At 44.6% G+C, this 60,948-nt stretch overlaps 1 protein-coding gene across 1 annotated transcript; it reads right to left on the bottom strand.

The window, feature by feature from the left end:
* Positions 1–19,096: 19,096 nt before the first annotated feature.
* Positions 19,097–48,612, bottom strand: LOC141176095 (uncharacterized). Its single transcript, XM_073660084.1, has 7 exons — positions 48,553–48,612; positions 26,617–26,698; positions 26,308–26,487; positions 26,101–26,224; positions 25,920–26,017; positions 25,631–25,721; positions 19,097–23,600 (listed from the first exon to the last, which is right to left on the bottom strand). Exons 2-7 carry the CDS (start codon positions 26,692–26,694, stop codon positions 20,743–20,745), a joined length of 3,429 nt encoding a protein of 1,142 aa, XP_073516185.1. The 5' UTR covers positions 26,695–26,698; positions 48,553–48,612; the 3' UTR covers positions 19,097–20,742.
* Positions 48,613–60,948: the final 12,336 nt, after the last annotated feature.

Below are 60,948 nucleotides of genomic sequence, written 5' to 3'. Positions count from 1 at the left end.
CGACATTGGGTCGTCATGGCAACACCCTGGAAGCCGCGGCAGACAGCGCTGGAGGCCGGAAGAGGAGGTGAGTATACAGATCACCTCCCCTTAGCCACCGCAATGCTGCGATCGACTTCGATCGCAGCATTGCGGGGGTTAATGTGCCGGGACCGGTGCGGGACTGCTCCCTGCACATAGCACCGGGTGTCAGCTGTGACAATCAGCTGACACCCGGCGGCGATCGCGCCCGCACATCCTGTGTGCGGGCGCGATCGCCATGACGTACTAATATGTCCCAGGCTCTTAAAGCCCAGGACACAGATGCGTATTAGTGTGTCATCGGTTGTAAAGGGGTTAAATGTCCAGTGTGAATGAGCGGTGTGAAGACACGGGGATCAGTGGGTGCTCTTGTCTGCTGGCCCGGCTGTCTTTAGAAAGACCACATGGACTAGGGCTCAAGACATCTCTGAGGGTTCAGCAATGGTCAATGGAGCCGATCTGTATTCCTCCAGCTGGGGCTGTAGTCCCCTAAGCTGACATGCTGTAGAATGACACCGAATAGAGGCAGAGACCCCCTTTTTATAGATCACAATTGTCCTTACAGCCATCATTCACAGGTCAAGGGTCAGGGTTGAAGGTGGAAAGAGATTGTTTGTTTGAGCATTTAATCTACTTGCATAGTTTGTCCTCCATTCTTCAGCAAATCAACAAATCCCTGGACCAGTATAATACGTAATCAGCATGTTATCAAACAGTATTGCTCCATGACCCTATCTTTTTAAGATTTGCAGACAATAAGTTGTAGTACATCTTAACTCAATTGTTAACATTCAGGATTATTCAAACAATAGTCTGTGTTAATCAACCAAAGAAGAACACAAGTTAAAAAGTCAACATAAAAATAGAGGTATATTGCTCTTGACCATCAGAAAGTATGTCTAGCATAATTAAGAAGAAAAGCTGTGTCGTCACATGCGCCGATTCTCCCGGTTGGTGTGATACCAAATTTAAGAAGAATTTATTATTATTCAGTGGTTAAAATAAAATAAAAGGGGAAGGATTTAAAATGTTTATTGTTTTTTACATATATTTTTATATTTTCAATTATTCCCCATTCGGCAGCTTGCACATCCCCCCCCCCTCCCCCTCCCACTTCCATAGAGCCATAACCATCCATTGTGGCTTAGATTCAGGGGCTAGCTGGCATGTTATATCCTGGGGTTACAAGCCCTAGCCCATGAGAAGCGGCCTATCGCTAAAGGCCACCATCCACATTGGACTACAGTTAGGCGAATCGATGGGATCTGCCAACAGTCTAATGTGTATGGGCGCTTTCCTATTCTTATGAATAAGATGAGAGAAAAGGATCCGAAACTTTGGATTTCTGAGGGCTGATTCTTTTGTTCACAGGGAGATAAGCGAATGCTAGAGCAGCTCTCTCATAGAGAACACAGAAGCTTGAGGCAGAGACGAATGTTCTAGTGTATGCGATCTGGGCTGCTTTGGCGGCTTCCTTTGGCTCCTGGTCCAGCACAAACTGTCGCACTTCCACAGGGCAAAGATGAAGAAACTGGTCCTTCACCATCAGATCTTTCAGGTCCTCAAAAGTGATGACTGACAGTCCTTGGACCCACATCACTGTAGCTGTCATGTGGTCCACGCTATATGGCTCTGAACTTTTTCCGGTATGCCTCCGGAGTCAGCTGGTACTTTTTAATCAGGGCCTGCTTGATGGCCTCATAGTCTCCATCGTGGGCTCGAGGGAGAGAAGCAAACACTTCCAGAGCTTTTCCTCTGAGTCCTGGAGTTATATCTGGTCCACTGGTCCTCGAGCAGCTGGTACTGTCTGCAGGCTTTTTCAAATCTCAGCAGAAATATGTCCAAGACCCTCTTCTTTTCCATTACAGGAATATGCTCGAGATGGGGTTTAAAGCTGTTGGCACTGTTGCACTCATGGCTATGTATGGGGGATGGCTCCTTCTGAATCCAGGCTAGCTTCAGTGAGGACAGACGCTCGTCTTGGGCGTGTCGCTTAGCAGCCTCTCCGTCAGCTTGGGCCTGTCGCTCAGCAGCCTCTCGGTGAGCTTGGGCCTGTCACTCAGCAGCCTCTCGGTCAGCTTGGGCCTGTCACTCAGCTCTCTCAGCCTCTCAGAATTTCATGATCAACTGCAGTCATCCATCACAATCGTCTGCCGCGAGCTGCTCCCAGGCCATCTGCAGGTGGGGGTGCACACTACCCTGGCTTCGGGTATGACTGTCAATCACAGGTGGGACCCATGCAACAGCCCCGTCTAGGCCTTGGTTGGCCGCCCCATCAACAGGGTTCTGCTGTCGGACTGGCTCTGTGGCACCTTGCAACAGTTCAGCAATCATTTGGGCCTTGGTTTTGCCCGTGAGGTCAATCTGTCCCAGCTCGCAGAGGGCAGTGATAGTGTCCTTTGACTGCTGGTGATATCAGGGCTCTCCACGCATAACCATCATTGCCAAACAAAAGATAGGACAGAAAAACAAGAGAAGGGGGGGGGGGGGTTGCAACTGCTGCATGTACAGTAATGTCCCAGATAAAATATATTAAAACACTGAGTCTGATTCCTTAAAACTATGCACAGAATTCTCGCAAGAACCGTGCAAGTGTTCAGTGACAGGAATGATTGCTCAATCCAGCCACTGATGTTCTGTAATATCCCACCACTGCCATGAAGTTGTCAGGGACGACACCGGCAAGATCATACAATATCCCACCGCTGCCCCCAATTTGTCAGGGATTATGCACACGCACGATCCTGATTACTCATTACGTAACTATCGGCAAGCGAGCAGTGAGCGTATGGTGTACACACCTACGAATTCCAGTGCATGGAATATGTGTATATGCCCCCGTATGGTCACTGCCAGCTTCACGATAATCCAATTAAGATTATTCGCTGCCACCACCAATCAGTTTTAAATATTCAATACAGGTCTGATTGGACACCTGCTTTCTGGTAGTGTATATGGCTTCGGGGGAGGAACTATTACAGAGCAAAAGAAACAGGACTATTACATTTTATATTTAATCCAAAAGGGAGGCAGTGTTTATGAAAAAATATACAAACATTCTACAAAGGGGGACAAGACGATACAACATATACAATTACACAAAATAAAAGGGATTAACAGAAAAAACTTACTAGACCGATCGCGGAGACGATTCAGTTTAGCTGGAGGGACACAATCCAATTCTGGCCGTTATGGATGAACTCTTTATGTATCAAATGACTAAGTTCTCCAAAAAATATGACGTACTGGTCATGGGAGATTTCAACTATCCAGACATTTGTTGGGAATCTCTCTCAAGTAAAACTAACAGGTCAAGCTAATTCTTATCCTCTCTTGCTGACAACTTTATCTTCCAAAAGGTAGGGGAGAAAACAAGGAGATCTGCTACTTTGGATCTAATCCTTATAAACAGGGAGGAAATGGTTGAGGAGGTAAAAGTGGCTGGGACTCCAGGAAGCAGCGATCATGCTATTCTAGAATTTTGGATAACTAGAGGAAGAAGACATGTGAAGACTCAAACTTCAAGGTTAGATTTCAGAAAGGCAGATTTTAAGCGACTCAGAAAGAGAATAGGAGGGATCCAATGGCTGGATGTCCTTAAGGACAAAAATGTCCAGGAAGGATGGGAAATTTTTAAAAATGAGAGTCTCAAAGCACAATCGTTAACAATCCTGAAAAGTAGGAAGAATGGGAAGCATTTAAGGAAACCAGGATGGATGAACACAGAACTTAAACACATGCTAAAAAGAAAGGAAGAAATGTTTATCAAATGGAAAGAGGGAGGCATATCTAAAGAAGATTATAATGCAGTCTGCAGAACCTGTAGGGCATGTATCAGGTTAGCTAAAGCTGACAATGAATTAAGGCTTGCAAGAGATGTCAAAAGCAATAAAAAAGGATTTTGGGGGTATGTCAAAAGTAAAAGAAAAGTCAAAGATGCTATAGGATTTTTACAGGATGAAAATGGTGAAATGGTAAGAAAGGATGTTGAGAAGGCCAAACTTTTTAATTCCTATTTTGTATAAGTTTTCTCTCAGAAAGAAAATGTAACATCAACTGATCTTCACTGTCCTATTAAAGGAATAGAAGAATCCAGGTCATCTGTGAACATAAAGATTGTGAGGGAATATTTAGCTAACATAAATGAGTTCAAGTCTCCAGGTCCAGTCCAGATGAATTACACCCCAGAATACTGAAGGAGATCGTAGAAGAAATTTTAGAACCACTCTCCATAATCTTTGAAAATTCTTGGAGAACAGAAGAAGTCCCAGAAGACTGGAGAAGAGCAAATGTTGTTCCTATCTTCAAAAAGGGGAAGAAGGTGGACCCAGGGAACTATAGGCCGGTGAGTCTGACTTCTATACCAGGAAAGATCTTTGAACAAATTATTAAACAATATGTATGTACTGTAAGTACCTGGATAAGAATGACGTGATTAACCAGAGTCAGCATGGGTTTGTAACTAACAAGTCATGTCAGACTAACTTAATTTCCTTCTATGACAGAATCACTGACTGGGTGGATGAGGAAAATGCTGTAGATATAGTATGTCTTGACTTCAGCAAAGCATTTGACAAAGTATATCACACCATCCTTATTGAAAAAATTACCAAGTATGGAATGGACAAGGCAACTGTTAGGTGGATTCATAACTGGCTTAGTGATCGGACTCAAAGAGTGGTCATAAATGGCTTCACATCCAGTTGGATGAATGTCTCAAGTGGGGTACCACAGGGCTCTGTCCTGGGACCTGTATTGTTCAACATCTTTATCAATGATTTAGATGAAGGAATTGAGGGTAAAGTGATTAAATATGCTGATGATACAAAGCTAGGAGGGATAGCTAATACTAGAGAAGAGAGAGAGAGAGGATTCAAAAAGACCTAAATAAACTGGAGCAGTGGGCAGTAACTAACAATGGTTTTTAACAGGGAAAAATGCAAAGTACTACATCTGGGCAATAAAAATGAAAAAAGCATATACAAAATGGGAGGAATAGAGCTAAGCAACAGTACATGTGAAAAAGACTTAGGTATACTAATAGATCATAGACTGAATATGAGCCAACAGTGTGATGCAGCAGCAAAAAAGGCAAATACAATTCTGGGATGTATTAACAGAAGCATACAGTCTAGATCACGTGAAGTCATTATCGGTCTTTACTCCTCTTTGGTCAGACCTCATCTGGAATACTGTGTACAGCTTTGGGCACCACATTTTAAAAAAGACATAGACAAACTGGAGCAAGTTCAGAGAAGAGCGACCAGAATGGTGACGTGTCTGCAAACCATGTCCTATGAGGAACGGTTACAGGATTTGGGAATGTTTAGCTTACAAAAAAGAAGACTGAGAGGAGACTTAATAGCTGTCTACAAATATCTCAAGGGCTGTCACATTGTAGAAGGATCATCTTTATTCTCATTTGCACAAGGAAAGACTAGAAGCAATGGGATGAAACTGAATGGGAGGAGACACAGATTAAATATTAGAAAAAACTTTTTGACAGTTAGGGTGATCAATGAGTGGAACAGGCTGCCACGAGAGGTGGTGAGTTCCCCTTCAATGGACGTCTTCAAACAGAGGCTGGACAGATATCTGTCTGAGATGATTTAGTGAATCCTGCTTTGAGCAGGGGGTTGGACCAGATGACCCAGGAGGTCCCCTCCAACTCTACCATTCTATGATTCTATGAAATACATTTCTGACATTTACTAAAAATTTATCAGTGACCAATATAGCCCACATTCTTCTCAATACCAGTGATAAGCCATCCATCCATGGAGTCCATTAGTTTCTTAATCTTCTGACGATCATCTTTGTGGGCAGCACCAGGCACAGTCCCTGATCACAGAGGGGACAGTTCTCCATCACCATAAATCTCGAGTTTAAGAAAAGCTCGAAAGTTCTCAGGAAGGTTTAGGTCCAGTGAGGAAAAAGTCATGTCATTAGTCTTTCATCTTTAAGGCCTTTCTGGGTACTGAGCAGTGAAGACTTCGATGCTGCGATTGAGCATTCTCCCGCAGAACAATCCTGTTTTGTTTTTTTTAAAGATGTAGAATTTTTCTGTACCTCTGTTTGAAGAAAGTGTCAACTAAAAACTGGCAGTAGGTTTGGGATTTGATTTTTGAGTCCATATTCAACTCAAAAAGGTCCAACTAGCTCATATGTAGTAATACCAGCCCATAGTATTGCCCAACTCCATCTCGCTGACGTCTGAGTTGAAGTCTAGGTCTGTGCCCATTAATGATCTAGCCATGAGCCCATCCATCTGGTCTGTCAAGAGTCACTCTCATCAGTCCATGAAACCTTTAAAAAAAATCTGTCTTCGGATATCTTTTGGTTAAGTCTTGATGTTTGCACTTGTGTCTTGTTCAGAGGTGGTTGATATTCAGCCTCGGCCTTGTATCTGAGCACTGAACACCTAGTTCTTCTGGGCCTCCAAGGAGGCTGCAATTCTGGAATACGACAGCACTGGAGGATAATATCTTCCTGGTCGCTTCATGTTTGAGTCTTCTGAAATCTTTTGCAGTTAATGTTATTCTGTTTATTTCTTTTGCAACGCTGTAGACTTTTGAAGCTTCTGTGATAACTCCCCACAGAGGGGGCCATACATACAGGGATGAAGGGGGCCATGCATACAAGGATGAGGGGGCCATGCATACAGGGTTGAGGCATGAGGGGGGCCATGTATACAGGGATGAGGCATGAGGGGAGGCCATACATACAGGGATGAGCCATGAGGGGGACCAGGAGCCGCGCTGCAGGCATGGGTGTGGGCATGGGGAGCAGTGAATATTCATTTTCTTTAGTAGCGGGCACAGTGTAGGCTGCAGCAGGCGGCTGCTGCCTCCTGTGCCCCGCTACTTCACCACTGTCACTGTCGCTTCCCCCGCATCCCCCACCACCCACAGCCACAGTATTTATGTATATCGGACTATAAGACGCACCCCCCACTTTCCTGCAAAATTTTGGAGGAAAAAAGTGCGTCTTATAGTCCGAAAAATACAGTACTTCATCCAATAACAAACTTTTATATAACTTGCATTTGTAAAATTTGCATAGAAATGATGATATGGTCAAAATATTCACTTGCCTAATAATTGCTCACACAGTGTATGTTTCAGTGATCAAGAAAACTATTTTTTATTCTCACCTGCTATAAGCTAGGGGTGCAATGCTCAGGAATCATCCTTCAATCCATAGAACGTGGATTCCACATCTCACCCCTGACAAAGCCAAAAAGTGAAAATAGTTGGGCAAGATTCTTAAGCTCATCTCCATTGTGATTATGATATGTTATAAGCAAATTTAAATCTCTCAGTTATTTCAGTGTGTATTAGGGGTGCACTGTTTTTTTATGGTAATACAAAAAGAAACACTGGCATAGTGGCACCTAGCAGCGTGCAGTGCACGCTCAGGAGTTAATTTCTGGTGTTACAAAAAATAAATGATTACAACCATATCCTGTAGATTACAGCAAATGAGAAGAACAACACTATTAGTGGTGTCGCTGTGGGGCACTAAAACTATGGGGGTAACAAAGATGAGGATCATTACTGTATATGGCAATGAGAGGGGGGGCTATTACTTTATAGGGCACTATATATGGTTATAGCACTATGTATAATTGGGGAAAAATGGGCAGGACACCTAAGAAGAGTAATGAAAAATATATATATGAAAAAGACAAAATATTAAAAAACACACAAGCAATAAATGTTTATATCATCCCCCCCCAAAGTAAATAGCAAAAGGTAATACAATGAAAAAATTATTCGGTATTGCCATGCACGTAACTGCCTGAACTAATACAAATTTTGAAATATTTTTTCCCATGTGGTATAAATTGAAACACTAGGAATAATGTTTTTGATCACCACAATTCCACATAAAAATGTAATAAAAAGCTATTAAAATGTCATATTTCCTCCAAAATTGTATCAACAAAAACGAAGAAAACAAGAAATAATCATTGAAACCGGGCCATCGATGGAAGAATGAAAATAGTTCTAATCCCCACTTCCTCAGTTGCACTAACAGGAGCTCTATGGAACACTCGCTCCATCAGCAACAAACTTTCCTACATCCATGACCTTTTCATTACTAACAAACTTTCCTTCCTCGCCATCACCGAAACATGGCTCACCCCCTCTGACACAGCCTCCCCAGCTGCACTTTCATATGGCGGATTCCACCTTTCCCACACCCCCCGCCCCAACGGCAAATGGCGGAGGCATAGGTTTTCTCCTGTCAGATACCTGCGCTTTCACCCAAATATCACTGCCACCCTCCGTTACACTCCCCTCTTTTGAGGTGCACTGTGTGCGCATCTATTCCCCCTCTGACCTCCAACTGGCCATCATTTACCGACCCCCAGGGCTAGCCACCACTTTCTTAGACCACTTCACCACCTGGCTGCTTCACTTCCTTTCCACTGACATCCCCACTATCATAATGGGTGACTTCAACATCCCCATTGACACTTCCCACTCATCTGTCTCTAAGTTCCTATCCCTCACTTCCTCCTTCGGCCTTGCTCAATGGTCTTCGGCAGGTACTCATAAAGATGGCCACACACTGGACCTCATCTTCACCCGCCTCTGTTCCCTATCTAACCTCTCTAACTCACCCCTCCCTCTCTCTGACCATAACCTCCTCACATTCTCTACCCTCTCCTCTCCAGATGCACAATCCCCACTCCACAAACACCTTGACCTACACTTACTCTCTGAATCCCTCCTCCCTCTTACAGACATAAATTCCTTACACAATGCAGATGTTGCTGCCGCTTAATATAACACCACAATAGCTGCAGCTCTCGACTCGATCGCTCCTCTCACACAAACCAAATCTCGCACAATCAACAGGCAACCCTGGCACACCCAACTTACTAAAGAACTGCGACGGGCCTCCAGGGTTGCGGAGCGGAAATGGAAAAGGTCTCACTCCATCGAGCACTTCATTGCATTCAAACAATCCCTCACTATTTTCAAGTCCGCACTCACTACAGCAAAACAAACCTACTTCTCATCTCTCATATCCTCCCTTTCTCACAACCCTAAACAGCTATTTAACACTTTCAATTTTCTCCTTCGTTCCCAGCACCTCCTCCCTCTTCTCTCATCTCAGCCGAAGACTTTGCCTCATTCTTCAAGCAGAAGATTGACACCATCAGACAAAGCTTTTGCCTAAAGTCCGCACAACCCCTCCTCATATCTACTCAACCTTCCTCCTCCAAACACCACTTTTCCACCATTACAGAAGGTCAAGTTTCCTCTTTACTCTCCAAATCACACCTCACCACCTGCGAACTTGACCCAATCCCATCCCATCTCATCCCTAACCTTACCACAGTCTTCATCCCAACCCTAACCCACCTCTTCAACCTGTCACTAACAACCGGTGTCTTCCCCTCATGTTTCAAACATGCCGCAATCACACCCATCCTCAAAAAGCCCCCCTTGACCCATCCTCTCTGACTAGCTACCGCCCCATATCACTTCTCCCCTTTGCCTCAAAACTATTAGAACAACATGTCCACTTTGAACTGTCCTCCCACCCCTCCTCCTGTTCCCTCTTCGACCGCCTGCAATCTGGCTTCCGACCGCATCACTCGACTGAAACTGCCCTGACCAAAGTCACCAACGACCTACTAAACGCCAAATCCAAGCGACACTACTCCGTCCTCCTCCTTCTGGACCTGTCATCTGCCTTTGACACAGTGGACCATTCCCTCTTACTACAGATTCTCTCATCTCTTGGCATCACGGACTGGGCCCTATCTTGAATCTCCTCATACTTAACAGACAGGACATTCAGCGTCTCCCACTCACGCACCACCTCCTCATCTCGCCCCCTATCTGTCAGTGTCCCCCAAGGTTCAGTTCTAGGACCTATGCTCTTCTCCATCTACACCTTTGGCCTGGGACAGCTCATAGAGTCTCACGGCTTTCAGTATCACCTCTATGCTGATGACACACAGATCTACCTCTCTGGACCCGATATCTCCTCCCCACTAACCAAAATCCCACAATGTCTGTCCGCTATTTCATCCTTCTTCTCTGCCAGATTTCTAAAACTCAACATGGATAAAACAGAGTTCATCATCTTTCGACCCTCTCATTCATATCCCCCATCTGACCTATCCATCAACGTAAATGGCTGTTCACTCTCCCCAGTCCCACAAGCTCGCTGCCTTGGGGTAACCATGGACTCTGATCTCTCCTTCAAACCACATATCCAAGCCCTTTCCACTTCCTGCCGACTCCAACTCAAAAATATCTCCCGGATCCGTGCATTCCTCAGCAAAGACTCTGCAAAAACACTAGTGCATGCCCTCATCATCTCCAGCCTCGACTACTGAAACCTCGTGCTCTGTGGCCTCCCTTCCAACACTCTTGTGCCCCTCCAATCTATCCTAAACTCTGCTGCTCGACTAATCCACCTGTCCCCCCACTATTCCCCAGCCTCCCCCCTCTGTCAATCCCTTCACTGGCTCCCCATTGCTCAGAGACTAAAGTTCAAAACCCTAACCATGGCATACAAAGCCATCCACAACCTGTCTCCTCCATACATCTGTGACCTAGTCTCCCGGTACTTACCTGCACGCAACCTCCGATCCTCACAAGATCTCCTTCTCTACTCCCCTCTTATCTCGTCTTCCCACAATCACATACAAGATTTCTCCCGTGCATCCCCCCTACTCTGGAACTCTGTACCCTAACACATCAGACTCTCGCCTACCATGGAAGCCTTCAAAAGAAACCTGAAGACCTACCTCTTCCGACAAGCCTACAACCTGCAGTAACCACCATTCCACCACATTACTGCATGACCTCCTCTACCCCCACCTACTGTATCCTCACCCATCCCTTGTAGACTGTGAGCCCTCGCGGGCAGGGTCCTCGCTCCTCCTGTACCAGTCACTGACTCGTTTTAAGATTATGTAAATGTTTTTGCTATGTATATCCCTATCACATGTAAAGCGCCATGGAAAAAATAGCGCTATAATAATAAATAATAATAATAGTTACAGGTCTCAGAAAATGGCGACACGAAAAAATTGTTAGATACTAAATTTTCAGCCCTGGTGACATCATACTGTAGCGCATTAGACCGCTGCAATCAACCACTGATCTCGGAACTGATGCCAATTTATTCAGTATGAACCGTTGAGCTCAGAGATTGGCTGCGGTTGTCACACACGCTAAAGACATGACATCACCACTGCAACCTATAAAGAAGACCCGAGCAGCAGCAGAGAGCCGGTACTGGAGCAGGGGAAAGGTGAGTAATGCTAATTATAGTATTTGTTACACAGGCTCGTAGATTGTGTACAGAACACTGAAAGGGGAAACCTCTTCTATGATACTACTCTCTGCTGTTGGTCCAGGGCACATTGTGGTGTTCAAAGTTGTAATGAACCTCAGACAGGAATAATGAAGAGATGGCCACATCATGCTGAGGACTTCGCCACACACTTCAAAAAAACAGATCTACCAATCAAGGCAAGTCTTTATTTTCCCACCACCACAACCCCTTTGTGTACCAGACCAATTCCCTTCCCCTATTACCTCCCTCTCCAACATCACTGAAGGAGAACTTACCTCCTCTCCAAATCACACCTCACCACTTATGCACTCGACCCCATCCCATCCCACCTCCTCCCCAACCTCACTACCCCACTTATCCCGGCCCTAACCCACCTCTTCAACCTATCTCTAACCTCTGGTACCTTCCCTTCTGCTTTCAAACATGCCACAATCACGCCTGTCCTCAAAAAGCCATCCCTCAACCTGACTGCTATGTCAGGCTATCACCCCATATCGTTGCTCCCATTCGCTTCCAAACTCCTTCAACAACATGTTCACGCTAAACTTTCTCCCCATCTCTCATCTAACTTGCTCTTCTACAGCCTACAATCTGGCTTCCGCCCCCACCATTCCACTGAAACTGCCCTGACCAAAATTACTAATGACCTACTTACAGCTAAAGCTAACGGAGTTCTCTATACTCCTCCTTCTAGACTTGTCCTCTGCCTTCGACACAGTTGACCACTGCCTCCTACTACAGATCCTCTCTTCCTTTGGCGTCAAAGACCTCGCCCCATCCTGGATCTCCTCATACCTTTCCAGCCGCACATTCAGCGTCTCCACTCCCACACTACCTCCTCATCCCACCACCTCTCTGATGGCATCCCCCAAGGCTCTGTCCTAGGACCCCTACTCTTCTCCATCTATACCCTTGGCCTGGGACAGCTCAAATCCCCATGGCTTCCAGCACCATCTGTACGCTGATGACACCCAGATCTACCTCTCTGGCTCAGACGTCACCTCTCTGCTGCCCAGAGTCCCGGAGTGTCCATCAGCCATATCCTCCTCCTTCTACTCTCACTTCCTCAAGCTCAACGGTGATAATAATGTGTGTACAGCGCTGTGGAGTATGGAGGTGATATAGAAGGAAGAGGAACATCCTGATAGAGAGTAATGGGGAATCTCCACATACCTCCACCTGCAGAGCCGCCACCACATACAGTGGAGGCCAAAAGTATTGCCACCCCTGCAATTCTGTCAGATAATACTCCGTTTCTTCCTGAAAATGATTGCAATCACAAATTCTATGGTATTATTATCTTCATTTAATTTGCTTGCAAGGAAAAAACACAAAGGAGAATGAAGCAAAAATCAAATCATTGATCATTTCACACAAAACTCCAAAAATGGGCCAGACAAAAGTATTGGCACCCTCAGCCTAATACTTGGTTGCACAACCTTTAGCCAAAATACCGCTTCCGGTAACCATCAATGAGTTTCTTACAATGCTCTGCTGGAATTGTAGACCATTCTTCTTTGGCAAACTGCTCCAGGTCCCTGATATTTGAAGGGTGCCTTCTCCAAACTGCCATTTTGAGATCTCTCCACAGGTGTTCTATGGGATTCAGGTCTGGACTCATTGCTGGCCACCTTAGAAGTCTCCCGAGCTTTCTCTCAAACCATTTTATAGTGCTTTTGGAAGTGTGTTTTGGGTCATTGTCCTGCTGGAAGACCCATGACCTCTGAGGGAGACCCAGCTTTCTCACACTGGGCCCTACATTATGCTGCAAAATTTGTTGGTAGTCTTCAGACTTCATAATGCCATGCACACGGTCAAGCAGTCCAGTGCCAGAGGCAGCAAAGCAACCCCAAAACATCAGGGAACCTCCGCCATGTTTGACTGTAGGGATCGTGTTCTTTTCTTTGAATGCCTCTTTTTTTTTCCTGTACACTCTATGTTGATGCTTTTTCCCAAAAAGCTCGACTTTTGTCTCATCTGACCAGAGAACATTCTTCCAAAACGTTTTAGGCTTTCTCAGGTAAGTTTTGGCAAACTCCAGCCTGGCTTTTTTATGCCTCGGGGTAAGAAGTGGGGTCTTCCTGGGTATCCTACCATACAGTCCCTTTTCATTCGGACGCCGACGGATAGTACGGGTTGACACTGTTGTACCCTTGGACTGCAGGGCAGCTTGAACTTGTTTGGATGTTAGTCGAGGTTCTTTATCCACCATCCGCACAATCTTGCGTTGAAATCTCTCGTCAATTTTTCTTTTCCGTCCACATCTAGGGAGGTTAGCCACAGTGCCATGGGCTTTAAACTTCTTGATGACACTGCGCACGGAAGACACAGGAACATTCAGGTCTTTGGAGATGGACTTGTAGCCTTGAGATTGCTCATGATTCCTCACAATTTGGTTTCTCAAGTTCTCAGACAGTTTTTTGGTCTTCTTTCTTTTCTCCATGCTCAATGTGGTACACACAAGGACACAGGACAGAGGTTGAGTCAACTTTAATCCATGTTAACTGGCTGCAAGTGTGATTTAGTTATTGCCAACATCTGTTAGGTGCCACAGGTAAGTTACAGGTGCTGTTAATTACACAAATTAGAGAAGCATCACATTATTTTTCAAACAGTGCCAATACTTTTTTCCACCCCCTTTTTTAGGTTTGGTGTGGAATTATATCCAATTTGGCTTTAGGACAATTCTTTTTGTGTTTTTTCATTGAAGACAAATTAAATGAAGAGAATAAAACCAAAGAATTTGTGATTGCAATCATTTTCAGGATGAAACTGAGTATTATCTAACAGAATTGCAGGGGTGCCAATACTTTTGACCACCACTGTATCAAAAAACGTCCAATATCACCAAGAATTTAAATTCAGTGGTGTCACCCTACATGCGGAACAGCATAAAAAAAGCTATTCCTGAACTGTTGGTTTTTGTTTATTCTGCCTCCCAAAAATTGAAATAGAAAGCGATCAAACAATGTCATGTGCCCGAAAATGGCACCAATAAAAACGTCAAGTTGTCCTGCAAAAAACAAACCTTTATATGACTTTGTCGGTCGAAATATGGAAAAATTCTAGCTATCAAAATCAGACGGAACCCCCGGCGGAAGACTCCCTGTAATGAGTCAGATGGAGGCACTGTGGACGCAGTCTGGCCTGTGATCCCACGGTGTCTGTCTTTTAATTAGATTTGCATAAAAGTGCCGTTAGCCACAGTTTTGTGAAGCTCTGAAAAAAAGGACACGGCTAAACAGAGGCCAGATAGAGTCCAGAGTAACTCTGCTGCCTCTTTATAGTGAATGGATCCCTCGGGGTAGGGTTAGGGTTGTGTTAGGATTGGGGTTAGGATTACGGTTAGGATTAGGGTTGTTTTAAGGTTAGGGTTGTGCTAGGGTTGGGATTTTTTCCAAAGGAAAAAAAAAAGTGAGGAGGATATGGCGACTAGTGTTGAGCGCAAGTGCTTGCTACTTGAGTTTGCATCGGGTGCTTGGGTATGCTCCGAGTATCGTGGGTACTCGGGTTACATACTCAAGTCTCCGCCCCGCATGTTTCACGGCTGTTATACAGCAAATAAAAAAACACATGGGGATTGCCTACCATACACGAGCAAGCTCCGCATGTTTTTTTTGGGTGTTTAACAACCATGAAACATGCGGGGCGAGGACTCATGTCATGTCACTCGAGCACCCACGATACTTGGTGCATACCCGAGTACCCGATGCAAACTCTAGTAGCAAGCACTTGCGCTCAAAACTAATGACAACTTATTCAATATGATGACCTAATGTTATCAAAATTCTGTGTCGTACGTCTGGGTTCAAAATGTTCACTATACCCCTTGATAAAATCCTTGAGGGGTCTAGTTTCCAAAATGGAGCTCTCCAAACGCGACATGGCGTCCGCTCTCGATTCCAGCCAATTTTGCGTTCATAAAGCCACACAGTGCTCCTCCCTTTCTGAACCTGCCGTGCATCCAAACAGTGTTTTTTCCCCACATTTGGGGTATCGGCGTACTCAGAAGAAATTGCATAACAGTTTTTGCTGTCCATTTTCTCCTCTTACCCTTGTGAAAATAAAAAATTTGGGGCTAAAAGATCATTTTTGTGGAAAAAGTTTTGTTTATTTTCACGGCTCGTCTGTGAAGCACCAAGGGGTTCAGGGTGATTACCACACATCTAGATAAGATCCTTCAGGGGTCTAGTTTCCAAAATTTGGCAGTTTCCACTGTTTAGGCACATTAGTGACTTCCCAAACACGACATTGCATCAGCTAATTATACAAGCAAATTTTACATTCAGAAAGTCAAATGGTGCTCTTTCCCTTCCGAACCCTGCCATGCGCTCAATCCGTGGTTTTGCCCCACATATGGAGTATCGCCTTACTCAGGAGAAATTGCACAACAAATGGTATTGTGCATTTTATCCTGTTACCTTTACGAAAATGTCAAATTGGGGGCTGAAAAACATTTTTGTGGGAAAAATGTGAACATTTTATTTTTATGGCTCAATGTTATAAACTTCTGCGAAGCACCTGGGGGTTCAAGGTGCTCATCACACATCCAGATAAGTTCCCTAAGGGGTCTAGTTTGTAAAATGGTGTCACTTATGGGGAGTTTCACTGTTTAGGCACAGCAGGGGCTCCCAGAACGTGACATGGCATCCACTAATTATTCAAACAAATTTTACATTCAAAAAGTCAAATGGCGCTCCTTCCCTTCCGAGCCCGGCCATATGCCCAAACAGAGGTTTTTCCCCACATATGGGGTATTGGTGTGCTCAGGAGAAATTGCACTACAAATTTTATGGTCCATTTTTTCCTGTTACCTTTTCAAAAATAAAAAAAAATTGTTTCTAAAGTAACATTTTTTGTGAAAAAAAGTTAAATGTTCATGGTTTTCTTCCACATTCCAAAACTTCCTGTGAAGCACCTGAAAGGTGTCACTTCTGGGTATTTTCTGTCATAATGGCTCCTCAAAGTCACTTCAAATGTGATGTGGTCCCTAAAAAAAGGGTTTTTTAAATTATGTTGGAAAAATGAGAAATCGCTGGTCAAATTTTAACCCTTAAATTTTGGTTCAAAAATTTTGCTGATGTAAAGTAGACATGTGGGAAATGTTATTTATTAACTATTTTGGGTGACATAAATCTCTGATTTAAGGGTATGAAAATTCAAATTTCGCCAAATTTCTGATTTTTTCACAAAGTAACACAAGTCACATCGAAGAAATTTTAACTCTATCATGAAGTACAATATGTCACAAAAAATAATCTCCGAATCAGTGAGATCCTTTGAAGCGTTCCAAAGTTATTACATCATAAAGTGACAGTGGTCAGAATTGTAAAAATTGGCCTGGTCATTAACGTGCAAATCACGTTAGGGGGTAAAGGGGTTAACACAACAAAAATAAAAATTGAACGAAGCAAATAATATATATCAAACCAAAGGAAAGTATCTACGTATCAGACAATTGTCTAGTACCAATAAGATGGTGACATATCTATGCTAGGATATGAATGGCAGACCATTTGGGAATAATCAGAAACCCAAAGCAGAAACACCAAACATGAGTTTGGTCAAAAACCTTTATTTCACCAGCAATTGGTTACATGGTAGCACTGCAGAAGCGGGTGCCCACACTACGTAAAATACAGTGATTGTATAATACACAGTTATATATGTACAGTAGGTGATATACAGAAGTCTATTGATCCTATTCTGAACATTATTGGAGAGTTTGGTGAATGGTCAGGACTGTCCATTAATCGGGATAAGTCGGTTATTCTACCATTTGATGATATCCCTGATTCCAGCATATTAGAACATACACGAATACAAACGGTTGAGAAATTCTAATACCGGGTATAAATATAACAATAAGATCTCCGGATTACATTGTACTGATTCTATATCTTCTTCTGGAAAAGTATAAAAAGAAAATAGATGTGTGGTAGAGATTACCATTATTGGCTGTAGGAAGAGGGAACTTATTAAAAATGATATTGATGCCCCAACTCTTATACATTCTGCATAATGCCCCTATTTGGATCCATAATTCCTATTTTCAAAAAATTCATAGCAAGTTTCGTTCTCTTATATGGAAAAAGAAATCGGCGAGGATAAAATTTGAATAACTACAAAGTGACAAGGAATCTGGTGTTTTGGCGATTCCTAATGCACTAATATACAGTGGGGAAAAAAAGTATTTAGTCAGCCACCAATCATGCAAGTTTTCCCACTTAAAAAGATGAGAGAGGCCTCTAATTGACATCATAGGTAGACCTCAACTATGAGAGACAAAATGAGAAAAGAAATCCTGAAAATCACATTGTCTGATTTAGAAAGAATGTTTTTTCAAATTTTGGTGGAAGATAAGTATTTGGTCAATTACAAACAAGCAAAATTTCTGGCTCTCACAGACCTGTAACTTCTTCTTTAAGGGGCTCCTCTGTCCTCCACTCATTACCTGTAGTACTGGCACCTGTTTCAACTTGTTATCAGTATAAAAAACACTTGTCCGCAACCTCAAACAGTCACACTCCAAACTCCACTATGGTGAAGACCAAAGAGCTGTCGAAGGACACCAGAAACAAAATTATAGCCCTGCACCAAGCTGGGAAGACTGAATCTGCAATAGGCAAGCAGCTTGGTGTGAAGAAATCAACTGTGGGAGCATTAATTAGAAAATGGAAGACATACAAGACCACTGATAATCTCCCTCGATCTGGGGCTCCACACAAGATTTCACCCCATTGGGTCAAAATGATCTCAGGAACGGTGAGCAAAAATCCCAGAACCTCACAGGGGGACCTAGTGAATGACCTGCAGAGAGCTGGGACCAACGTTACACAGACTACCATCAGTAACACACTATGCCACCAGGGACTCAGATCCTGCAGTGCCAGACGTGTCCCTCTGCTTAAGCCATTACATGTCTGGGCCCATCTGAAGTTTCCTAAAGAGCATTTGGATGATCCAGAAGAGTATTGGGAGAATGTCATATGGTCAGATGAAACCAAAGTAGAACTGTTTGGTAGAAACACAACTTGTCGTGTTTGGAGGAGAAAGAATGCTGAGTTGCATCCAAAGAACACCATACCTACAGTGAAGCATGGGGGTGGCAACATCATGCTTTGGGGCTGTGTCTCTGCCAAGGGACCAGGACGACTAATCCGTGTACATGAAAGAATGAATGGGCTCATGTATCGTGAGATTTTGAGTGCAAACCTCCTTCCATCAGCAAAGGCATTGAAGATGAAACATGGCTGGGTCTTTCAGCATGACAAGCACACTGCCAGGGCAACAAAGGAGTGGCTTCGTAAGAAGCATTTCAAGGTCCTGGAGTGGCCTAGCCAGTCTCCAGATCTAAACCCTATAGTAAACCTTTGGAGGGAGTTGAAAGTCCGTGTTGCCCAGCGACAGCCCCAAAACATCACTGCTCTAGAGGAGATCTGCATGGAGGAATGGGCCAACATACCAGTAACAGTGTGTGCCAACCTTGTGAAGACTTACAGAAAACGTTTGACCTCTGTCATTGCCAACAAAGGATATATAATAAAGTATTGAGATGAACTTTTGCAATTGACCAAATACTTATTTTCCACCAAAATTTGAAAAAAAATTCTTTCCAAATCAGACAATGTGATTTTCAGGATTTGTTTTCTCATTTTGTCTCTCATAGCTGAGGTCTACCTATGATGTCAATTACAGGACTCTCTCATCTTTTTAAGTGGGAGAACTTGCACAATTGGTGGCTGACTAAAGACTTTCTTGCCCCACTGTATTATATGGCAGCGCAATTGCAACATTTGGGTGGGTGGCAAAGCGCTGCAAACCCAAATAGTATTAAGCGGTTAATTACCTCAGGAACACCGTGGAATATTCCTATTCATATAGTGGAACTGAATGACCTCGCACACAAGAAATCAATATACCCTACACTTGCTCTACTCTACAAGGTCTGGGATAGGGGTAAAGATATAATGGAAATAGGAGACTGCAATGAATCTACACCTATATGGTTTAATAATAAATATGCAGAGGTCTATAAATTAGAGGGATTCCGGAGTTGAGTGGATAAAGGAATATATACAATATAACACGTATATATGATATAAAACATATTGTCTGAAGGAATACTTAAGTCCTTTGATCAATTAAAGGGGGGATTTGCGATGACAAATAAACAATTGTATAAATATCTATAGTTTCGGCATTCATTTAATGCACAATCAAGATGGACGCCCTTTTGGGTAGAAAATAATACTTTTGTTAAGTTGGTATTAGAGAAGGGAAATACTAAGGGTCATATTTCTGATATTTTATTGAGTCCTTCTTGATAATTATTTAACAAAATTTCCTTCTCCAGCTAGACAAAAATGGATGGAGATATAGGTCCAATTTCTGAGGATCAATGGAGAGCGGTATTAGAACTGGTACCCCAATTATCTTTAAATGAGGCTCAGAGATTTTCCCAGATCATATTAATACATAGGAAATATAAGACGCCTAGATTCCTATGTAACATAGGATACCGGACTGCGGCTGAATGTCCAGGATGTAACATGGATGCTGCGGGCCTATTACATCCGCTATGGGAATGCCGGGAGATAGGTAAATACTGGAAAGGAGTTCTGTCTATTATAAAGAGGGTATATAAAATAGATATTCAACCAGACCCCAAAAAATGCCTATTAGGTATATTAGAGGATGATATGGAATTTAACCCAATGTCAATAGGGATTTCACATATTTTATTTCAAGCTAGGAGACATATTGCATCCAAATGGATTAACCCCTCGCCTCCAGAAATTAGTGAACGCAAAAATAGGATAAATAATATTATCAGATTAGAAAAAGGGGTATATAAAAAACAAAACTCAATGAATACATATGAGAAAATATGGGGCTTATGGTTGGAAACACCTGGAATGCCATCAAGGGGGATATTGTAGGAGAGACAATGACTTATGGGGGAAGGGGGGTATTGGCGAGGTCTAATGTTTCATTGTAATGTGTATTGGAATTCTCTAACATGTGGTATGGGTAATATAGCACACCTATATGTGTATAGGATTATAATGTTTATTACAATATTATGGTTATATAAGAGATTTCAAGAATGTAGAATGTTAATTGTTAGATATAGTAACTGCAAGTTATCAGACGGTAATGGGCAAGCTATAAGGATATATAGGAGAGATGCATGTATCTCATCCCTATGGTATGTTATTTTATTATTGTATGTACTGGTTTATTGTTTTGTAAAAAAAAACTAATGAAAAAATCTCAATAAAAATGTCTTGGATTAAAAAAAAAAGAATAGGAAAAAGGCTTCTCCCCTGTGTGGGTTCTCTTGTGTCTCTTAAGAATCATTTTACAATTAAAACATTTCCCACATTCTCAACATGAAAAAGGCTTCTCCCCTGTGTGAGTTCTCTGGTGGCTATTAAGATGCGCTTTCTGGTTAAAACATTTCCCACATTCTGAACATGAAAAAGGCTTCTCCCCTGTGTGAGTTCTCTGGTGCTTAACCAAAGCTGATTTCTGGTTAAAACATTTCCCACATTCTGAACATGAAAAGGGCTTCTCCCCTGTGTGGGTTCTCTTGTGGTTATCAAGAATCATTTTACGATTAAAACATTTTCCACATTCTAAACATGAAAAAGGCTTCTCCCCTGTGTGAGTTCTCTGGTGATTAATCAAATCTGACTTCTGGTTAAAACATTTCCCACATTCTGAACATGAAAAAGGTTTCTCCCCTGTGTGAGTTCTCTTGTGATTATCAAGAATAATTTTATGATTAAAACATTTTCCACATTCTGAACATGAAAAAGGCTTCTCCCCTGTGTGAGTTCTCTGGTGCTTAATCAAATCTGATTTCTGGTTAAAACATTTCCCACATTCTGAACATGAGAAAGGTTTCTCCCCTGTGTGAGTTCTCTTGTGGTTATCAAGAATCATTTTACGATTAAAACATTTTCCACATTCTGAACATGAAAAAGGCTTCTCCCCTGTGTGAGTTCTCTGGTGATTAACCAAAGCTGATTTATGGTTAAAACATTTCCCACATTCTGAACAGGAAAAGGGCTTCTCCCCTGTGTGAGTTCTCTTGTGGCCATCAAGAATAATTTTACGATCAAAATATTTTCCACATTCTGAACATGAAAAAGGCTTCTCCCCTGTGTGAGTTCTCTGGTGCTTAACAAAATCTGATTTCTGGTTAAAACATTTCTCACATTCTGAACATGAAAAAGGCTTCTCCCCAGTGTGGGTTCTCTGGTGGTTAATCAAATCTGATTTCTGGCTACAACATTTCCCACATTCTGAACATGAAAAAGGCTTCTCCCCTGTGTGGGTTCTCTGGTGCTTAACCAAAGCTGATTTCTGGTTAAAACATTTCCCACATTCTGAACATGAAAAGGGCTTCTCCCCTGTGTGGGTTCTCTTGTGGTTATCAAGAATCATTTTACGATTAAAACATTTTCCACATTCTAAACATGAAAAAGGCTTCTCCCCTGTGTGAGTTCTCTGGTGATTAATCAAATCTGACTTCTGGTTAAAACATTTCCCACATTCTGAACATGAAAAAGGTTTCTCCCCTGTGTGAGTTCTCTTGTGATTATCAAGAATAATTTTATGATTAAAACATTTTCCACATTCTGAACATGAAAAAGGCTTCTCCCCTGTGTGAGTTCTCTGGTGCTTAATCAAATCTGATTTCTGGTTAAAACATTTCCCACATTCTGAACATGAGAAAGGTTTCTCCCCTGTGTGAGTTCTCTTGTGGTTATCAAGAATCATTTTACGATTAAAACATTTTCCACATTCTGAACATGAAAAAGGCTTCTCCCCTGTGTGAGTTCTCTGGTGATTAACCAAAGCTGATTTATGGTTAAAACATTTCCCACATTCTGAACAGGAAAAGGGCTTCTCCCCTGTGTGAGTTCTCTTGTGGCCATCAAGAATAATTTTACGATCAAAATATTTTCCACATTCTGAACATGAAAAAGGCTTCTCCCCTGTGTGAGTTCTCTGGTGCTTAACAAAATCTGATTTCTGGTTAAAACATTTCTCACATTCTGAACATGAAAAAGGCTTCTCCCCAGTGTGGGTTCTCTGGTGGTTAATCAAATCTGATTTCTGGCTACAACATTTCCCACATTCTGAACATGAAAAAGGCTTCTCCCCTGTGTGGGTTCTCTGGTGATTAATCAAAACCGATTGATTGTTAAAACATTTCCCACATTCTGAACAAGAAAAAGGCTTCTCCCCTGTGTGGGTTCTCTGGTGGTTAACCAAAACTGATTTATGGCTAAAACATTTCCCACATTCTGAACATGAAAAAGGCTTCTCTCCTGTGTGGGTTCTCAGGTGTACAACAATATCTGATTTCTGGTTAAAACATTTCTCACATTCTGAACATGAAAAAGGCTTCTCCCCTGTGTGGGTTCTCTGGTGGTTAATCAAATCTGATTTCTGGTTACAACATTTCCCACATTCTGAACATGAAAAAGGCTTCTCCCCTGTGTGGGTTCTCTTGTGGTTAACCAAAACTGATTTATGGCTAAAACATTTCCCACATTCTGAACAAGAAAAAGGCTTCTCCCCTGTGTGGGCTATCTGGTGGTTAACCAAAACTGATTTATGTCTAAAACATTTCCCACATTCTGAACATGAAAAAGGCTTCTCCCCTGTGTGGGTTCTCAGGTGTATAACAACAGCTGATTTCTGGTTAAAACATTTCCCACATTCTGAACATGAAAAAGGTTTTTCCCCTGTGTGGGTTCTCTGGTGCTTCACAAAATCTGATTTCTGGTTAAAACATTTCCCACATTCTGAACATGAAAAAGGCTTCTTCCCTGTGTGAGTTCTCTGGTGCTTCACAAAATCTGATTTCTGGTTAAAACATCTCCCACATTTGGAACAAAAAAATCTCTTGTCCACTGTGTGAATTTTTTGATGTTTAAGAATAGACTTTTCGAGGGTAAAACTATTTTCATTTTCTGAAAGTGAAAATGACTTCTTTCCTTTATGAGCAGTTTGTTGTTTAATGCTTATTTTTTTATTTTGACTTTCCTTAGTAGTCAGTAATGAATCAGAAGACAGGACCTGTTTCAAAGGATCAGATGACAGATCTTTGCTGTGAATGGATGATGGTATATCTGGAGTAATCATATTCACTTCAATTGTATCCTGTGGGATCTCAAGATCATCCGATTTAAAAATCTCCTGTCCCTCTGATCTCCTGGTACAGTCATCTGCCAAGAAAAAAAAACAATTATTAACTTTGAATAAAATATCCTTCAATTTATATTTTTGAACATTTCTTCTTAAAATGTCTGTAGAAATGACAAGTTATTGACAGAATGACAGTTCACAGTCTAATTAAAAACCTCAAAGAATAAACCAGTGGAGCGTAGTGTTCAACTGTTTATTCATTCAGCCTCCAAAATATGGAATAAGAAGCCATCAAAAAATGTTATGTACGTGAAAATTATACCAATAAAAGCTTCTACTCATCAATAAACCAATCCAGCAATATCCGCTCTGCCAAAATCAAATCTCCCCTCCGCTACTGAGCCTTGCGCCCAAACCACATTTATCATCCATGTATTTGGCATTACTATAGTGAGAAGAACCCACTTAATTTATGGTGTGTGTCTCCTGGAGCACAATCTGGGCACTATGTGTTGGGTAATGAAATTATATATTTGTAATTTTCACTCTCCATCATCCACTGCGTGCTAATTTCCGGAAAGTGCCTGTGGAGTCAAAATAGTCACTACTCCTATAGATTATATCACTGAGGGTTATAATTTCCAAAATGGAGTCACTTTATGGGGATTTCTACTGCTCTGGTTTTCTGCAATTTGGTCACATTAGGGCTTCTGCAAATGGTGGGTCCCATCTCCTCTGGGATCTGCTCCTGCGACGTCTGCTTCTCTCACCAGGAGCCGCCTTATTCATCCTGCAGGTGGCGCTGGTGATGGAGGAGACGTCAGAATCAGAAGCTCTGGGCGGCGCAGGCTCTGTCCAGCCACTAAGATTAGGGTGACTGGGACCAGTAGTACCATCCAGTCTGGCAGTATGGGTGTGTGTGCTGTCCAGCTGGAGTAATCTGCTCCCTGCTTCAGCCATTTGGAAAGCACCGCACCCTACTAAAGCTGGAAGCATATTGCCGGAAGCTGCCAGATACAGCCTTGTTCTCCTCTGGTTCAGTCCTCTGTGCTCAGCTCCCGGCTTGTGTATTTGTTTCCTGTTGTGACCCCGGCTCATTTAGTGACTGATCCCACCACAATAAAGCTATCATACAGAATGAACCTGTAAAAAAAAGACAGAATAAAAGATATGTTACATCCCAAACAACAACATATGTAAGAGGGGAGAGCTCCAATACTAAATCGGAGTTGCACTCATTTATGGTGGACCATTGGAGCTACTATGAGTCCTGACCAGAAGAGTAGAGAAAGTATTAGCGCCCCCATTTCAGGAGAGATTGAGCAGTAATCTGAATTCCTTAGGACTGAAAACATAATGTAATTTATGACGTGGAGTGAATCCATGAAACCAGGGCTGGAGCCATGCCACCACATCTCCTGCAGGCGTGAATAAATGTATATTACAGCCATCAGCCACGCACAGCTTAGAGATATATCATGGCACAGGTGTAATGTTTTCTGTATAGTTTATCACAATCCTGTTTGAAGTTAGTTAGTTTTAAAAGATATTGAAAAGTCAGCATAAAGGGAAACTCTGTTGTTATTGTACAGAAATTCCCACTTGGCCCTCACTGCACATTTAATGTTGTCGATCATAAAAGTTAAGTTAGGTCAGGGAGACTGGACCTGGTCTTGTAGGGACCATATGAGGACATTCAGCAGCACAGAAGGGAGAGAAGGTAGATTCATCCAATAAGATATCAGGGATCTAGGAAGCCAACAGCATCATTACCCTCCACTTTCTCTTCAACTGATTTTCTCACTTGTCAGCACATTCTATGTACGCTGTCATTTGGCTTTGTAGTTTACAGATCTGGGCAGGTAAGGGTCAGTGTCTTCTAATCCCAGGGGGTAGGTGGATCCTCAAGTTTGTAAGTCCTACAGAAAAGGTCTTTCACAATTACAAAAAGTAATGTGAACATTTTTGGATGGAGGAAAATGTTGTGGTCTAGAGGTAAAATAGTGATCACACAATTGTGACACAACAGCACTACACCACTGATAAAGCAGCCACAGCCGGTACTTGAGAAGAATCTGTGGCTTCTTTGCATTTAGTGGTTACTACTCACCTGGGTAGTCATATGTAGGAATCTCCTCCTTACACCGATCATCATCCCTCACATATGCCTCTGTAGTATTAATATGGGTCAGATCTTCACCCTGAAACAAATATTGTAAAAGTCACAGACAGATGGAGAAGTCACATCTATGATCAGCTCTAATCCTGCCATCTCCACCGTTCTCATTACACAAGTATAAAACATATAATACTGGTGGATAAAACAAGACTGAACACAAGACCTTCACAGTCATCTACACATCACAGGGGAGAGCTCATGACACCTTCTCTCCATCTACCTGATGATCCTGAGGAACATTGGGATCTTCTTGTTTACAGTCCTGTGGAAGAAGAGGACGGGGACATCTCTCTGGTGTTGACCTCTTACTGGATAGATCTGGAGGAAACACATACAGGGACTGAATTCATTCTTTACATACAGATAATTATAGGCCATGTGTATTTAGCCCTGTCTATTACCTGGTGATGTGAGGGGCTGGGGAACCTCCATCATGACGAACTTGTACAGATCTTTGTGTAGTTCTAAATACTCCGACTCCTCCATGGAGAAATAGACAGCGACATCCTGACACCTGATAGGAACCTGACACATACAATGATACCGTCATCCCCCCGATCCCTTCATAGCGTTACTGTATAATGTCCCAGCATTCCCAGCAGTGTCACCTCTCCAGTCAGCAGCTCAATCATCTTGTAGGTGAGTTCTAGGATCTTCTGGTCATTGATGTCCTCATGTATCAGGGGGTGAGGTGGAGGTCCAGTGATTGGGCTCAGGGGTCTTCCCCATCCTTCAGACACAGGGTCCTGACAGCGCTCACTAGAGGTCTTCTTCACTACTGTGTAATCCTGGTTATGGAGAGACACATTAATAAATCTCCCTCCAGACATTTCCAGAGTCCTCACCTCTCCAGTTCTGTCCATCTGTTATTCCCATATATAAGAATGATGTAATTTGACGTCATCAGAATCTCTCACCTCTCCAGTAAGCCGGAAGAGGATCTCTGGGGTGAGGTGTAATATCCTCTCCACCATCTTCCTTCTGTCTCTATCCATTCTTCTATAGGAAAATTATATAGATAAATTATTAGTATCTCATATTGTGTGAATCTGAGTGAATTGAAGATGAGTTGGTGTAAAATATATAAAATTCTGTGTAATAAAAAAAAATTAACAGCATTGTGATGCCGGTATGAAGCAATAATGTGGTAGAGCACTTCATACATCTTCAGGTCAGACAGAGATACCTATGTGCTATCAGTTGGGATTACGGAAGTTATAAAATAATTCAGGTAATTTAACAATATAAAGAAACAGCAGTCTTTGTACAGCCAATAAAATATGTTAATGGTTTATTTGTTTATATCTCACCACTCCAAGATAAGTTCTTCTAACTCCACCACCTTCTCTACACTGTGTGCACAATTATTAGATAATTTGTATTTTTGATGATTACTTTTATTATTTCACATCTCCAGTGCTGTCGGTCAATCCAAAGGGTAATAAACCTGAAACCTGAATATTTAACAAAGTAAACGTGAGGTGTTGTCTTAGCAGAATATCTCTGTCCAGAATTATTATGCAACTATATGAAAAATGAAAATTTTCCATCTTAATTATTTATTTTCATCTGTTATAGAATACATTTCTGACAATTAATAAATATATATCAGTGACCAATATAGCCACCATTCTTCTCAACACCAGTGATAAGCCATCCATCCATGGAGTCCATTCATTTCTTACTCTGTTGACGTTCATCTTTGTGGGGAGCACCAACCATAGTCCCAGACACTGATCAGAGAGGGGACTGTTCTCCTTCACCATAAATCTCGAGTTTAAGAAAAGCTCGAAAGTTCTCAGTAAGGTCTAGGTCCAGTGAGGAAAAAGTCATGTCATTAGTCTTTCATCTTTAAAATATTTCCGGGCACTGAGCAATGAAGACTTCAATGCTGTGATTGAGCATTGTCCCGCAGAACAATCCTGTTTTTTTAAAGATGTAGATTTTTTCTGTACCTCTGCTTAACCCCTTTACAACCCAAGGTGGTTTGCACATTAATGACCAGGCCAATTTTTACAATTCTGACCACTGTCACTTTATGAGGTAATTACTCTGGAACGCTTCAACAGATCCCACTGATTCTGAGACTGTTTTTTCGTGACATATTGAACTTCAGGATTGTGGTAAAATTTCTTCGATATCACTTGCGTTTATTTGTGAAAAAAATGGAAATTTGGCGAAAATTTTGCAATTTTCAAAATTTGAATTTTTATGCCCTTAAATCAGAGAGACATGTCACACAAAATAGTTAATAAATAACATTTCCCACATGTCTACTTTACATCAGCACAATTTTGGAACCAAAATTTTTTTTGTTATGGAGCTATAAGGGTTAAAAGTTGACCAGCGATTTCTCATTTTTCCAACAAAATGTACAAAACCATTTTTCTAGGGACCACATCACATTTGAAGTCACTTTGAGAGGTCTTTATGACAGAAAATACCCAAAAGTGACACCATTCTAAAACTGCACCCCTCAAGGTACTCAAAACCACATTCAACAACTTTATTAACCCTTCAGGTGCTTCACAGGAATTTTTTGAATGTGGAAGAAAAAAATGAACATTTAACTTTTTTTTACAAAAAAGTTACTTTAGACCAAATTTTTTTTATTTTCGCAGGGGTAACAGGAAAAAATGGACCCCAAAATTTGTTGTGCAATTTCCCCTGGGCACGCACTTACCCCATATGTGGGGAAAAAACACTGTTTGGGCGCACGGCAGGGCTCGGAAGGGAAGGACCGCCATTTGAATTTTCGATTGTAAAATTTGCTTGAATAATTAGCGGACGCCATGTTGCGTTTGGAGAGCCCCTGATGTGCCTAAACAGTGGAAACCCCCCATAAGTGACCCCATTTTGGAAACTATACCCCCCCCTGGGAACTTATCTAGATGGGTGGTGAGCATTTTGAACCCCCAGGTGCTTCACAAATTAATCCGTAAAAATAAAAAAGTGTTTTTTTTCCCACTTTTTCATTCTTACGAATCAATTTGTGAAGCACCTGGGGGTTCCAAGTGCTCACTATGCATCTAGATAGGTGCCTTGCGGGGTCTAGTTTCCAAAATGGGGTCATTTGTGGGGGAGCTCCAATGTTTAGGCACACAGGGGCTCTCCAAACGTGACATGGTGTCCGCTAACAAATTGGAACCATGTCGTATTTGTAGAGCCCCTGTGTGTCTAAACAGGCAAGGCAGGCAATCTCCGCAACGTTTTTTTGGCCGCGAAGCATATGGGGCGGAGACTCGAGCATGTCACTGAAATACCCACGATACTCAATGCATACCAGAGCACCCAATGCAAACTCAAGTAGCGAGCACTTGCACTCAACACTAGTCGCCATATCGCCATCTTTTTTTCTTACTTTTGAAAGAGCACAACCCTAAACCTAGCACAACCCTAACCCGAGAGTTTATTTTTTACGCCGTTCCTCTTGTGGTATAAGTGATTAGATGACTTTATTCTTCGGGTGGTGCGAATACAGTTATACCAGAATCATATGGGGTTTTTATGATTGACAGCTGTCACACACTAAAAGACGCATTTTTTGTAAAATCTAGTTTTTGCATCGCCATATTTTGAGAGCTATAATTTTTCCATATTTTGGCCGACAGAGTCATGTGATGGCTTGTTTTTTGTGGGATGACTTGATGTTTTTATTGGTGCCATTTTCAGGCACGTGACATTTTTTGATCGCTTTCTATTCCGATTTTTGGGAGGCAGAATAAACAAAAACCAACAATTCATGAATTGTTTTTTTGTTTTTTTTAAATTCTGTTCCGCGTGTGGTAAAATTGATAAGGTAGCTTTATTCTTCGGGTCAGTACGTTTACAGCGGTACCACATTTATATCGTTTTTCTATGTTTTGGCGCTTTTACACAATAAAAGCTATTTTATAGAAAAAAATATTATTTTGCATTGCTTTATTCTGAGAGCTATAACTTTTAGATTTTTTGGATGATGGAGCCGTATGGCAGCTTGTTTTTTGCGGGACAAGATGACGTTTTCAGCGGTACCATTTTTATTTATATTCGTCTTTTTGATCGCATGTTATTCCATTTTTTGTTTGGTGGTATGATGATAAAGCATTGTTTTTTGCTTTGTTTTTTATTTATTTATTTTACCGTGTTCAATGAAGGGGTTAACTAGTGGGACAGTTTTATAGGTCACGTCGTTCCGGACGCGGCGATACCAAATATGTGTACTTTTATTGTTTGTTTGCTTTTTTTTCATAATAATATTTATTGATGGGTACATTATATTTTTATTTTTGGTGGATTATTTTTTTTTTAAATATTTTTACAATTTTTAAAAAAATTTTTTTCCACTTTCTGAGAGTTTTTACACTTTTTTACTTTGTCCCACTATGGGACTTTCACTTATTTTATTCTGATCGCCTCCTCAGCATAGGGATGGAGCACCATCCCTGTGCCATGCAGGCAGTCAGCGCTGCACAGTGAGAACATTGTGTGGTCGTGCACTGCGCAAGACCAAACAATGTTCCTGCTGCCTGGTGACCCGGATGTTATGATGACATTGGGTCGTCATGGCAACACCCGGGAAGCTCCATCAGACAGCGCTGGAGGCCGGAAGAGGAGTTGAGTATACCGATCACCTCCCCTTGCCACCGCAATGTTGCGATCGACTTCGATCGCAGCATTGCGGGGGTTAATGTGCTGGGAGCGGTGCGGGACCGCTCCCTGCACATAACCATAACAATTCATAGGACACGATAGTGCATATGCCCCAAATGGGGTTTATCGTAAATAATATTCATCAATGATATATATATCCATGGAAGGACTAATTGAATCCCATCGTTAAATTTTAATAAGAAGACCAAAGAAAACAACGAAAGAGGGACTACCAAAGATTTATCTTTAGAAATTCATATAAAGTTTATTATTAAAAAATTAATTATTATAAATATAAGGCACAAAAAAGGGGGAAAAAAGGGGGAAAAAGTGAACTTGAGAACAGTGGTAGCATAAAAAAGCTTCTCACAAACACAGTCACTACCCCAAAGGACCCCACATATACCAACTATTACAATCATATGACTCAGGCTTAAAAAGAATACACCAAACTGTTGTTGTCATAGCAACAGTGGTTAATAATCAAAGTCAATAAATATATATATGCATGGTAGTTAAGTAAATCACCTCTATAATATATAAAGAGTAAAATGAGAGGTAATTACTCATCAACTCCCTTCAATGAGCAATCCCTGTAGTAAATGCTAGTGAGTACAGATAAGTATTGATTGCTAATACATACCAGGGATTTCAAGTCACGGAGTTCTATCCAGGAAGCTTGAGACAGGGGGACCCGTGGGGAGAGCACACAAGTGCAGTGAGATGCCCCGACGTGCGTTTCACACTCCCTTCTTCAGGGGGCATGAAGATAAATGGAGCGACAGGTTTATATAGGCGCCAGCCGGCGCTCCATGCCGGAAATAGTGCTGCCATCACCTTGGAGACAGGCAACGCTGTACGGCACTCGCGTGGAGCCGGATGTGACACATGCGTCACCACGGAGACCAAGACGCCGGCCAGCCTCCGCGTCACATGACCCCCGGCAAGCAATGCATTGCCAAGCGTCATTATAGATACAGAGAGCCGGCGGGCACCCAGGGCACCGCGACGCGCATGCGTACTTGGCTACAATGTTACCTTCTATATTGTGCATATAAACTTCAAGGCATGACTGTGAGAGGTGAATAAAAACACCCATAGTGAACGTGGACATGGAAAAAGAAAAGAGAGGAAAAGAAAAAAAGGGGGGGGGGAAGGAAGGAGGGGTGGAAAGGAAGGAGAGAAAGGAAAACGAGGAGAAGGGAAGAAAAGTGTGAGGCGGACATCATAAGGTATGTTAATGAGGGAAACAATGTCATAGGGATCCTGGCATAGAACAATTGATCATATTCAAAGGGTAAAAAATAAATAAACAATGGTGTAAAACGGGAAACATCCAAGAGGAGGTCCCAAGATTATTAATTAATACCCGCACAGCTTATTTGACCCCAAACTATTGTTAATTAGTCACATATCATTATACCCCCAACATAGCATATCATGCAGGGCAATCCTCCATACAATCGGGTATAAAATTCAATGAAAAAGCAAGAGATGTCCATATCCGATTATTCCTTTTCAAAATTCGCAGTGGTATTTGGTCTTTGGTCATCCAAGAAGAAATCCTCTCACATATCCATAAGAAAGTGTCCACAGTGACAAAGGGGAGAAGAATACCCCAAAAGCACAACATGAATCTATAAAAATTTAATAAAAAACAAAAGTAAATCACATGATAAAAACATACACAAAACATCTAAAACTAAAGTGTAATCCACTGAATCCCATAATTATATTCCTGGGTAACCATGAGCGAATGCCTTATAGACGCACTCGCGCATAGACACCCGGTTATCCGATGACCGGTCAGAGAAAGGGGGAATAACTGATGCTTTCATTCAATCCGTTTGGATATAAGGTATTCAGAGTCCAGATCCATCTGGACACCATCTGGGCCAATCTAAGACCCAGTTTTCCACCCCGTATACCTGGTATAATGCAGTCTATACCTCTTACCTTAAATAGGGAGGCATCACAATTGTGGTAGGTCTTAAAATGGCGTGGAATTGTCTTCACGGTGGATGTGTCCATGTGGTCGACTGCGGCAAAAATGGCCAACACATGTTCCCGGACCCTTACCTTAAATTGGCGGGTGGTCATGCCCACATAGATAAAACCACATGGGCATGTCGCAAAATAGATCACATATTTGGTAGTACACGTGATGAATTTATTAATCCTATATACCTTAGATCCATCTACTTTAGAAAATGTATCACTCCGTTCCACGTTAGGGCATGCTACACATCGACGACACGGTACACACCCACTCCTCCTGGGTTGTCCATCCAAAAAAGTGGTAATACCTGCCGCATTCTCATAGTGTGAATGTACCAAATGATCTCGAAGGTTCCTCGAAAGTCTAATAGAAATAGACGGTCTATCCGAGATAAAGCGTGATATTATTGAGTCAGCTTTAAGGATGTGCCAAGAACGGGCCAAAATATTCCTCAAACGAGGAAATTGGCAATTAAAGTTGGTAACAAAACGTACTTGTTCCTTCTTATTTCTATTAGCCTGGCTCCGATAGACCAAATCATGTCTTGAGGAGGACTTTGCCCTTCTATATGCCTGCTTAATCATTCGCCGGCTATATCGTCTCGCATAGAATCTCTCCTTTAATTCCACAGCCTGTCTCTCAAATTCCGTGTCCGTGGAGCAGATCCTCCGAATATGGAGGAACTGCCCCACAGGTACCGCCTGGATCATGTGCCGAGGATGAGAAGATTTAGCATGCAAAAGCATGTTTGTTGACGTTGGTTTACGGAACACAGAGGTTTGTAGGCAATTAGATGTATCCCTTCTCAGGGAGACATCCAAAAACTCCACTCGATAGGGATCAAATTGATATGTTAAGTGGATATTATAGTTATTACAATTTAATTCATTCATAAAATTTTCAAGAGAAGTGGGTGAGCCCTGCCAGATTATAAGGACGTCATCGATGTAGTGCGTCCAAAAAAGGACACAATCTGACAGGCAGAGGTCCCTTTCCCACAGCCCCAGGAACAGATTAGCATAAGCGGACACAAAGGCCGCGCCCATGGCTGTCCCTTGGAGCTGCAGAAAATAGGACCCCTTGAAAATGAAAAAAATATGGTTCAAGGTGAACTCCAACAGCTCAAGAATCAGGCTCCTCAGAGGTATAGGTAATGATGACGTATCAAGAAAGAATTTGACTGCGGAGAGACCATCAGAGTGCCTTATATTTGTGTATAGTGACTCAACATCTGCAGTCACCAGAATGGCATGCTCCTCAACATAGAGACCACCTACCTTCCTCAAAAGGTCCCCAGTATCCTTGAGGAAGGAGGGCAGACATTCAACCAGAGGTTGCAGATGTGAGTCAATCCACTTGTTGACATGTTCAATCCACTTGTGACAATCAGCTGACACCCGGCGGCGATCGCGCCCGCACAGCCTGTGTGCGCGCAGGATCGCGATGACGTACTAATACTGGTCGGGCTCTTAAAGCCCAGGGCACAGACGCGTATTAATACGTCATGGGCTGTAAAGGGGTTAAAGAAAGTGTCTTCTAAAAACTGGCAGAAGGTTTGGGAGTTGATTTTGCATCTATCTTCAATTTGAAAAGGTCCAACTAGCTCATATGTAATAATACCAGCCTATAGCAGTCCCCACCTCCACCTCGCTAACGTCGGAGTCGAAATCGAGGTCTGTGCACATTACTGATCCAGCCACGGGCCCATCCATCTGGTCCGTCAAGAATCACTCTCATCAGTCCATAAAACCTTTGAAAAATCTGTCTTTAAATATTTCTTGGACAAGTCTTTTGTTGTATCTTGTTCAGTGGTGGTCGGTATTCAGCCTCAGCCTTGTCTCTGAGCACGGAACACTTTGTACTTCTGGCCTCCAGGAAGGCTGTAGTTCTGGAATAGGACAGCACAAGAGGATAATATCTTCCTGGATGCTTCACATTTGAGTCTTCTGAAATCTTTTGCAGTTAATGCTATTCTTTTTTTTCTTTTGTGATCATATACACTTTTGAAGGTTCTGTGATCACACCCAATATCTGAACAATTTAAGGAGTGCTGCATCCCTCTGTAAGACTTAACCATTTTTGAGTTTTTATAGTCAGTAAAAACTGTTTTTGGCCCATTTTGCCAGAGAAAAACAAGCTGCCTAATAATTGTACCCCCCTGATAAAGGGTTTCAATATCCATAGGCCACACACCCCTCATTACAAAATACACATCAGCTGATCTACTTCATCCACTAAACATTTAAGTTTATACAGCTTGTATTTGGAAAATCTACATAAAAATGATGATATGGTCAGAATATTCACTAGCCTAATAATTGCGCACACAGTGTATGCTTCAAAGTGATCAAGAAACCTATTTTTTATTCTCACCTGCTACAAGCTATGGGTGCAATGTTCAGGAATCATCCTTCAATCCATAGAACGTGGATTCCACATCTCACCCCTGACAAAGCCAAAAAGTGAAAATAGTTGGGTAATAATCTGAAGCTTGTCTCCATTGTGATTATGATATGTTATAAGCAAGTTTAAATCTCTCAGTTCTTTCAATGTGTATTAGGGGTGCACTGTTTTTTTTATGGTAATACAAAAAGAAACACTGGCATGGTTGCACCTAGCAGGGTGCAGTGTATGCTCAGGTGTTACAAAAAATAAATGATTACAACCATATCCTGTAGAATACAGCAAAAGAGGAGAAGAACCCTATTAGTGGTGTGGGGCACTAAAACTATGGGGGTAACAAAGATGAGGAACATTACTGTATATGTGTCACCCTGGCCTGGATGCCACAAAATGTATTAAAGCTGTGTCTGAGAGCAAGGGGGAGGTTCTCTAGTCAGGCGAACATTAGTATGCAATGCCTCCTGTCTCAGGCCAGTAGGGGGAGCTGGCTGCCCCTATAAAAGCTGGTACTGGGGGCAGGGTTAGAGAGAACTGGATGGCCTGTCTCAGCACTGAGACGTGTCCCAGAGTGGAGCAGGGACAGAAAGTTGATTGCACCTAAGAGGAAGTGTGGCAGGAGGAGAGCCACAAGCCAGAGACAAGAGGCGAAGAGAGCCTGTCTTGGCAGAAACGGACTTAGTTTACCAGACTTTGGTGTCTGAGGCTGGAAGGATTCCACATCCCCCAGCAGAGAACCAGTCCGCAAGGGACTGTATATTCCTTGGCCTAAGAAGCCTGGAGGCCCTGCCACAACCGAAGGGACCAGTAAAGCCGTACAAGGCTGGGAGCAGAAAGGAACCCACGTCGCAGGCCATACAGGCGAGAATACACGGAAAGCTCAGAAACGTGGGCTGTTACTCTATAAGGAGGAGATAGCCAGAAGGAGCGCAGAAAGCACGGTAGGCCTACACCCTCACCCTGACCAGGGCCAATTTCCCCGTTGCTCTCAGACATCCAGGTCCCCTCCTAGCCGGGACTGTTTGTGGGTCAGTTTACCTGTTCTAGTAAAGACCCTGGACTGCAACCTGTTGTCTGTGTGCTCCTTGCTCCTCCAGCGCTACCAGCACTGGGACTCTCACTACCATCACTCCCACCATCCACTATACTGCCCTGGGGCCGCACTCTTCCCGTGGGGAGTCACACTACCCTAGCTGCACACCTCATCAGCCCCAGCGGTCTGCATGCAGCGGCGGTTCCTAATAACCGCAATCCACGGGTGGCGTAGTCAGACATAAACATCAGCACATAACGGACTACCACTGGCCTGACCACCCTGAGCCACGGAACCGGGTTGCCACTACTACTCCCACCGTTTCCCTATTGCCCGGATCCGAGTGCCCCACGGCCCAGGGGGCGAGTCATATATGGCAATGAGGGGGGGGGGGCTAATACTTTATAGGACACTATAGATGGTTATAGCACTATGTGGAAGTGGGGAAAAATAGGCAGGACACCTAAGGAGAGTAATGGAAAAAAAATAAATAAATATATATATATATATATATATATTTATTGTGAGGGGTCAGCTCTACGGTAGGCGCTGGTTCACACAGGGATGCAGTCCGTAGGTTCAAACAAACTGGTGGTTTATTAAATGTCCATAAACCAGGCAGGAGACAAAAATATCACAGCCTCTTTCAGGTTCCGAAAAGGTATAACAGAACAAAACATAAAATAGCAGTTCCATATAGAGCACGGCCTCAGCCGTTTAAATGCAGATGCTTTTCTCTGCCTCCAGCAGACTCTGAGCAGCACATGCAAGGTCTGCTCACCTTGCACAGCAAACAGCACACTGAGACAGGCGCAGCTGTCTTAAATCAGGCCTTCCAAGACCTGGACTGGAGGTAAGTGAGCAGCTGATCCCCCCCCAGCTCTTTCAGCTGCTCATAAAACCCAGCCCTTTAATCCGGGCCCATTAACTCCCTCTCAGCACTATGTGTGCTGGAGCCTGCTTCTCCGGGTCCTACATCACCGAAGCTTGGTACCTCGGGGACACATACCTCCCCTCATCCACAACGTGTCCAGCTGCAACCTTACCTACCCCCCCACTTCCTCTGCCCATATATATATATATACACACACACACACACACACACACACACACACACACACACACACACACACACACATATATATATATATGCAGTACAGACCAAAATTTGGACACACCTTCTCATTTAAAGATTTTTCTGTATTTTCATGACTATGAAAATTGTACATTCACATTGAAGGCATCAAAACTATGAATTAACACATGTGGAATTATATACTTAACAAAAAAGTGTGAAACAACTGAAAATATGTCTTATATTCTAGGTTCTTCAAAGTAGCCGCCTTTTGCTTTGATGACTGCTTTGCACACTCTTGGCATTCTCTTGATGAGCTTCAAGAGGTAGTCACCGGAAATGGTCTTCCAACAATCTTGAAGGAGTTCCCAGAGATGCTTAGCACTTGTTGGCCCTTTTGCTTTCACTCTGCGGTCCAGCTCACCCCAAACCATCTCGATTGGGTTTAGGTCTGGTGACTGTGGAGGCCAGGTCATCTGGCGTAGCACCCCATCACTCTCCTTCTTGGTCAAATAGCCCTTACACAGCCTGGAGGTGTGTTTGGGGTCATTGTCCTGTTGAAAAATAAATGATGGTCCAACTAAACGCAAACCGGATGGAATAGCATGCTGCAGCAAGATGCTGTGGTAGACATGCTGGTTCAGTATGCCTTCAATTTTGAATAAATCCCCAACAGTGTCACCAGCAAAGCACCCCCACACTATCACACCTCCTCATCCATGCTTCACGGTGGGAACCAGGCATGTAGAGTCCATCCGTTCACATTTTCTGCTTCGCACAAAGACACGGTGATGAGTCCAAATTTGAGATCTTTGGTTCCAACCACCGTGTCTTTGTGCGACGCAGAAGAGGTGAACAGATGGACTGTACATGCCTGGTTCCCACAGTGGAGCATGGAGGAAGAAGTGTGATGGTGTGGGGGTGCTTTGCTGGTGACACTGTTGGGGATTTATTCAAAATTGAAGGCATACTGAACCAGCATGGCTACCACAGCATCTTGCAGCGGCACGCTATTCCATCTGGTTTGCGTTTAGCTGGACCATCATTTATTTTTCAACAGGACAATGACCTCAAACACACCTCCAGGCTGTGTAAGGGCTATTTGACCAAGCAGGAGAGTGATGGGGTGCTACGCCAGATGACCTGGCCTCCACAGTCACCAGACCTGAACCCAATCGAGATGGTTTGGGGTGAGCTGGACCGCAGAGTGAAGGCAAAAGGGCCAACAAGTGCTAAGCATCTCTGGGAACTCCTTCAAGATTGTTGGAAGACCATTTCCGGTGACTACCTCTTGAAGCTCATAAAGAGAATGCCAAGAGTGTGCAAAGCAGTCATCAAAGCAAAAGGTGGCTACTTTGAAGAACCTAGAATATAAGACATATTTTCAGTTCTTTCACACTTTTTTGTTAAGTATATAATTCCACATGTGTTAATTCATAGTTTTGATGCCTTCAGTGTGAATGTACAATTTTCATAGTCATGAAAATACAGAAAAATCTTTAAATGAGAAGGTGTGTCCAAACTTTTGGTCTGTACTGTATAAGACAAAATATAAAAAAACACAAACAATAAATGTTTATATGATTCCGCTTCCCCCCCCCCAAAGTAAATAGCAAAATGTAATACATAATAATAATAAGAATCTTTACTTTTATATAGCGCTAACATATTCCGCAGCTCTTTACATACATAATTATTGCTGTCCCCATCAGGGCTCACAATCTCAATTCCCTATCAGTTTGTCTTTGGAGTGTGGGAGGAAACTGTAGAACCCGGAGGAAACCCATGCAAACACGGAGAGAACATACAAACTCCTTGCAAATGTTGTACTTGGTGGGATTTGAACCCAGGACCCCAGCGCTGCAAGGCTGCAGTGCTAACCACTGAGTCACCATGCTGCCCAGTACATTAAAAAAATATTCGGTATTGCCATGTACATAACTTCCTGAATTAATAACATTTTGAAATATTTTTTTGTATATGGTACAAATCGAAAAACTAGGAATAATGTTTTTGGCCACCACAATTCCACATAAAAATGTAATAAAAAGCTATTAAAATGTCATATTTCCTCCAAAATTGTATCAACAAAAAGAAGAAAACAAGAAATAATCATTGATTCCGGTCCATCGATGGAAGAATGAAAATAGTTACGGGTCTCAGAAAATGGCGACACGGAAAAATTGTTAGATACTAAATTTTCAGCCCTGGTGACATCACACCTGTAGCGCATTAGACCGCTGACTGGCTGCAGTTATCACACACGCTAAAGACATGACATCACAACTGCAGCCTATAAAGAAGACCCGAGCAGCAGCAGAGAGCCGGCACTGGAGCAGGGGAAGGTGAGTAATGCGGATTATAGTATTTGTTACACAGGCTCGTAGATTGTGTACAGAACACTGATAGGGGAAACCTCTTCTATACTTTCTGCTGTTGGTTCAGGGCACATTGTGATGTTCAATGTTGTAATGAGCCTTAGCCTGAGGACAGACAGGAATAATGATGAGATGGCCTGAGAGCAGAGAGGAACGCTGAGGAGAAGGTCTGAGGGAAGAGAGGAATGCTGAGGAGATGGTCTGAGGGAAGAGAGGAGCGCTGAGGAGACAGCCGGAAAGTGGAGAAGAGTGTTGAGGGGATGGCCTGAGGTTAGATATGAGCACCCATAGGCGGATTATAATGAGGGCAATCCGGGCGACTGCCCGGGGCCCCGAGCCTCCAGAGGGCCCGTGGCTCCGGGCGGGATGTCTATGTCCGGATTGCCCTCATTATATGTGCGGGCCGCCGCCGCGGCACATACCGGCATCAGTGGCGGGAGGGGGGGCCCGGACCGCTCCCCCAGCAGCGGCGCACGGCCGCTATTTCTTGATCGGCCGGGCCAGCACTGCAGCAGTTAACTTCCCTGTGCTGGCCCGGCCGCGTCACTGCTAGTAGACACGGCCCTGTGCGCGGCCGTGTCTCCTAGCTGTGACGTCATGCAGTGCGCCCCGGCCTGCACTGCTACTTACCACCGGAGAGCCTGAGGACTGGAGCCGAGCCGGGAGATGGTGAGTCTGTGTGTGTGTGTGTATATATGTATGTATATATGTATGTATGTGTGTGTGTGTGTGTGTGTGTGTGTATATATGTATGTATGTATGTATGTATGTATGTATGTATGTATGTATGTATGTGTGTGTGTGTGTGTGTGTGTGTGTATATATATATATGTATGTATGTGTGTGTATATGTATGTATGTATGTGTGTGTGTGTGTGTGTGTATGTATATATATATATATATATATGTGTGTGTGTGTGTATGTATATATATGTGTGTGTGTGTGTGTATGTGTATGTGTGTATGTATGTATGTGTATATGTATGTGTATGTATGTATGTGTATATATGTATGTATGTTACATAGTTACATAGTTAGTAAAGCCGAATAAAGACTTGCGTCCATCAAGTTCGACCTGTTAGTTCTGTAATTGCTAAAGTTGATCCAGAGGAGGGCAAAAACCCCAAATGATTTAGCCAATCTTCACCTGAGGAAAAATTCCCTCCCGACTCTGAAACCAGCAGTCAGAATAAATCCCTGTATCAACCTACTATTTTATTTTATTTTTAAGTATATGCAGAAATCTGCCTGGTATCTAGAAAAGCATCCAGTCCCCGCTTGAACTGGTGTAGTGAATCCGACATTACCGTCTCCTCACTCAGTGAATTCCATATTCTCACTGCTCTTACCGTAAAGAACCCCTTCCTATGCTGGTGCTGAAACCTTTTCTCTTCCAGTCTTAGTGAATGCCCTCTTGTTACCGTAATATCCCTCCTTTTGAACAAATCCCGGGCAAGGTCTCTATACTGTCCCCTAACATATTTGTATACATTTATTATGTCCCCCCTCAACCTTCTCTTTTCCAGGCTGAATAGTCCTAGTTTTGCCAACCTCTCTGGGTATTGCAGTCCCTCCATTCCCCTTATTAATTTTGTTGCCCTCCTTTGTACCTTTTCAAGCTCATTTATATCCTTTCTATATATTGGGGCCCATAACTGAGCACAGTATTCCAAGTGTGGTCTGACCAGTGCTTTGTACAGTGGAAGAACAATGTTCTCATCCTTTGCAGCTATACCTCTTCTGATACATCCCATTACCCTGTTTGCCCTTACAGCAGCGGCCTGACTTTGGGCACTCCAATTTAGTTTGCTATCAATCAAGATGCCCAAGTCCTTCTCCATCTCTGAATTCCCCAATGGTTTCCCATTCAGTGAGTACTGGTGACTTCCATTTTTCCTTCCCATATGTATGACCTTACATTTCTCCTCGTTAAACCTCATTTGCCATTTAATGCTCCACCTACCCAGTTTATCCAAATCCCTCTGTAGGTCTTCACTATCCTCTTTTGTATTAATTGTTTTACATAACTTTGTGTCATCTGCAAATATTGATATTTTACTATTTATCCCGTTGACTATGTCGTTAATAAAGATATTAAATAACATTGGGCCTAGTACAGACCCCTGTGGTACCCCACTAGTGACGCTTACCCAATCTGAGTATATTCCATTTATAACCACCCTCTGCCTTCTATCCTTTAGCCAGTTAGCTACCCACTTGCAGACATTTTCCCCCAGCCCCATCATTCTCATTTTGTATACCAACCTATTATGTGGCACGCTATCGAACGCTTTTGAGAAGTCGAGATACACGACATCCACTGGTTCCCCCTGATCTACTCGAGAGCTAACCTCCTCGTAGAAGTCAATCAGGTTTGTTTGGCAGGAGCGATTCCTCATGAATCCATGTTGGTTCGGGGTTAATAGATTATTAGCATCAAGATGCTCCATGATTGCCTCATTAATAAAGCCTTCAAAAATTTTGCCCACAACGGACGTCAGACTCACCGGCCGATAGTTTCCGGCGTCACTTTTCGCTCCCTTTTTGAATATTGGCACTACATTCGCCTGTCGCCAATCAAGTGGTACAGACCCAGTCTCAACAGAGTCCTTAAATATAAGATATAACGGTCTGTCTATCACATTACTTAGTTCCCTTAGTACCCGTGGGTGTATGCCATCAGGTCCTGGTGATTTGTTTATTTTAATGTTACTGAGGCGTTTCTGTACCCCAGCTTGGGTTAGATTAGTCATACTTAGTGGAGGATTAAGTTTGTCACTTCTCATTTCGCCTGTTAGTTCTTTTTCCTTTGTGAAAGTTGACGAAAAAAATTTATTTAATAGATTAGCTTTATCCTCATCTTTCTCTATGATTTTGCCTTCATCACTTTTTATCGGTCCAATATTATTCGATTTAATCCTTTTACTATTTATATACGTAAAGAACAGTTTGGGATTTGATCTACTTTCCCTAGCAATACGTCTCTCTGTTTCCTCCTTCGCTATTTTTATTTGTTTTTTACAGGTTCTCGTTTTTTCCTTGTAACACATTAGTGCCTCCTTACTGTTTTCCTGTTTTAATTTCTTGAATGCCTCTTTTTTGCTATTTAACGCCCCTTTTACGTTCTTCTTCAACCATATTGGTTTCCTCTTATTTCTGGCCCTTTTATTCCCATACGGTATATACCTCTCGCACTGAGTATTCAGAATTCTTTTGAAGGTTTCCCATTTACTATTCGTATTTCCTTGATTAAGAACTTTGACCCAGTCTATAAGTGTGTGTGTGTGTATGTATATATATGTGTGTGTGTGTGTATGTATATATATGTGTGTGTGTGTGTGTATGTATGTATGTGTATATGTATGTGTGTGTATGTATGTGTATATGTATGTATGTGTGTGTGTGTATATGTATGTATGTATGTGTATATGTATGTATGCGTGTATGTGTGTATATGTATGTGTGTATATGTATGTATGTATGTGTGTGTGTATATGTATGTGTGTGTGTGTGTATATGTATGTGTGTGTGTGTGTATGTGTATATATGTGTGTGTGTGTATGTGCAGGCAGATATCATTGTGTGATGTTTGCTTATATGTATTTTTGTGTTTCAAATGTGTTTATGCGTGTATGTATATCTGTATATGTTTGTGTGTGTGTGCGACTGCGTGCGGCCTCCTGCTGAGTATAGATGGCGCCGTGTGGCCTCCTGCTGTTTCTGGGGGGGGGTACCGTGCGGCCTCCCACTGTGTATAGATGGCACCGTGCGGCCTCCCACTGTGTATAGATGATGCCGTGCGGCCCCCTGCTGTGTATAGATGGCGCCGTGCGGCCCCCTGCTGTGTATAGATGGCGCCGTGCGGCCCCCTGCTGTGTATAGATGGCGCCGTGCGGCCTCCTGCTGTGTATAGATGGCGCCGTGCGGCCTCCTGCTGTGTATAGATGGCGCCGTGCGCCTCCTGCTGTGTATAGATGGCGCCGTGCGGCCTCCTGCTGTGTATAGATGGCGCCGTGCGGCCTCCCGCTGTGTATAGATGACGCCGTGCGGCCCCCTGCTGTGTATAGATGGCGCCGTGCGGCCCCCTGCTGTGTATAGATGGCGCCGTACGGCCTCCTGCTGTGTATAAATGGCGCCGTGCGGCCTCCTGCTGTGTATAAATGGCGCCGTGCGGACTCCTGCTGTGTATAGATGGTGCCGTGCGCCTCCTGCTGTGTATAGATGGCGCCGTGCGGCCTCCTGCTGTGTATAGATGGCTACGTGCGGCCTCCTGCTGTGTATAGATGGCTACGTGCGGCCTCCTGCTGAGTATAGATGGCGCCGTGCGGTCTCCTGCTGTCTCTGGGGGGGGCGCCGTGCGGTCTCCTGCTGTCTCTGCGGGGGGAGGCCGTGCGGCCTCCTGCTGAGTATAGCTGGCGCTGTGCGGTCTCCTGCTGTCTCTGGGGGGGGCGCCGTGCGGTCTCCTGCTGTCTCTGGGGGGGGGGGCCGTGCGGCCTCCCGCTGTGTATAGATGGCTACGTGTTCTCAATATTGAGTCACACAATTAATGTAAGGCTATGTGCCCACGATACAGAAATGTTCCGGATTTTTTTTTTAGCGTTTCTGCATCTCCCTGGCAGAAAAAACGCATGCGGATTTTAGATGCGGATTGTACATGCGGATTGTACATTCGTTTTTTCTGCTAGGGACATGCGGATGTGAAGCGTTCTTCACAAGCATTTCTGCATGCGGGTTGACAAGCGATTTTAGCATAACTTAGAAAGTGCTTGACAACTTGGTCACACTATATAAATCCATGCAACCGGCAACCAGCATGGATTTATATAGTGTGACCGTAAAAGAATGGTAAAAAATAAAAAATATATACTTACCTTCTGATGGCCTGCCGACGTCAGCGGTCGCATGACCCGTCACATGACCAAATGACGTCACGGCAGGTCCTTTTCAGACCATCGCGAGCTGCCGGGGAGCCAGGACGCATCGGATAAAGACACCGGGGGCCATCAGAAGGTAAGTATAATATTTATTTTTTATTTTATTCTTTTTTTTACAGGTTCTATGGTACCCGGGTCCGGAGGAGAGTCTCCTGTCCTCCACACCCGGGTACCATCCGCACATTGAAACGCTTGGATTCGGCATCTACAGATGCAGGGATGCAGATTCCATGCGTTCTAATGCAAGTCAATGGCGGCGAAAACGCCGCGCTTCCGCAAAATAATTGGTAATGCTGCTGATTTTTCCGCAATGATAATCCGCAGCGGAAATTTCCGCAGCATGTGCACAGCACATGGGGATTATCATTGGGGAACATGGCAGGCCTTTTACCAAGCGTTTTTTAAGCATTTCCGTAGCGCAATTGCCGCTGCGGAAACGCTTAAGAAACGCATAGTGGGCACACAGCCTAAAAAAAAATATAATTAATATTGTGGCAAATTAATTTCACGTGAACTATCACAGGGGATCATGTGACATGTCACGTGATAAATCAGGTGTGTGTTGAGGGGGGGTGTCTGGGGGGGGGGGGCCGCGCCTTCTAAACTGCCCGGGGCCCTTGCTACTCTTAATCCACCCCTGTGAGCACCAGTGAGGTATCCAGAGAGCAGAGAAGAAAGGAGATGGCCCGAATACAGAGAGGAGCAAAGAGGAGACGGCCTGAGAGCAGAGCACTGAGTAGAGGTTCTGAAAGCAGAGAGGAGCGCTGAAGAGATGACCTGAGGGTAGAAAGGAGCGCTGAGGAGAGAGACTGAGCGTAAAGAGGAGCTCTGAGGAGACAGCCTGAGGGTAGAAAGGAGCGCTGAGGAGATGACCTGAGGGTAAAGAGGAGCGCTGAGGAGACAGCCTGAGGATAGAGAGAAGCACTCAGGAGACAGCCTGAAGGAAGAGATGAGTGGTAAGGAGACAGCCTGAGGTTAGAGATGAGTGCAAAGGAGGCCGCTTGAGAGCAGAGAGGAACACTGAGGAGACAGCCTATGTGTAGAGAGAAGCACTGAGGAGACTGCCTGGGAGCACAGAAAAGCGATGAGGAGACAGACTGAGGGCAGAGAGGAGTCCCGAGGAGATGGCCTGAGAGTAAAGAGGAGCGCTGAGGAGATGGCCTGAGTAAAGAGGAGCGCTGAGGAGATGGTCTGAGAGTAAAGGAGATCGCTGAGGAGATGTCCTGAGTAAAGAGGAACGCTAAGGAGATGGCCTGATAGTAAAGAGGAGCGCTAAGGAGATGGCCTGATAGTAAAGAGGAGCGCTGAGGAGATGGCCTGAGAGTAAAGAGGAGTGCTAAGGAGATGGCCTGAGAGTAAAGAGGAGCGCTGAGGAGATGGCCTGAGAGTAAAGAGGAGTGCTAAGGAGATGGCCTGAGAGTAAAGAGGAGCACCGAGGAGACGGCCTGAGAGTAAAGAGGAGTGCTGAGGAGATGGCCTGAGAGTAAAGAGGAGCACTGAGGAGATGGCCTGAGAGTAAAGGAAAGCACTGAGGAGATGGCCTGAGAGTAAAGAGGAGCACTGAGGAGATGGCCTGAGAGTAAAGGAAAGCGCTGAGGAGATGGCCTGAGAGTAAAGAGGAGCGCTGAGGAGATGGCCTGAGAGTAAAGGAAAGTGCTGAGGAGGTGGCCTGAGAGTAAAGAGGAGTGCTGAGGAGATGGCCTGAGAGTAAACAAGAGCGTTGAGGAGATGGCCTGAGAGTAAAGAGGAGCGCTGAGGAGATGGCCTGAGAGTAAAGAGGAGCGCTGAGGAGATGGCCTGAGAGTAAAGAGGAGCGCTGAGGAGATGGCCTGAGAGTAAAGAGGAGCGCTGAGGAGATGGCCTGAGAGCAAAGAGGAGCGCTGAGGAGATCGCCTGAGAGTAAAGAGGAGCGCTGAGGAGATGGCCTGAGAGTAAAGAGGAGCGCTGAGGAGATGGCCTGAGAGTAAAGAGGAGCGCTGAGGAGATGGCCTGAGAGTAAAGAGGAGCGCTGAGGAGATGGCCTGAGAGTAAAGAGGAGCGCTGAGGAGATGGCCTGAGAGCAAAGAGGAGCGCTGAGGAGATCACCTGAGAGTAAAGAGGAGCGCTGAGGAGATGGCCTGAGAGTAAAGAGGAGCGCTGAGGAGATGGCCTGAGAGTAAAGAGGAGCACTGAGGAGATGGCCTGAGTAAAGAGGAGCGCTGAGGAGATGGCCTGAGAGTAAAGAGGAGCGCTGAGGAGATGGCCTGAGAGTAAAGAGGAGTGCTGAGGAGATGGCCTGAGAATAAAGAGGAGCGCTGAGGAGATGGCCTGAGAGTAAAGAGGAGCACTGAGGAGATGGCCTGAGCGTAAAGAGGAGCGCTGAGGAGATGGCCTGAGCGTAAAGAGGAGCGCCGAGGAGATGGCCTGAGTAAAGAGGAGCGCTGAGGAGATGGCCTGAGAGTAAAGGAGAGCGCTGAGGAGATGGCCTGATAGTAAAGAGGAGCGCCGAGGAGATGGCCTGATAGTAAAGAGGAGCGCCGAGGAGATGGCCTGAGAGTAAAGATGAGCGCTGAGGAGATGGCCTGAGAGTAAAGAGGAGCGCTGAGGAGATGGCCTGAGAGTAAAGAGGAGCGCTGAGGAGATGGCCTGAGAGTAAAAAGGAGCGCTGAGGAGATGGCCTGAGAGTAAAGAGGAGCGCTGAGGAGATGGCCTGAGAGTAAAGAGGAGCGCTGAGGAGATGGCCTGAGAGTAAAGAGGAGCGCTGACGAGATGGCCTGAGAGTAAAGAGGAGCGCTGAGGAGATGGCCTGAGAGTAAAGAGGAGTGCTGAGGAGATGGCCTGAGAATAAAGAGGAGCACTGAGGAGATGGCCTGAGTAAAGAGGAGCGCTGAGGAGATGGCCTGAGAGTAAAGAGGAGCGCTGAGGAGATGGCCTGAGCGTAAAGAGGAGCGCTGAGGAGATGGCCTGAGTAAAGAGGAACGCTAAGGAGATGACCTGATAGTAAAGAGGAGCGCCGAGGAGATGGCCTGAGCGTAAAGAGGAGCGCCGAGGAGATGGCCTGAGTAAAGAGGAGCGCTGAGGAGATGGCCTGAGAGTAAAGGAGAGCGCTGAGGAGATGGCCTGAGTAAAGAGGAGTGCTAAGGAGATGGCCTGATAGTAAACAGGAGCGCCGAGGAGATGGCCTGAGAGTAAAGATGAGCGCTGAGGAGATGGCCTGAGAGTAAAGAGGAGCGCTGAGGAGATGGCCTGAGAGTAAAGAGGAGCGCTGAGGAGATGGCCTGAGAGTAAAGAGGAGCGCTGAGGAGATGGCCTGAGAGTAAAGAGGAGCGCTGAGGAGATGGCCTGAGAGTAAAGAGGAGCGCTGAGGAGATGGCCTGAGAGTAAAGAGGAGCGCTGAGGAGATGGCCTGAGAGTAAAGAGGAGCGCTGAGGAGATGGCCTGAGAGTAAAGAGGAGCGCTGAGGAGATGGCCTGAGAGTAAAGAGGAGCACTGAGGAGATGGCCTGAGTAAAGAGGAGCGCTGAGGAGATGGCCTGAGAGTAAAGAGGAGCGCCGAGGAGATGGCCTGAGAGTAAAGAGGAGCGCTGAGGAGATGGCCTGAGAGTAAAGAGGAGCACTGAGGAGATGGCTTGAGAGTAAAGAGGAGCGCTGAGGAGATGGCTTGAGAGTAAAGAGGAGCGCTGAGGAGATGGCCTGAGAGTAAAGAGGAGCGCTGAGGAGATGGCCTGAGAGTAAAGAGGAGCGCTGAGGAGATGGCTTGAGAGTAAAGAGGAGCGCTGAGGAGATGGCCTGAGAGTAAAGAGGAGCGCTGAGGAGATGGCCTGAGTAAAGAGGAGCGCTGAGGAGATGGCCTGAGAGTAAAGAGGAGAGCCGAGGAGATGGCCTGAGAGTAAAGAGGAGCGCTGAGGAGATGGCCTGAGAGTAAAGAGGAGCGCTGAGGAGATGGCCTGAGAGTAAAGAGGAGCGCCGAGGAGATGGCCTGAGCGTAAAGAGGAGCGCTGAGGAGATGGCCCGAGAATAAAGAAGAGCGCTGAGGAGACTAACAAGAAATGCAGAGGAGATGGTCTGAGGATAGAAAGGAACACTGAGGATACGGCCTAAGTGTAAAGGGGTTGTCCATTTACTTTATGTGTTCAGGGTAGAATTAAATGGCAATGGGTGGTGTTAAGGGTTAGAGGAATGGTTATGGACGTGGCCTAAGATGTCATCATGATGTACAATCTATCCCTCTTTATATTCCCTGACAGTTGGGAGGTCACACAAATGTAAAAAGCTAATTATTTTTGTAGCTGCAAAATGCAATTGCAATGTGTGAATAAAGTCTATAGAGAGTGTGAGCCCCAATGGGGATGGCGATATTAATGTGTGTACAGCGCTGCGGAGTATGGAGGCGATATAAAGAATAATGGGGAATCTCCACATACCTCAGTGCAGAGCCGCCATCACATATATGGCTGTTCTGTGCGCACAGGACCTGTGATGAGGTCACAGGAGGGGAGGAGTCAGGGGTCACATGATCAGTGGCCTCAGTGGATGCAGGACTCTGCTGTACCCTGCAGGATGGAGCCTGTATAAGTGTTTAGTGTGTGGTGAGCGTCTCTATTAGGTTATAGGCCAGACACTATGTACCACACTTTTAAGTGCAGATGGATAAGGCCGATATAGGGTGCCAGTCACACAGATAATACTACGCAGCCGCCCTTCCATGAACCATCGGTGTGAGTGGTTGTTTCATCTATTTTGCACCTGTGCTGCCTCCGCCTTTATCATGGGGACTGTTGTGTCCTGCAGTGTATTTGATATTGTGTCTGTCACGATTCCTCCGCTCAGTGTGTCTTAGACGCAGTGACAGACAGCTCAGTCATCTAATCTAGTGCAGGGACGTGCTGAGCTGTCAGTACTTTGATTGACAGCTCAGCACGTCCAATCTGAGACTGGGAGGTGCTGAGTTTCCTTCAGGTGTTCCCTGTTCCTAGTGATTACCCAGCTACTTAGCTGAGCTGTAAGTCCCCGATAGCTGCCGGTCGTAGCTTTCAGCTCTATGTGGTTTGTTCCCGCTGTGCTTTATGCTCTGAATTCAGACATTCTGATCTTCTTTTGCCGGACCCTGGCTTTCCCTATTGACTACCAGTTTGTATTACCCCTTTTGCCTTGACACACGCTGACCTTGGAATTCTGACTCTGGACTGTGACCTGACTAGGTCTTTGTCTCTTCCCTCTTTTTATAATGTACCAACCTGGCTATTGACCTCAAACTCCTTGACTATCCTGACTCACGGCTTGTCCGTGAGAAGTGATTCAGGGTCACAGCATCTTGGTTTTGGTAAATATGGCCGCCTTTTTTCCGTGAGGTTTTTTGAATATGTGGTGGGAGAAAAAATAAATATTTCTAATACTGTGGGCTCTACTGGTATCACGTGCTGAGCGTCTCTGCTCTATGAGGACTGATGAAAGCTCGGTCTGAACTGTGTCCTATAGATCAGGGTTCCCCAACTCCAGTCCTCAAGGCCCACCAACAGGTCATGTTTTCAGGATTTCCTTAGTATTGCACAGGTGATAATTCCATCATCAGCACAGGCAATAGTTACATCACCTGTGCAATACTAAGGAAATCCTGAAAACATGACCTGTTGGTGGGTCCTGAGGACTGGAGTTGGGGAACCCTGCTATAGATTACAGCAAAGAGGATAAAAACAACCTCGTTACGGGTCATTCACATGTCCAAGTGAGACTACAATGCATGGGCTGGCCGCGAGTCTCCTGACCGGAGTGGGAGGACAGCCTCATATATTTATATAATTGTGAGGTAAAAAATGAGAAAAGAAGCTTTATGGTGGGCGCTGTCATGCTGAAGACAAAGATGAGAAGGTGTAGAAAAACAAAAAACATATTAAAAGATAGCAATGTGTTACAAAATCGATCTGACATCTTCCTAGGGCCATCATAAAGCCTTTTTTCCTCATTTTTTGCCTCCTTCTGTTGACTTCAACAGTGGGGAAGCAGTCTATACGAGGAATACCATTGTGCTACTTCTCTCAGCACAGTTGTGCCTGACCGGCTCAACTCCACCAGGTGGGAAGATTCCATCGACCCTTCCCTGTTTCTTATCACCAGGACTTCATCATGGAGCTGCATATACTTCTATGAAGCCGTCATGCTCAGGTCAGGAGACCCACGGCCAGTCCATACATTGCACAGACATATAAATGAGCCCTTAGTATTGTTGAGCACAATAACTGTGGAGGGGAATAAAGTTGTGCATCATTATTGTCTATGGCAATTGGGGGAGGGGGGTGTATTACTATTACCGCAGGGCTGGCCTGGGCAGGGGGGAATCTGTGTTGGCTCCCTCACAAGTGCTGACCCTCTGTGTGGTTACATATACTGTAAGCCTGTCTATATGTGGGTGTACGTATGGATAAGGTCTCTCTACTTCAAAAAAAGATATAACTTTGTCAATTACATGCTTTATAAGGAACAATCAATTTTTTTAAAGGAAAAACCAATGATGTGGATATACGTATTGTGTCTTATGATGTAAGAAATCACAGGTTATGCAGACATAATGTTTTCATATGTTTGTCATTAAACTCATCTCCTCTCGATCATATATATATTATATATTAAAAACAATAAACACTTAAATCCTTCTCCTTCCTCAAATTCAGAATTTTATTTTAACCAGTAAATAATAAATTCTTCTTAATTTTGGTATCGCACCGACCGAGAGGATGACATCGCCGCTCATTCACACCGGACATTTAATGATGTTTTTTTTTCTTTTTTTTCAGTGCATTTTAAAGTGAATTTAGTTCTAAAGCACAAAAATTTTAAATCGCCTGATGCCAAGGGGTTAAATATTCCTAAAAATGGATGAAAACATCATTATGTGGCACCCCAGGGGTCTGGTTGCCACAGTAATAGAAATATTACTGAGAGCAAGTGGGAGGTTTCTCTGGTCAGGAGCCCTCAAACATGCAACACCGCCCGCCCAGACCTGGGAGGGGAGGAATCAGCCCTTATAAACTGGGTCTGGGGCGGGATTAGTTAGTCAGAGCCTGGAGACAGTTCCAGACACAGGGAGAGTTACAGCAGGAGCTCTGTAGGAGCAGTAGCTGAAGACCAGGGGCTGGAGCTGAGCAGAGATATAGCTCGCCTTGGCATTAGAACCTAATAACCGGACACCGGAGTCCGAGGCTGTGGGGACGGATATCCACCCAGCAGCAGAAACCAGCCGGCAGGGGATTCCAGGTCCTCTAGCCATAGAAGCCCGGAGGCTCAGTCACAAGGAAGGGACCAGCACCGCCATCCAGGAGCAGAGGCTAACAGAAGGCCCCAAGTCACCAGCCATACGGGTGAGCACCACACGGTATACTCAGGGACGTGGGCTACTTCAACCCGCTTACGGCAAGGTAGCCAGAAAGAGTGCAGATAGATGGGGAGGCCTACAACTCCACCTGGCCAGGGGAACTCCTGTTTGCTCGCAGACTGACCAGGCCCCTTATGCTAGCCAGTACTCCCGGGAGGGTCTGCCTTAATATCACCAGTAAAGACCCTGAACTGCACTGCAAAGACTCTGAGTCGTTCCTGCTTCAGCGCCGCACCAGCACTACTAGTACTGGGACTCCCGTGCACCATCACCCTCACCATCAACTACAGTGCCCTGGGGCTGCACTCTTCTCGTGGGGAGTCACACTACCTAAGCTGCATATACCATCAGCTCCAGCGGTCTGCCTTGCAGCGGCGGTCCGCACTGACCGCACTGCACGGGTGGCGTAGTCGGACATTAAACCACAAAAAAAAACACAAAATACCGCCATTGGCCTGACCACCCTGAGCCAAGGGACCGGGTCACCGCCATGGACCCTACAACCCCCAGAAGCCCAGTTCCGGGTACCCCTCGGCCCAGGGGACGAGTCATTTACAAAGATTGCGAAGGCGGCAAATGTGAACAGGTGTGAAGAAAGACTAAGGAGAGAGTGAGGCCTGATGGGGACAGTGATAATAATTTGTGTACAGCGCTACGGAGTATGGAGGCGACATAGAAGGAAGAGGAAGAAATAATAGAGCCTAATGGGAAATCTCCACATACCTCGACCTGCAGAGCCGCCACCACATATATGGCTGTGATGAGGTCACAGGAGGGGAGGAGTCGGGGTCACATGATCAGGGGCCCCAGTGGATGCAGGACTCTGCTGTGCTGGTTGTCATGGTGCTGGATGAGCTGAAGTTTATGTGTGGGGTCAGGAGGGGTTTACAGTGTGGATGTAGCAGAGCCGCGTGTGTACGAGGTGTACGGAGCAGAGCTGTGTGTGTACGAGGTGTACGGAGCAGAGCAGCGTGTGTACGAGGTGTACGGAGCAGAGCAGCGTGTGTACGAGGTGTACGGAGCAGAGCCGTGTGTGTACGAGGTGTACGGAGCTGAGCCGCGTGTGTACGAGGTGTATGGAGCTGAGAAGCGTGTGTACGAGGTGTACGGAGCGGAGCCGCGAATGTACGAGGTGTACGGAGTGGAGCCGCGTGTGTACGAGGTGTATGGAGCGGAGCCGCGTGTGTACGAGGTGTACGGAGCGGAGCCGCACGTGTACGAGGTATACGGAGCGGAGCCGCGCGTGTACGAGGCGTACGGAGCGGAGCTGCGCGTATACGAGGCGTACGGAGCGGAGCCGCGTGTGTACGAGGCGTATGGAGCGGAGCCGCGTGTGTACGAGGCGTACGGAGCGGAGCAGCGAGTGTACGCGGCGTACCGAGCGTAGCAGCATGTGTACTAGGCGTTCCAAGCAGAGCCATGTGTGTACGAGGCGTACGGAGCGGAGCAGCGCGTATAAGAGGCGTACGGAGCAGAGCCGTGTGTGTTTGGCAGTCCTCGCCAGGGCTGTGGAGTCGGAGCACATTTTGGTGGAGTCGGAGTTGAAATTGGTATAAAATGGACCGACTCCGACTCCTAAAATACACTGCTCAAAAAAATAAAGGGGACACTTAAACAACAGAATATAACTACAAGTAAATCAGACTTCGGTGAAATCAAACTGTCCACTTAGGAAGCAACACTGATTGACAATCAATTTCACATGCTGATGTGCAAATGGAATAGACGATAGATGGAAATTATTGGCAATTATCAAGACACCCTCAATAAAGGAGTGGTTCTGCAGGTGGGGACCACAGACCACATCTCAGTACCAATGCTTTCTGGCTGATGTTTTGGTCACTTTTGAATGTTGGTTGTGCTTTCACACTCGTGATAGCATGAGACGGACTCTACAACCCATAGAAGTTGCTCAGGTAGTGCAGCTCATCCAGGATGTCACATCAATGCGAGCTGTGGTAAAAAGGTTTGCTGTGTCTGTCAGCGTAGGGTCCAGAGGCAGGAGACACTACCAGGAGATGTGGAGGGGGCCGTAGGACAAAAACCCAGCAGCAGGACCGCTACCTCCGCCATTATGCAAGGAGGAACAGGAGGAGCAATGCCAGAGCCCTGCAAAATGACTTCCAGCAGGCCACAAATGTGCATATTTCTGCACAAATGGTTAGAAACCGACTCCATGAGGGTGGTATGAGGGCCCGACGTCCACAGATGGGGGTTGTGCTCACAGCCCAACACCGTGCAGGACGCTTGCCATTTGCCACAACACTAGGATTGGTAAAGTCGCCACTGGTGCCCTAAGCTCTTCACAGATGAAAGCAGGTTCACACTGAGCACGTGACAGACGTGACAGCGTCTGGAGACCCCGTGAAGAGCAATCTGCTGCCTGCAACATCCTTTAGCATGACCGGTTTGGCAGTGGGTCAGTAATGGTGTGGGGTGGCATTTCTTTGGAGGGCCGCACAGCCCTCCATGTGCTCACCAGAGGTAGCCTGACTGCCATTACGTACCGAGATGAGATCCTCAGACCCCTTTTGAGACCATATGCTGGTGCGGTTGGCCCTGGGTTTCTTCTAATGCAGGACAATGCCAGACCTCATGTGGCTGGAGTGTGTCAGCAGTTCCTGCAAGATGAAGTCATTGAAGCTATGGACTGGCACGCCCGTTCCACAGACCTGAATCCGATTGAGCACATCTGGGACATCATGTCTCGCCCCATCCACCCATTGCACCATAGACTGTCCAGGAGTTGGCGGATGCTTTAGTCCAGGTCTGGGAGGAGATCGCATAGGAGACCATCCGCAACCTCATCAGGAGCATGCCCAGGTGTTGTAGGGAGGTCATACAGGCACGTGGAGGCCACACACAATACTGAGCCTCATTTTGACTTGTTTTAAGGACATTACATCAAAGTTTGATCAGCCTGTAGTGTGTTTTTCCACATTCATTTTGGGGGTGACTCCAAATCCAGGCCTCCATTGGTTAATAAATGTGATTTCCATTGATGATTTTTGTGTGACTTTCAGCACATTCAACTTTGTACAGAACAAAGTATTCAATGAGAATATTTCATTCATTCAGATCTAGGATGTGTTATTTGAGTGTTCCCTTTATTTTTTTTAGCAGTGTATATAATAAGTTGGGTACAGTAATTCATTGCAGTTTGTGAGGAATATTTTTATATAAGAATTTGGGAAAGTTATGAAATGTCTTATAAATGCCTGTCCTATTCCTGATCTAAGGGTCTAGACTTTTAGCTGAAAAAATGTGTCCTACCGTAAATTTATCACTTAAACATGAGCCATGTATGAGGGAGTCGTGGAGTCGGTGTCATGGAAATTGATTAGTCGGAGTCGAAGGTTTGGCTTACCGACTCCACAGCCCTGGTCCTCGCTTGTGGGGGCCAATAGCAAAGCCCCCGAGGTGTGAACAACATACAACCCCCTAAAGTGACCCCATTTTGGACACTGTACCCATCAGGGAAGTCATCTGAGGGTGTGCTGTTCAGCTCTTTGTTTAAAAAGACTTTCAGCCATTTTGGGCATTACCTAATGATTATTGTATTGTTGTGCTTTGCTGCCATCTACTGGCCATTGTTATAACATGTATTATTCCTGTGTTTTACCCACAACACCTTTCGGTCTGTAACTCCTCCTACCTCCTGCTCCTCACTTCCTTCTTCTTCACATCCATCTTGACTACACATGCTGCAGGACTGGAGAAAGGATTCTCTTGTTACCACTTTACCTAGCGCTTCTAATACCTACAATTCCTAATCTTTCCTCATCCTTCACTTTCCCTCATCTCACCTCATCAAGAACTGTAAATAAATCTGCTGAATTCATCACTGCATCATCATTCTGGATTACCACGTGCAGGTCATGAGGAACAGAACCGCAGATCAGTGAGTTGACGCTATCTGCCATTGCTTATACAGAGATCTGTGTCACATCCCTCATACACATCTCGCCCCACGTACATCGGTGGCAGAATAGTAACAAGACACCTAAGTCTTCAGTATCTGTGTGCATATGCAAGTCTGCTAGCAAGTCTACCATCTTAGCTAAAGCATGTCTACAAAAGGCACAGTGGATCCATCTGTGGGAGAAGCACATCATGTTCCTGACACCACAGATGCTCCAGGAGCAGAGTCCACACTTACTGCAGAGCAGGATGTACGACCACAACGAGTAACCAAGCCAACACAAAAGGTCATAGAGAACCTGGAGACAACCAGAGATGAGCTCCATGATAACATAGATTATTTACGGGGCAGAGTTGAGCACTATTTAGCAGCTCTTCCACGTGCTAACAATGACGCAGCAGATTTAACCGCCAAATTGAAGAGTTTATCTGCCGCCTATGATCGCTACCAGAGACTGTCTGTTAAGTACATTGCATTCCCGAGTAACTGTGATATGGATGATGCCCCAGCAGAGCTGAAATGGAGACTCTTCTCCAAGAAAAGACCGTATTAGTGTGAGATGCCCAGGATAAGGCAGAACTCCGCATCGCACACCTCCAAGAGGTTAGATCACATCGTACAGCCTTGACCAAAATCACATCTCGGTCTTCCAGATCATCTCAGTCCAGGAAGTCAACATTGTCTGACAAGATACTGGAAATACGTGCATCTGCAGAGGAAGCTAGAGTAAGAAGCTCCTTTGCTAGGAAGGAGGCTGAAGTAGAAACCCAATTGAAAAAGCAGGAAGCTGAGATGGAAACTCAATTAAAAATACGCCAAGCAGAAAGGGAAGAAGCAGCAGCCCTCGCTAAACTGAAGGTCCTTGAACAAGCACTAGTTCAAGATGCTAATATGGACTGCTTTATTCCAGGAGAAATGGAGGACCCAGCTGATCGCACTACAGACTATGTGCTAAAACATTTACCATCTGTACCAATGCCACCTCCAATCCACCACACGGATGCACCCGTAAGCCAAGAAATGTTGCCACCTACTGCCGACAAGGTAACTTCCAGCACTATCCCACAATTTAGGCCGCAGCCAGCAGATCCTATAGAGACTAAACCACAACTTAACCCTCATGCCACATCATTCCGTCCTGACCTGTCTCAGTCATATAAGCCAGAGAATTTACATTCCCCAGGGATACCACAAGTTAATCCTGCAACTATGACTGGGAGGTCGGACATGTCTGAATTCGCCAGATATATGATTCGCAGGTAGTTAATAAACATCAGTCTCTCAAAGTTTGATGATTGTGCCGAAAATTATAGAGCCTGGAAATCAACCTTTCAAGCAGTAATCCAAGACCTTAATCTCACCGGCAAGGAACAACTTGATTTGCTTGTCAACTGGTTAGGCCCTGAATCAGCGGAGCGCATCGAGACAATAAGGGTAGTTCATGTGGACTATTCAGATGCAGGTCTTATTGCAGCATAGGAGAGACTGGAGCAAACCCACGGCAGCTCAGAAGCCATAGAGTATGCCTTATTTAAGAAACTGCAAGCCTTCGCAAAAATAACTAACAAGGACAATCGAAAACTTCAAGACCTGAGTGACCTGCTAAAGGAAATAGAATTGGCAAAATTAGACCCACGTCTTTCAGGACTGAGCTACCTTGATACTGCTCATGGCGTGACTCCAGTAATTCTCAGGCTGTGTGCCCACTATGCGTTTTTCAAGCATTTATGCTGCGGAATTTCCGCGGCATAAACGCTTGGGAAACACTTGGTAATCCGCCCCCCATGGTCCCCCATGACAAGCCGCACTGTTAATGTCCATGCTGCGGATTTTTTCGCAGCGTTTATGCTGCGCTCAAAAATCTGCAGCATGTCCATTAATTTTGTGAACACGCAGCATAATCGCCGCCATTGACTTGCATTGGACCGCGTCATATCCGCATCACAGCATCTCCACAAGCGGATATCACATGGTTCAATGTGCGGATGGTACCCAGGTCTGGAGGAGAGGAGACTCTCATCCAGACCTGGGTACCATTGTACCTGGAAAAAAAAGAATAAAATAAAAAATAAAGATTATATTTACCTTCTGGCGGCCCCCGCAGCGCTTGTTCTCCTTTGTCAGCAAATCGCGAAGGACTGAAGGACCTGCGCTGACGTCATAGTCATGTGACGGCAGGTCTTTCAGTGTACGGCGATCTCCCAGCAGCCAGAACGGAGCGAAGCAAGACACCGGGGACTGTCAGAAGGTAAGTATAATATTTATTTTTTACCATTCTCTCAGGTCACACTATATAAATCCATGCCGGTTGCATGCATTTATATAGTGTGACCAAGTTGTCAAGCACTTTCCAAGTGATGCTAAAATCGCTTGGAAAGCGCTCGACACCCGCATGCGGAAATGCATGTGAAGAACGCTTCATTTCCGCTTGTCCCTGGCAGGAAAAACACATGTACAATCTGCATGCGTTTTTTTCTGCCAGGGAGATGCAGAAATGCTGCAGAAATTTTCTGCTTCATTTCTGCATCGTGGGCACATAGCCTCAAGTTGCCAAAATGCATGCAGGATAAATGGGCAGACCATGGCTCACGGTATAAAGGACAGCATAATGTGTCTTTTCCTCCCTTTTCATATTTTTCCAGGTTCGTCAGTGATCAAGCTTGGAAGAAGAATGATCCCAGCTTTGACTTCACTGAACCTACTCCACCAGCTTCATCATCATCATGATCTACAAGGTATGATAACAATATCACCAAACGTAAAGAGATAAGGAGCACAGTATCTGTGAGAAAGACTGACGTTCCCCTTACTGCACCCTCTTTTAACAAAACAAACGCTGTTGCTCCTAAAACTATCACCCACTTAAGGAATGCCGTGGATTCAGGGCAAAGACTTTGCAGGAATGCAGAGATACTCTCAAGGAGCTAGGGATATGTTACAAGTGTTGCACCTCCTCAGACCACCTTGCTAAGGACTGTAAGGCTGTCATTAAGTGCACTGAATGCAGTAGTGACAAACACGTTACATCTATGCATCCCACACCAGCTCCACACAATTCACAATGCAGCACCCAATCCTGCTCAAAATCATGGCGGGGAGCCACAAGTTTCTGATCCAGCTGCAACTGCTGTTTCCTCCTCATATATGGAAGTATGTGGAGAAGGGACTGGTCCTAAATGCTGCGCTAAAGTATGTCTGGTCAAGGTCTATCCAGAAGGACAACCCGACAAGGCCTCTAAAATGTATGCCAAAATGTATGCCATAATAGATGAGCAAAGTAACAGGTCTCTAGCAAAGCCAAAACCCTTTGAGATCTTCAATATAAAAGGACAAACGGCTCCGTAACCCCTCATCACCTGTTCTGGTCATATTGAGACTTCTGGTAGGAGAGCCTCTGGGTACATTATCTCTTCAATCAAGGGGAACATGCACATACCCTTGCCAACTTTAATTGAATGTGACCAGATACCTGATAACATGGAAGAAATTCCCACGCTTCATCATCCCCACTTGAGGCACTTAACTAACGAAATTCCTCCTCTGGACACGAATGCTGATATTCTAATCCTACTGGGGAGAGACATTCTAAGGGTCCACAAAGTGCGCCAACAATGCAATGGCCCAGATGATGCTCCATACGCCCAAATACTTGATCTAGGCTTGGTAATCGTGGGCAATGTATGTCTGGATAAGAGTCACAAGGCATCCGAAGTCAACTCCTTTAAAACGTATGTACTTCAAAATGGTTGCACAACTCCCTTCAAACCATGCTCTCATCACTACGAGGTGAAAGAAAGGTTCTCTGACTTCATCCAAGAGCCTGACATCATTCCCACTCCCTATGGTGACGACTTAGGGAGAACAGTGTTTCGCACAACACAAGATGACAACAAGGTCGCCTTATCCATAGAAGACAAGGAATTTATTAAAATAATGGACAGTGGATTCTTCAAGAACAAATCTGACCATTGGGTCGCTCCCTTACCCTTCAAGGGTACAAGGGCCATGCTTGCTAACAACCAAGAACAGGCCTTATCAAGGTTCACCTCACTGCAGAGAACATTGCGAAATAAGGCTGAAATGAAGGACCATTTTGTAGCATTGATGGAGAAGATATTTCGCAATGACCACGCAGAGCCAGCTCCACCCTTGCAAGCCAATGAAGAATGCTGGTATCTACCTTCCTTTGGAGCATACCATCCAAGAAAGCCTAAACAAATCAGAGTGGTGTTCGATTCAAGCGCCAAACTTGATGGTGTATCTCTGAACGATGTTCTCCTCACTGGTCTCAACCTGACTAATAACCTGGTGGGAGTGCTCATGAGATTCAGAAAAGAGCCAGTCGCCATTACTGCTGACATTGAACAAATGTTCCATTGTTTGATCGTGCGACAAGATCACAGAAATTATCTCTGTTTTCTATGGCACCGAGACAATGACACCAGCAAGGAAATAGTTGAATACTGCATGAAGGTGCACGTGTTTGGAAACAGTCCTCCTGCAGTTGCTACATATGGCCTACGTAGGACCGCCTCTGATGGTGAAGCAGAATTCGGGAAGGACGCCCAACAGTTTGTTGAAAAGGACTTCTACGTGGACAACGGTCTCAAATCCCTGCCCACAGCGGACGAAGACATAGATCTGCTCAAATGGACACAAGGTATGCTTTCTAAAGCTCATTTAAGATTGCATAAAATTGCCTCCAATAGTGCTGTTGTCATGAAGGCCTTTCACTCTAATGATCATGCTTCAGAATTCAGAGACTTGAATCTAGGTTCAGACAACCCACCAGTACAGAGAAGTCTGGGCTTGAGATGGAACTTACTAAAGGACTCCTTCAGTTTTCAGGTTAGTGGTACAGAAAAACCATTTACTAAGCGTGGAGTTCTGTCAGTGGTGAACAGTCTATACGATCCACTCAGGTTTGTTGCACCCCTGACTATACAAAGCAACTTTCAGAGTCTATTAAGGACTGGGAAGCACCACTCCCTGCTGCCAAACAACTAAAGTGGAAGTCATGGAGGGAATCTCTTTGCGCCTTGGATAAAATCCACATACCACGTTGTTACACTCCAGCATCTCTTGCTATGAGTCAAAGGAAAGAGATCCATATATTTTCTGATGCCTCTACTGAAGCTATTGCAGCTGTTGCCTATTTGAAGGTTATAGACTCTAACAATGAAGCCCATGTTGGATTTCTATTTGGAAAGGCTAAATTGGCTCCTAAACCCGAGCACACCATACCCAGACTTGAGCTCTGTGGGGCTGTACTAGCCATGGAGATTGCAGACTTCATACAGAGTGAACTAGCTTTTCACGTGGTTGACATAAGATTCTACACAGACAGCAAGGTTGTTCTGGGCTACATATACAACCAGAAAAAATGCTTCTATGTCAGTAACCACGTTGAAAGGATCAGGAAATCCCCTAAACCTGAGCAATGGCAGTATGTTCCAACCCATCTTAACCCTGCTGACCTTGCTACTAGGCCAGTGTTTGTTGGTGCCTTCGTAAACTCTTCTTGGTTAA

This window comes from Phyllobates terribilis, unplaced genomic scaffold (assembly GCF_046119375.1).
Source record: "Phyllobates terribilis strain yellow unplaced genomic scaffold, ASM4611937v1 Scaffold_17__1_contigs__length_24005725, whole genome shotgun sequence".
NCBI lineage: Eukaryota > Metazoa > Chordata > Amphibia > Anura > Dendrobatidae > Phyllobates > Phyllobates terribilis.
Note: the sequence above shows the minus strand (reverse complement) of the source record. Positions and strands in the feature narration are given on the sequence as shown.

What these genes read in the sequence shown, in the direction of transcription:
- LOC141176095 (XM_073660084.1), bottom strand. Translation starts at nt 26,694, where the DNA reads ATGGATAGAGACAGAAGGAAGATGGTGGAGAGGATATTACACCTCACC. An exon ending in TCTTCCGGCTTACTGGAGAG is followed by an intron (nt 26,488 to 26,616) that starts GTGAGAGATTCT and finishes CTCCATAACCAG; the next exon opens with GATTACACAGTAGTGAAGAA. An exon ending in TCCTACATATGACTACCCAG is followed by an intron (nt 23,601 to 25,630) that starts GTGAGTAGTAAC and finishes TTTTCTTGGCAG; the next exon opens with ATGACTGTACCAGGAGATCA.